Below are 72,089 nucleotides of genomic sequence, written 5' to 3'. Positions count from 1 at the left end.
ACAAATAAGCTTGAGAAAACTGGCATTGTTTGGCACTTGTAATCACTGCAAAAGACTAGTAAAATAAGGGCATTTTTAGTTGCAATTCACGGCATTGAATTCCTTGAGAATCGATGTACATCTACGAAGCATTTCTAAGTGCTGAATTATTTCATGACTGTAGAGACTCAGGGTCACATGTTTTCATTTTGCCTTTGAGTGCACAAGAGGCCTCTCATTTTGTGGTTTATTTCTTACCTTCCAGAATTGCTGTATCACTGGTGATAATAATTATACCAATGTTATACCATGTTTTTGCTAATGTTACAAACAAATGCGTTCTTATCTTACACTCCTTTGAAATGGACACTGTAATTGTTGTGAATAACCCCTTTGGTTATTATACCCGTGACTCTATTCACCCCAAAACAATGACCCCCCTTCCCCCCCACTGCTAGATGCTCTACTGGGCACTAATAAAGGCAAAACCCATACTAAGGGGCAGATTTATTAAAATTTGCATTTGCGCAATTTTTTTGCTTTTTTCTACCACAACTAAACTCACTTTTTTTTAAAAAAAAAGTACAAATATCTAGTCAATTATTAAAAACCGTGACAAAAAAATCCAGTGGGCGTGAAAAAAAAACCCCCAACATTTTGAATTTTTCATGTTTGTAAAGATTTTCATGTGTTTATAAATAGATAAAAACATGAAACCATGAAAACATGGAATAAATAGAGACAGTTACATTGCCTCTATTACGGTTTGTATAGAATAGCTTCCATTGACTTCTACATGACCATGACAGCTTTTAGAGGGCAAACTTTTGGGTTTGTCTCAGTTTTGACGCTTAATAAATGGTGGAAAAATAGTGTTTTTTTTCTGGCATTGAAAGTCGTATAAACTCAACATGATATAAATTCGAATTAAACTCGATCATTGCTGTATTTATAAAATGCCACAATAATGCTTGAATTGTTTGTACGAAAATTTCGAGTTTATGTTAAAAAATCCTGATTTTTTTTGAGTTGATAGTACAGCTATGGAATCCCCTATCCAGAAACCCATTATCCAGAAAGCTCTGAATTACAGAAAGCCTGTCTCCCATAGACTCCATTTAAATCAAATAATTCAAAATTTTAAAACTGATTTCCTTTTTCTCTGTAATAATAAAACAGTGCCTTGTAATTGGTCCCAACTAAGATATCATGAATCCTTATTGGAGGCAAAACAATCCTATTGGGATTAATTAATGGTTTATTGATTTTTTAGTAGACTTAAGGTATGGAGATCTGAGTTACAGAAAGACCCCTTATCCGGCATACTCTTGATCCTGAGCATTCTGGATAACGGGTCCTATACCTGTATTGTTAAAACGTGAAAAATTTGAGTTTGAACGGACCCTCATTTCCTTGAATCGTCTTTATTTTTTCCAAATAGGAAATGTTCCAGCAGCCATTTTAGGAGCATTAGCACTCATTCTTGGAAAACAATATTGTGTTTAAGTTTCACTTGAAACTGGGTGAAACTGAAAACAATGATGGGACTAACTTGACCTTTAAAAGGTGTGAAATAGAAAACAATGAGGGGATTAAGTTCCCCTTGAAGCTGGGTGAAACTGAAAACAATGAGCGGATTAACTTCTCATTGAAAGTTCAAGGACACGCTGTCACTGATTATTCTGTTCCTCTACTATTCTAAGCCTCTGTAGGACTCGACAGATTTTTTTTTCGACAAAAAATATTGACTAAACATTAATAAATCAGTATTTATGGGACTTATTTTCGAAAACTCCAATTTGTCGGGGAACAATAACGGAAAAAAAAAGTTCAGGCGAAAACCCATCCATAAATTTTGAAATGATCTAGAAGTAAGAAAAAATCCGACTTTATCTCAAAATTGCTTAGTAAATGTGCCCCTTAGCCTGAAAAGACACGAACCATGAGAAAAAAGAAAACAAATGCGAATGTTAGTCAATGCGCCCCCTTACTGTACCTGCAAACAGGTATTCCACTATATAATATCTAAATACAAAATATGATTTAACCTTCATACAAAATTTCATTTTCAAATGTAAATAAAAATTGTATTTTTTCACTGCAAATATTTTTTTTTTTGTACTTATGAATAGTTGAATTCATTCCAAAGTTTTGCCTGACTGCAAGAATATTTTATATCAGGTCTCTGAGAAATCACATTCAGGACAATATTTTGCACAATTTTTCAAATTAGGAAATTTAGAATGTTTTATAGCAACATCATGGTAAAAAGCATTTAATGTCACACAAATTCCATATTTTTTTCATACTACAGGTATGGGATCCGTTATCCAGATATCCAGAAAGCTCCAAATTACGGAAAGCCTGTCTCCACTAGACTCCATTTAATCAAATAATTTTTCTCTGTAAAAATAAAACAGTGCTTTGTATTTGATCCCAACTAAGATATAATTAATCCTTATTGGATGCCAAATAATCCTATTGGGTTTAATTAATTTTTTATTGATTTCTTAGTAGACTTCAAATTACGGAAAGACCCCTTATCTGGAATACCCCTGGTCCCGAGCATTCTGGATAATGGGTCCTATACCTGTATTTCAGATCTAGTGAAAGTGGGACCAATAATATAGGGACCCCCTAATGCAGAGATCCTTAAGCAGTGGCTCCTGTGCAACATGGTTCTCACCTTTCTTTTTGATGTAGATCCCAGCTTCCTCAAAGCAGATGTTCATTTTCAAATACTTAACCTGAAGCCAAGTTTAGAGGCATAAACTTACTGTATATACTCGAGTATAAGCCTAGTTTTTCAGCACCCAAAATGTGCTGAAAAAAGGCTCCCTCGGCTTATACTCGAGTCGGGTGCCATGGGTCCCTCTATACTAGCACCCTCTGTCCTTTGTGTGCAAATTAGGCCCCCAGCAACCAGACCCTCCAGTGCCCTGGCCTAGGCTCCCACTAGCAATACTTATTCCCCCGTACATCCCTCCGGGACCAGCTCTGCTGCCAGTTTGCCAATATGCAATGAGCGTAGGGTAGTACTCATATTGTTTTTGTTGACCCTCTTCTCCGCTTACAGAGCTAGTTTACTGTTTTTCTTTGAAATAAATATTGAATAACATATACCCCACTGATGCCTCAATTAATGTCATTTTATTGGTATTTATTTTGATTATTAAAACTTAGCAGTAGCGGCTGCATTTCCCACCCTAGGCTTATACTCGAGTCAATACGTTTTTCCAGTTTTCTTAGGTAAAATTAGGTACCTCGGCTTATATTCGGATCGGCTTATACTCGAGTATATACGGTATATGTTTACAGCAAAAAAAAAACAGCCCCCATAGGCTGGCAGTCCACATGGGGCTACCAATTATCCAATCACAGCCCTTATTTGGCAATTCTTATGCTTGTGTGGACGTCCATCTGTTTTTAAATTTGAATGTGTCTCATGGGGGACAAAAAGTCTTAGACCCCTGTACTAATGTATAATTTTGGGATGTTAGATGTCACCTTGGAGAATAGAAAAGTAGGCTTGTTGTTTTTGTACAGGTCATGCTACTCCAAGGTGACTTCATGATCCTCATACTTTGGGTACATTTTTTTTATATTACAGTCATTTGACACAAATTGCATCACTAAGCAAAAGCTATAACCGATGACATCACTAAGCACTATATTTTTTACTAAACAGCATTACTTTATACATTATAACAAACTATTTTCAGGCAAAAATAAATTATTTTTAGTCTGGGAACAGTATGGCTTTTGATGTATTTTAGAGGTGAATATACAGCAGGAATATAACAGTAGAGGGATGTACAAATAAAGTGAGCCTTTTGTACATTCTTATGAATGATTAATTATGTCTCTAACAATAAACTATAAAATACATCCCATTAGCACAATTGTATAAGGAGCATAAATTAAATCCCAAACAACAGCAGTTTCTAATGGGCCAGCCAATGCCCAGCTGCACAGGTCAGCTTCACATCTTAACTCCAATTAGGGAAAACTAAAACAAGGACAGGGATAATAATAGGCTTAAAGGGACTTTGTCTTTATTGTAGTTCATTTTTTAATCCATGGGGAAAAAAAACAAAAACAACAACAACAAAAACCATGTAACGTTAAGTTACATAGTAACATAGTAAGTTGGGTTGAAAAAAGACACACGTCCATCACGTTCAACCATAATGCCTATATATAACCTGCCTAACTACTAGTTGATCCAGAGGAAGGCAAAAAACTACATCTGAAGCCTCTCTAATTTGCCGCAGAGGGGAAGAAATTCCTTCCTGACTCCAAGATGGCAATCGGACCAGTCCCTGGATCAACTTGTACTAAGAGCTATCTCCCATAACCCTGTATTCCCTCACTTGCTAAGAATCCATCCTGCCCCTTCTTAAAGTTATATAATGTATCAGCCAGCACGACTGATTCGGGGAGGGAATTCCACAACTTCACAGCTCTCACTGTAAAAAATCCTTTCCGAATGTTTAAATGGAACCTCCCTTCTTCTAAACGGAGTGGGTGCCCTCGTGTCCGTTGGAAGGACCTACTGGTAAATAAAACATTAGAAAGGTTATTATATGCTCCCCTTATATATTTATACATAGTTATCATGTCACCTCTTAAGCGCCTCTTCTCCAGTGTAAACAGACCCAACTTGGCCAGTCTTTCCCCATAACTGAGACTTTCCATACCCTTTACCAGCTTAGTTGCCCTTCTCTGGACCCTCTCTAACTCAATAATGTCCCGTTTGAGCACTGGAGACCAAAACTGAACAGCATATTCTAGATGGGGCCTTACCAGCGCTCTGTAAAGGGGAAGAATAACCCCCTCCTCCCGTGAATCTATACCCCTTTTAATACAGCTCAAAACCTTGTTTGCCCTTGCAGCTGCTGCCTGGCATTGCTTGCTACAGCCAAGTTTATTATCTACAAGGACTCCAAGGTCCTTCTCCATTATGGATTTGCCTAGTGCAGTCCCATTAAGGGTATACGGGGCTTGCATATTTTTACATCCCAGGTGCATGACCTTACATTTATCCACATTAAATGTCATCTGCCACTTAGCTGCCCAGATTGCCAGTTGGTCAAGATCCTGCTGCAAGGATGTCACATCCTGGATAGAATTGACTGGTCTGCAGAGTTTTGTGTCATCTGCAAACACTGATACATTACTCATAATACCCTCCCCCAAGTCATTTATGAACAAAAGTGGACCCAGTACAGAACCCTGAGGGACCCCACTGAGGACCTTATTCCAAGTAGAGAATGTGCCATTAACAACCACCCTCTGTACCCGATCCAGTAGCCAGTTTTCTATCCATGTGCAAACGACTTCACTAAGACCAATAGACCTTAGCTTAGAAAGCAGTCGTTTGTGGGGAACGGTATGAAATGCTTTGGGCAAAATCCAAATAGATTATATCTACTGCATCCCCACTGTCCAGCTTCTTACTCACCTCATCATAAAAAGCAATTAAATTGGTCTGACATGACCTGTCCTTCATAAAGCCATGCTGATTACTGCTCATAATGCCATTCTCCAGTACATAATTTTGAATGTGATCCCTTAACAATATGTCTATGAAGATTTTCATTCATCCAGGTCATGGTATATCTAGTATAAATAAATTTGAAGCAACTGGACTTGTTTGGTAATCATTGAAGACGTTTCACTACTCATCCGAGCAGCTTCTTCAGTTCAACTGACTGGTATGGGAAGTCCTCAGCATATATACTCTTCCACTAATCCAATCACAATGGCACTATGTAACTCTTCAGAAAGGTGACATCTGAAACTCACAGAGGTGTGAATGCTGTGGAGTTACTTTGAAAGGATTACCAAAGTATCATGCAACTCTTCAAACAGGTGTTACTTGTTAGAGTTGCATGAATGGATGTGTGAAGAGTTCTGAAACTGCCGGGGTACAGATGTTAGAACAGCATTGTATGTAGCAGACAGATGGTGTCGAAGACCGCTGGTTTGAAAGAGGTGTAAAAGAGACCATTCATGTCAAAGTGGAGAAACCATCCCTTAACAGAGGCGGGGGACTTCGACACCATCTGTCTGCTACATATAATGCTGTTCTAACATCTGTACCCCGGCAGTTTCAGAACTCTTCACACATCCATTCATGCAACTCTAACAAGTAACACCTGTTTGAAGAGTTGCATGATACTTTGGTAATCCTTTCAAAGTAACTCCACAGCATTCACACCTCTGTGAGTTTCAGATGTCACCTTTCTGAAGAGTTACATAGTGCCATTGTGATTAGATTAGTGGAAGAGTATATATGCTGAGGACTTCCCATACCAGTCAGTTGAACTGAAGAAGCTGCTCGGATGAGTAGTGAAACGTCTTTAATGATTACCAAACAAGTCCAGTTGCTTCAAATTTATTTATACTAGATAGATCCCTTAACAAGCTTTCAAATAACTTGCCCACCACGGATGTCAAACTTACAGGCCTATAATTGCCAGGCTGAGATCTTACTCCCTTTTTAAATATAGGAATGACATTCGCCTTCTTCCAAATGTTATACAAAAGTTGTACTTTGTGAATTTCAATTACCTTTATAATGGGTATTATTACACCTTTATAAAAGGTGTTAATAAAAAAAGTTTGTGTTTCATGTTTATTTTGATAAGGCCTTTTATTATACAGCATTTTATCTGCATTTATCAGCATTTATCAGCATTTTGTCTGGGTGACAGGTCCCCTTTAAGCTGTCAGAATCAATGTCCATTTTCTATGTTGGCTCTTTAGGCTTGCAACTTAATGTGCCTGCTTGTGGTTGTTTTATGATTACTGAGAAAACACTAAATGAGAATGTGGCTAGTGTTTCCAATTATATTTATTATTAAATGTTATACAAAAGTTCTTGGCCAATGGCAGAATGATCACAGCTTTGATCTTCAAACAATGTCTCAAGGTTCTATTTCTTCCGTGCAAGTGCATGTTTTTTTTTTTCCTAGAAACATTTTTTGTCATTGAATACTTATGTACTGAAGAAAATATATTGCATGAATTTCCTCCACCAATAAAAAAATCACAGAGATTGACAACTTGCTGGAAATATAAAACAAAGCTTCCAGAACTGAAAACACCAAAATTACCTCTTTCCCTCTTAAGCCCACAAGGATTAGCGGTACAGAGGAAGTGTGGAGGACATTTTTATGATTTTCACAAAGAAGGCTTAGCTAAGATACACTTCCACCAAATCCCTGGGCTTAGAGCATTATTTCAGGCAACCCCTGAAGGTTAGGTTATCCACTGGTAACCACAGCCAGATATGTTGTGTTGTCATAGTAGCATTAAAGTGAAAGTTGCTTCTTATTTTGAGATTGATTCTGCATAAGCGTGTCAATATTTTCTGATCACTAGTCTTATTGCATTATCTAGAACTTTGGTTCTAAGGTTTTCGCTGAACAAATTTTGAATACATAAAGCATCTGTCATTGGAAAAATATAGTTGTGAAGGCATGCTCTTGCAATTCTTTAGCCTTCCAACAGGCTAGAGTGCACCATCTAAGAGAGGCAGTAGAACATATAAAATGAATATATAGGGGCTGATTTACTAAGACACGATTTTGAATCCGAATTGGAAAAATTCCGATTGGAAACGAACATTTTGCGACTTTTTCGTATTTTTTGCGATTTTTTTCGGCGTCTTTACGATTTTTGCGTAAAAACGCGAGTTTTTCGGCGTCTTTATGATTTTTGCGTAAAAACGCGAGTTTTTCGGCGTCATTATGAAAGTTGCGCAAAGTCGCGATTTTTTCGTAGCGTTAAAACTTGCGCGAAACGTCGCGCCTTTTAAGTTTTAACGCTACGAAAAAGGCGCGACTTTGCACGCAAGTGTTAACGCTACGAAAAAATCGCGACTTTGCACAACTTTCGTAAAGACGCCGAAAAACTCGCGTTTTTACGCAAAAATCGTAAAGACGCCGAAAAACTCGCGTTTTTACGCAAAAATCGTAAAGACGCCGAAAAAAATCGCAAAATTACCGATCATTACGAAAAAAACGCAATCGGACGCATTCGGCCCGTTCGTGGGTTAGTAAATGTGCCCCATAATGTCTATTTCTAGCTAACATAATGATCTGCCTATGGTTGCAACCAACCCAGCCATTTTTCATCTGTTTTCAATTTGTATGGTATACATTTTCACATTGCACACTGTATTTTAGTACCTAACCATATCTTTCAAAGCAGGGGATTGATCAATGCACATTTTATTATCTACTAAACAGTGGTCAGGTAGTGTTTCTGTGAAAATATTACCACAGATAAATAGTAATAACCACAATATTAGGGTCACATGTTTTAGAAGGCTTAACAATTTTGGGATCACAAATTGTAACTAAAAGATCCTGTAAATGTATGGACTTGGAAAGTATTAGTTCCTAGTAAAACATGGAAATAGTGATGAGCAAATTTTTTTGGCAGGCATGGATTTGCAGCAAATTTCTGCATTTTGCCATTAAGGCATTGTTTCGCTAAACTTCCACAAAAATCCGCCATGGAAAAATTTGTTGCGTGTTGTGGTTGTATCAAATTGGGCGTGGTCATGTTAAAAGGCGCGGGGGTGTAAAAAAAAAGATGCCGGCGAAATACACCGTGGGCAGCGAAAAAAAACAAACACGCAGGTGGATTTTTTTGCCGTTTTGAGGATTTTCTGGATTTGCAACGAATTTCCGCATTTTGCCATTGGCGAATTGTTTCGTGAATATTTGCCGCGAAAAAATTGCAGCGCATAAAAAAATTTGTTGCATGTCAAAAAATTTGTTGTGCGTCAAAATTGAGTGCAGTTGCGTCAACTTGGGTGTTGTCACATCAAAAAGCCTTGGTGACAAAAAAAAATATTCGGGCGACAAAAAAGGCACGGGCGACAAAAAAATTGTGCGACAAATGCGTTTCGCTAATTTTTCACCATTTCGCGAATTTTATGGTGAAGCGAAATGGGACAGATTCGCTCATCACTAATTTTGAGATAAGAAGTTAACATTTGTTCAATGGCTTGATCATAAACTTTATTATACATACCTCAATGAGTGTAGAATTCTTGGAGTTATGTAATAAAAGGCACTAAAATTGCCCAGGAGCAGTAACCTATAGCAACCAATTAGCAGGTAGCATTTACTGGTAACCGGTTTAAAAACAAACATCTTGGTTGCTATGGGTTACTGCTCCTGGGCAAACTTAGTGCCTTTTATTTGTTTTTTTTTTTAATAAAACCCGGAATAAAAAAATTCTTAGCCATGTAATGTTTTTTGCAAATAGTCTTCATTAGTGATGGGCGAAAAGTTTCGCCAGGCATGGATTCGCGGCGAATTTCCGCGTTTCGCCATTGGCGGATTGTTTCGCGAAACGGATGAAAAATTTCGCCGCGGAAAAATTCGCCGCACGTCCAAAAATTGTCGCTGGCGTCAAAAAAGAATAGTCGCGGGCGACAAAATAATAGCCGCGGGCGACGAAACAATAGCGCGCGACAAAATAATAGCCGCGGGTGACGAAACAAAAGCCGCGCGACGAAACAAGAGCCGCGCGACGAAACAAGAGCCGCGCGACGAAACAAGAGCCGCGGGCGACGAAACAAGAGCCGCGTGCGACGAAACAATAGCCGTGCGACAAAATAATAGCTGCGGGCGACGAAATAATAGCCGCGCGACGAAACAATAGCCGCGGGCGACGAAACAAGAGCCGCGCGACGAAACAAGAGCCGCGCGACGAAATAATAGCCGTGGGAGACGAAACAATAGCCGCGCGACAAAATAATAGCCGCGGGCGACAATTTTTTTTGTCGCACAACATTTTCGCCGTTTAGCGAATTTTTCGCCGTTTCGCGGATCTTTTCAAAGATTCGCAAATTTTTCGGCGAAGAGAAACGGAACAGATTCGCTCATCACTAGTCTTCATGCCAAAGTCATCATAAAATTGTAAAGGACTATCACAAGCATTAATTTATATGTTATAAATATAATAATTGAATATCGTTTCTATGATCTACTTCTGCATCAAACCAAAATAGTTTTAGGCTCCTTTACTTTGGCATGCTGTATTTTATAATGTTCTTTGATGAGCTGATGTAGCATTTAGACAGTGATTTATTGTTGGTTTATTGCATTGCATGATATTTTAACTTTAGTCTGAATAATATTTGGTCTCATGTAATTGTATGTTTTGGGCTTTTCTATTCTTTAATTTCATGGCTGATGTTGCTGGAAGGGTTGACTTTATTAGTTTTCTTGGAGTTGTGTGAGAATTACATTGCTTATTTTACCTTTCTTGCTTTATTGGCTGTTGTCTCCATAAGTAAATCTTGCCTAGCTAGCTTCTGGGCATAGCAGACTATATGCAATGGGATATATTTTTGTTTACTAGGTACCCCTACTATTTTCTTTTTGGTTTATGAAAGAACAGTTCATCCTTCATTGCCATTTCACTCGATTATTATCTAATATTAATATGTATCCAAGATAAGAAAAATAATTTCATTTATTATATTTTACCATTAGCTTTTTCTTTTAAAGGAGAACTAAAGCTTAACTAAAGAGGTTGGGCAGATATGTTATACATTATGTTTTGGGCTTCTGTACCAGCCCAAGGCCCCCACAGCCCTTTAGCAGGAAGATATGTGCCCCCAAAGATGCCCCAGTAGCTCCCCATCTTCTTTTCTGCTGATTCACTGCACGTGCTCTGTGCTGCTATCACTTACTGAGCTTAGGGACCCACTCACAATATACTGTATATACAGAAAATGTCATAGTAAAAGGCTGATTAATAATTCAATTAAATTCACATTACATGACAGCTCAGAAACCAGTGCCATTAGCATCATAATTGAATAATTAGCCCTGTAGCATCAGGTTATATGACAAAAAAACCTAATTTTCTGCTTAATAATTTGCAACGACCCCTAACTTAGCTTCTCAGAGCACACTGAGCATGTCCACTGTCATTGACATGGACAGAATCCAAGATGAGGAGCTCCTGTGACAACTGTTAAGACCTATATCATTACTACTATAGAAATGCTGAAACTTGAAGCCAGTCCAATCAGTTTATTAAATAAAATATAGCATTTCTATCCATATTCATTTTTAGTTTTAGTCCTTCTTTAAACTGTCCAATACAGGTATGGGACCTGTTATCCAGAATGCTCGGGACCTGGGGTTTTCCAGATAAGGGATCTTTCCGTAATTTAGATCTCCAATCCTTAAGTCTACTAAAAAAAATCATATAAATGTTAAATAAACCCAACAGGATTGTTTTACCTTCAATAAGGATTAATTATATCTTAGTTGGGATCAAGTACAAGGTATTGTTTTGTTATTACAGAGAAAAAGGAAATAATTTTTAAAAATTAGAATTATTTGCTTATAATGGAGTCTATGGGAGATGACCTTTCCATAATTCAGAACTTTCTGGATAATGGGTTTCCTGGATAACGGGTCCTATACCTGTACACAAAAGCTATTTCAGTCAGTGTGCCGCTGTTTGTGTTCCAGCATATTGCAGCTCACTCATTGTTTGTTCTGACACTTTTTCCTTTACTTATATATATCTGTAATTAGAAAGAAATTACTGCTATAACAAGTTAACAAAGAACCTGGTTATTATAAAGGAACATATATATATCAAAGCTTATATTATTGCCCCATTAACTGCTCTGTTTAAAACTTCTTTTCATTTCCACTTTCCCAATAAAATGTCTGTTTAAGGGTAAAACTGGAAGCATATTTAAAGGGCCATATAATAAACTTAATTTAATAGGTTGTTTTGTTTTTATTGCTTTTACCATATGTACAGATGGTAAATGTATGACTAGTGAAAGAACATAAAAAGATTATGCAGTATTAATGACTTTCTTTGATTTACATGGGTTTCTGTTTCAGAACACTGCATCCCTGCTGAATACTAGAAAATAAATTCAAGCCTTGAGGTGCTCCTGCCCTGAAACTTTTGTACATAATCAATTACAATATTTTCCACAGGTAAATCCCATAGTATCACCAATAAACAATTAGATATTACAGATATATATAGACAGTTATGTTTCCTCTTATGGAACGTTCCATGAATGAGGTTAGCTATGCATGTGTGATTCAGTAATAAGGTACTGTTTTTTATAGGAAGCATTTGATTGGTGCAAAAGATACCCAAAGATACACCAGTATCTATCTTCTGGAATACAAATATAATTTCACTGGACAAATATATATACTACCGGGGACCTACTTGTGCCACTGACAGCAGTCGGGGTTCTGCCCACCCAAACCGCCAGTATTTGCATTGGTGAAGTGGTGGGGTTGCTAATGTAGAGAAAAGAGCAGAATTCCTTCTAAAAATGTTGACATTTAAGGTGAAGACACACAGAGCTACTAGTAGCAGCAACTTGTCACTACTAATAAAATAGACAATGCTGATCGTCTACTGATAACTGTCTCTACGTGTGTTTTAGCAGAGGCAATTCTCAGTATTGTCTATGGCAGGGTATTTTATGGCATTTAGTAGTCATGACAAGTAGCTGCTATTAGTATCTCTGTGTGACACCCTCAAGCACATCTAAGAAAACAAACCTCTATAAATATGTAACCACAACTGCCAAAATAAAGGCATTAGAACATGGGAGAAACAGTTTGCACTACCATATTGGCATGTGTTATAAAAATGAACTGCGTCAGTTTAACAAATTCTGTGAAAGTCTTGCCTAAGTTTTTTTGAACTCAATTTGACTCAAATTTGAAATGTCAATGAAAATTGAAAGGAGCTGTATTTCCTTAAGCGACAACGTAAGCCAAATTCTCTATGGGTGCCATTATGCGAAGCAAGTTCTTTTCCCAAAGCCAATGCTTCTTGTAGGAAAAAAGAGCTGCACCACTTTGAACTAAATAAGAGTAAGAAGAGTTTATTCTAATGTGCAGGTTTATATTTAAATCTTAATCTGCCAAGGGAAGCCTGGTAGTGCTGGCCTGGGACATCAGGAGCCCACCAGAAGACCTTAGTAGACCCTAGGCCTGCTTGCCAAACTATTTTTCCTCCTTTCCTCACCCAACCTCTTTATTCTCCTAGTCTCTTTTATTTACATGTTAGCATCTATCCTTCTATTTCTCTTCTTTGTTCCCATTCAGAAATAAAGAATAATAATAAAACAGGTCAAATAGACAGGAGCAGGAGGGCCCACTGACACCCAGGCCCACCGGGAGTTTTCCTGGTATCCTGGTGGGTCAGTCCAACACTGAAGCTCGGGGGAATGTGGCAGAACAGTGCTGTGCTACATTTATCCTGGACTGGTGCATTTTTTCCAGGATCACTAGAGCAGAGGAAAATGGATGAATTGGTAGGTGAATAACTTATTGTGACATTGGACTTCAGCTTTCCTTGTCCTTTAAGTTATGTTTTTTTCACAGTGGAAAATCCAGTTTTCTTTGGCAAAATTTTTCGCCAGGCATAGATTTGCTGCGAATTTACGCATTTCGCCATTGACTTCCGAGAAAATTCACAGCTGAAAAATTAGTCGTGCGTCAAGAAATGGGCGCAGCCACATCAAAATAGGCGTGGTCACATCAAAAAGGGTGAGGTCGCGTCAAAAAAGGGCACGGTTGCATAAAAATGGACACGGGCTACAAAAAAGACGCAGGCGACAAAAAAAACCAGCAAATTTTGCTGTTGTTTCGCAAATTTTGAGGCGAAGCGAAATGGGACAGATTTGCTCATGATTATACACTAATCATTTCAATTTTTGTCCATCTATGAGGCATGATAACTGTAAAATCAAGGCTTGCCAAAAACTGTAATTCATTTTCAAATTCCAGCTGTTAAAAGTAAACTTTTCCAAGTAGCCTCGAAAACAGAACCAAACCGTCCACATAACATCATACTATCTAACTTGTAAACAATGATAAAGACTTTCCGGTCTAGAGGATTACAAATTGACATTTACGTAATTGGAATTATTAGCTCTTGGTGCATTACTGTGGTCTTTACTGGTACAACTCTACTCTCTATAAAGGAAAATTTTATCTACATTTTACCTGTATGGAGATAATTAGGGCTTAGGGTGAAGACACATGGAGCTACTAAGTAGCAGCTACTTGTCACGGCTACTAAATGCCCCAAAATACCCTGCCATAGACAATACCTCTGCTAAAACACACAACAAGACAGTTAAATGATCAGCATTGTCTGTTTCTGTAGCTACTAGTAGCTCTGTGTGTCTTCACCCTTAATAAACCTCATTGCCTGGTATAGATTTGCTGTGAAATTCATTGACACCCTCCCCAGCCCTTCCCCTGTTTCTCTAATTTACTGGCTACGGGTTTGGAAGAAATTGGTTACATGGGGGCTTTTTTGTAGAGCTAACTACAATGCAATTTGCCTTCCCATTGACTTCAATCAATTTCAGTTAATTTTTTTGTGATTGTGTGAAACCAAAACAACACAAATTCGCCCATAAGATTAGTTATTTTCAAGATCCTGGGAAGATAGTATGTGATATGCAGGATATGCATAAAATTATGACTGTGGTACAAAGTGGTCCCTTTTATGTTTAAGGCTTTGTTAGCAATAAAAAGAGTCTAAATGACATGATAGTCTCTTAAACTGTATCTATTCTTTGCCCTTTGTATGGAGATATTTGAACACAGGAAAACTGTTTTCTTTTTATCCGTGTTCCTTTTAGATTAAAAGACCTTTGTCCCTCTGGATTCCATTAGTAGCTTGATCCAGCAGCCCTACAGGTTCAGTCCTACAAGCTCCTATGAGACAATGCCTTAGTAATTGAGAATGCCATTGGGATCATGCATGGCTTCAAGGTTTTACACACAACACAATTTCCTTTTGTCTATTTTTATAATATCATTTTAATTGCCGTTTTGTCTGTCTTTTGTACTCAGCTTTCTTTCTTCATGTTTTTTTTTTTTGTGTTTTATTGTAAAATTATAAAACTCTTTCTAAGCTATTTTTTTTTCTTAATGTAAATGGAAGTCCCAGAAATAGCTATGTTCAAGATTTTAACACCCTGCTCTATTGTGTAGCACTTCCAAATGTTAACATGTTGTGAAGCTTTTTGTTTAATAGTGCAACCGCCCATTCACCGTTTTGAATATGACCTTACATTGTACAGGGAAATTGAAATTATACTGCTGTGTTTAGGGAAAAAGGGCTCTAAAAATAGTTGGCACCACTGAAACTGGGAATAAAGTAGGTTTCTGTACTTGCAGGAACAAGAGCTTAGAATTTGTTATTGAATAGTAATTCAATTTCTAATATATAATTCTATGATCTATTACTAATTTCCTCCTTACAGTATAGGTTAGATAGAGTGAGGGCTAATCCAAAGACAAAATACCATACTGAAAATCTGCATGCTGAAATGTAGTCATAGGTAAGTCTAGTAAAGCAATAATGGACCATATGGTCATTATGGGACATATTTGGAGAATAAACAGCCTTTATCAGTAGAGATGTAGCGAACTGTTCGCCGGCGAACAAATTCGCGCGAACATCGGGTGTTCGCGAACGCGTATGTTTGCGAACTTTCAGCGTATGTTCACAGTTTGGGTTCGTGCCGCGTTTTCCGCCGCGTTTTTTATCGTCGCAAAAGTATTGTACAATACGCCAAACAAGTCACACATGGCGTTTTTCCGCAAATCCCGTTTTCATGGTGTTTAGCGCGACATAGCAAAAAAGCCGCGTTTTTTGCGCAACTCTGTGCCAACAAAGTATTTTTCAGAGAAGTTTTTGCCCTTGAACCCCCTCCTGCATGCCACTGTCCAAGTCGTGGCACCCTTTAAACAACTTTAAAATCAGTTTTCTGGCCAGAAATGGCTTTTCTAGGTTTTAAAGTTCGCCTTCCCATTGAAGTCTTTGGGGTTCGCAAAGTTCGCGAATATTCGCGGGTTTTGGCGTAAGTTCGCGAACATGTTCGTGAACTTTTTTTTTTAGGTTCGCTACATCCCTATTTATCAGCTAACTGCAAAGATCTTGAAATCACAGGTTTAATCCCCTCTACCAACCAATTGAAAGGTTTCACTGCTCTCCATAATATGTACTTATGGAATTTATATTCTGTAGACTGTAAAAACGAACCATGAAGCAGGTCAGATTTTGCTACTGTTATAATATTTCGTACAATAAAGGTGACTTTTATGTTGAGCATTTTATCTAATGAGAACAGTTTCTCTAGTTAGCTCATTTGCTTTCAATCTCTCGCTAATCTGCACTTTTTGTTTTAATGGGTCACTGCACCTTCATTTTGTATTTTCCATTTTTGTTTTGTCAAATGCAAATGTTAAGAGGTTTGATGTCCTTCTTTTACCATGTTACACAATTTCTGCCTTAACTAAGCCACCATTGTCTTTAGAATATCTGTAGGCAGAGCTCCTTATTACCTTCCACAGCCCACTTTATTTGAATATTTCTGTAACAAGACACATAAGGCACAGTCTGTCATCTAGAGAAGCCAGTCAAATGTGATGTAGGTGGAACTCTCCACATTATGAAAAACCTTAGACCTTTCTAGAGAAGTATTAAACATCAATGATAGCATAGGCATTGCCCTGTACTAACCACAACAAGTTCTAAGCCAATTTCAGCAATGTCTATAGCTAATAGTCTCAAGTTATGTTACTAGACTGAGGGTGCTTATGCCATTTACAGGATATGCAGGAATTAGCGGAATAGTGAATAATGGGGCATTTTAGAGGCAAATTAAGCTTAACTACTTGTGATTTACACTACCCATATAAAAGTGGATCATCAGTTTGCAAAATGATATGTTTTATGGAAACTGGAGCATGCTTTCATTCACCCAAAAATACACATTTACCATTATATTGTTTAAAAACTATGGCAATTATCTCTTTTTAACAACTTAGTTGCCTTTTATATCTATCCAGTTTAAACTAATTATCTATTTAAATGTCATTATCTTAAGCTGTAATAATTACCTGTTTCCTTTATATGGTCCAGAAACCTATGTTGTAGCAGGCATAATACCTTAATTGCATAGTAATTACAATTAGGAAACTACATTGCAGAAGTATGTCAGCAGAGAAAAAACAACTGTCTACCTAGACAATTACAATGTTGTTGGTTCTTAAAATGCCTCTATGTGTATTCCATGTGTATGCACTAGGCCTAAGCAAGGAATCATTATCCTGTCTACATACACTGTTGTATCTATTATATGTAGAGCCACTAAATACAACAATTTGCGTAAAAGGGCACCACACTATACCATTGGATGAGCATATTTTGATACAACTTACAGTATCTAGTAGAATAAAGTCTAAAGCAACTGGACTTAAAATGCTTTGCCACTCATTTAACCAGTTTGTTCTTGAAACTTAAGAAGCCACTCAGATGAGTAGCGAAATGTTTCAAGAAAACTCCAGTTATTTTAGACATTATTTTACTAGATACGATATATCAGGGATCCCCAACCTTTTATACCCGTGAGCCGCATTCAAATGGATAAAGTGTTGGGGAGCAACACAAACATGAAATAAGTTCCTGGAGGTGCCAATAAGAGCTATAATTGACTATTTGGTAGCCCCTATGTGGACCGGCAGCCTATAGAAGGCTCTGTTTGGCATTACACTGGGTTTTAGGCAATCAACACTTGACTCCAAACCAGAAATTAAAAATAAGCACCTACTTTGAGGCCACTGGGAGCAAGGGGTTGGTGAGCAACATGTTGCCCCTGAGCCACTGGTTGGGGATCACTGCTATATATCATGACCTGGATGGCTGATACTCTTCATTGACTTTGATACAACTTCTTGTTGTACAGATTCTATTCTAAGGTAAACCAGCGTCTTCATGGTAAGTCCATGATTTATATATACAGCTTGTTTATACATGCCATCCTGGTATGCAGAAGGTATACCTTATTATAAACTAACATTGTCTTACATTACAAGGGTGACAGGTGATTTGGGCTCACATGGGTGTCACCCAAGATAGTTTGTGGCAGATACAACTAATGCTCCAGTATTCTAACTAGGAATGCACCAAATCCAGGATTCTGTTCCGTATTTGGCAAAGATTTGTTTTTTTTTATAGCAGGTTTACATAGATTTATTTTGTTACCAGGCTGGGACTTCATTAGGTTGATCATCTATATATTGATACATAGATATCATATCAGATACAGCATCAAGCACACTCGGCTAACACCAGTGATCATATGGTAATAGCACATTCTGCAGCCCTCCCTTTCTCCAACCTAAATCTTCCCTTCTCTAACACTGTTATTTATTTTTCTGCACAAAGGCTTTTTTTCTGCTTGTATCCACTCACAAACTTATCATTTTTCACTATATTTTCTTTCCTGTGTGTCATGTTGAAATAATTGATTCATGTCAGCTATTGTGCTCTGTAAACTTTTAGCTACAGTCCTACACAGGAAGAAGAGGGGGGAAAGCTATAAATTATATAATTTGAAAAAAAAAATAAAACCCACACATTTTTACTAGGGGGAGGTAGGAGAGAGGAAAAAAACCACCTCATATAATGCCTAATTTATGGAGGCTCTATTTTAGATAGTGCTCATAGATCAGCCTTAGATGCAGAATATAAAGCCTTTTAAAGGAGGCGAGAAAGAGAAACGGGAATCGTTACGCTGAAATTTTCACAGGGAGTAAATTGTTTAAATGTAACTGCAAGAAAAGAATACTGAGAAAAATGCATGGTTGCAGCTAAAGGTTTATGTGGCAGGAGGGATAAGTTGACTTTTAAAATATCCTGTTCTTTTATGATCTGTGTTCTAAAACTAAATGAGTTTCTGTCCTTTACGGACCTTTAAAACTTGTTGTCCATCATGTTATCAATTTAATGTACTTTCAGAGTTGGCCAACACTGCAACCCATGGCTGAGCTGACTGTGGAGTTATTATCAGACAAAACATGGCTGCTATTATTTCTCTTTCGACTTCATTCTCAAGTTTGTAAGGAACCAGTACATTTGATTGGAAACACCGCTTTCTGCTTCGGAGGCACTTAAATATTTCCTATTACCCTTGGAGTGAAAATGTAATGCTATTGTTCTTCCCCAATGACAAGCACAGCAATTATTTGGATAGGTGTTTTGCAAATTGTATTGACATAAAAGTTTAACTTTAAAGGCAGGCATGTTAAACTCTAAAGCTCAGATGAAACGCTGGGATTGTGCAATCAATACATTGTGAATGAACATCCTTTTGGGTAAAACAGATCACAAGGTAGTGATAATTATCATCAAAAAACATAGCAAATCTGACCTTAAACCACCATTTACATCCCAGACACGAACCAATGCAATGCAAACGTTTTTGTGACTTGGGCCAAACCCAAGCCTGTTTGTGATATTATGGATAGAAAAGGTATAGAATTCAGACAAAAAGAGAATATCTACAAAGTATTAATGTTTTGGTACTACACCCCGGACAATCTTCAAGCTTTATTCCCAGACCACCCCAACACTTGTTGGAGACTCTGCGGCGAAGTGGGTACCCCACTCCACATCTTCTGGACATGCCCTAAGATACAGACTCTTTGGAATAATGTAGCAGATCTACTAACCAACTTAACCACTCAGGTCTTGCCAAGAGACCCACTTACCTATCTATTGGGGAGGCACTTTCCCAAGCTTTCCAAATACTCCCAGACCTTAGCCAATCATGTTCTAACAGTGACTCGCATAGCAAAAGCAGCTAAATGGAAATCTACAGATCCACCTATTATATCAGAAGTAATTACTAGAGTAAACAACAACAGAGGTTTGAGGATAGGATAGCATTCCTTCAAAACAAATCTGCTAATTTTCAAAAGGTCTGGTCTATTTGGGAGTTCAGGGGCTTTGCCAATAAAATGTCTAATAATATGCAGAACCTCTCTTTTACATCCCGGCTCATCCCAGGTATATGCTTCCCTTAACTAACTTACATTTCCAAAACTATCAAGGCTGTTAGTTACTGTTTTCTTTTTTTATATAAGTTTCCCAGGTTTTATACATCCACCCTACCCATCCCCCCCCACCCTACCCTACCACCCTCTACTTTCCCCCCCACCCTCCTACCCCTATCCTTCTCCTACCCCCCCCACCCCACTCTCTCCTATCCCCTCTATCCCCACTAATACCAACTTCTAAACACAGGCAATGAGCTTAAACTGATAATGTATACTACGCCACCGATGCTCTAAATCTATGCTGCGAACTGTAATGGACCAAAAAGACAACTGTAACCCCTAACCCTCCCCCTCTTCTTTTCTGTATCCCCCAAACCCTTCAATAAAAATGCAAGTTACAAAAAAAAGAAAAGGTTGTAGAATAACGGTTTGGGTGCATCTATTCCTATATCTGCTTACGTTTGGCAATTTTGAGTTTTATATTCTGGACAGGTAATTCTCTATTCTGACCGGAAACCTTTCTTTTTTGTGTGTGTTGGACTAACCCATGCATAATTGACCATCCCTAGTAAATTTAATGTCACTGTGATGTAAATAACAGCAAGTGAATAATTTTCTAAAAGATCATTTGAAGAAATGTAATGGTTCTTTACGGTGAGGGCAGTGAGGTTGTGGCATACCCTGTCGGTGATGTTGTGAGGGTAGATTCTGTTAATGCCTTTAAGAGTTGCTTGGAATATCCAAGGCTTTTGTGATATTAAGATCTACAGTTAGTTTAGTAAAGGTAATGTGTATAAATGTGCACTGGGGTTCATTGACTGGGAGGGGTTGAACTTGATGGTCTTTTTTTAACCCAATTTAACTATATAACTATATAACCTTGAATACAATTTAGCTAAAGCTAGGCATGGACTTGTGCGGAATTTCTGCGTTTCACCATTGGTGGATTGTTTTGCGAAACGGACATCAAAATTTGGCATAGAAAAATTTCCTGTGAGTCAAAAAATTGTTGCTAGTGTCAAAAAAATTGTCACCCACGTAAAAAAAAAATTGTTGCGCACATAAATTATTGTGTGCGTCCAAAAAAATGATGCACACAAATCTTTGAAAAGATTCGGGAAATGGCGAAAAATTCGCAAAATGGTGAAAATGTTGTGCGTCAAAAATAAAAGTTGTGCGATATTTTCAATGTTTCGTGAATTTTTTGCTGTTTCCCGAATCCTTTGAAAGATTCACAATTCAGGTGAAGTCTGGTGAAGCGAAATGGGACAGATTCACTAATCACTAGCTGAGGTATGTATCGACTGCAGAGAAGATGAATATATATGAATCTACCAGTGACTAACACGCAGCTGTGCATGAATACCACAAGTGGTTACTCTTGTTGCAATTAATTCAGTCATTTCTGTGGTGAACACCAAGGTTCAAAGAAATTCTTCTATTTAATGCAATGTGAAGCAAATGAAGTGGAGGCACCCAAAGACAAAGTTCTTACTTAACAATTATTTCTTCATACGCAGAGTTCACAAAGAATCAGACATCAGAATGAATTGATCCAACGGGCACTTAAGATAAACATAGAGCTTGCAGCTTTGTCAAAATCTCCCCAGCCTCAAAAATCACAAATCATATTGATTAATACCTAACACCATTACCTGCAATATGGCGAAATACATTATAAGTCATCTGTTCTAACTTATTAATTAAACAGTGGGACTTTATTTGCAATACCCCTTGCTCCATCTTTAGGTGACTTTGTTAACATTACTAAAGGACATCAAACTAGATATTTCTTATTTATGAGATCACTGCAGATTATCACCACAGCACAGAAAAAATCAGTAGCAGTCTAATTAGCCTTAGTCCTGTAACTATAAGTGAATTATGTTTTCAAAGGTAAGAATAAAAACAGTCTTGGAATTTGTTCTCATGACTAGTGATGAGCGAACCACTCTGTTTTGCTTCTCCGAAAAATTTGCAAGTCTTTGAAAAGATTAATAAAATGGCAAAAAATCCATGAAACGCACACAGTTGTTTTTGTTTACGGGCGCATCAATTTTTTTTTATGCACTCGACAATTTTTTGTTGCACAGCAAATTTCTAGGCAGTGAATTTTGTGGTCTGTTTCGCGAAATAATCCGCCAATGGCGAAACGCGGAAATTTGCCACTAATCCATAAAGTTGAAATTTTTAGCTGATGTGTCTATTTATCCTGCAAACAAAAAATATATCGGAACTTGGGGCAACACAGAGCAGATAGGTCCAAAGCTTATAGTCACATTTATTTCAGAGAAAGGAGAGTGGATAATGTTTCAGGGGGATAACCCTTCTTCAGGTCAAAAAAGGTTTTTTTTTCTGCACCTAAAGAAGGATTATCACCCTTCTCTTTAAAGTATGAAATACAAACTGCTTACAGCATAAGAGATATCAACTCCCTGTTCTCTTAACTAACTTAACTAATAACCAACAATGTTTTTTAAAGCTCCAAGTTGAACTGCATAAAAATGGATTGGGATTCCCACACAGCAGCTGACTCCGAGCCAGATCCGTTTTCAAACCGGCAAATCCGCGTTACAGTCACCTCCGTTTTCCACACAGCAACTGACTCCGAGCCAGATCCGTTTTCAAACCGGCAAATCCGCGTTACAGTCACCTCCGTTTTCCACACAGCAGCTGACTCCGAGCCAGATCCGTTTTCAAACCGGCAAATCCGCGTTACAGTCACCTCCGTTTTCCACACAGCAGCTGACTCCGAGCCAGATCCGTTTTCAAACTGGCAAATCCGCGTTACAGTCACCTCCGTTTTCCACACAGCAGCTGACTCCGAGCCAGATCCGTTTTCAAACCGGCAAATCCGCGTTACAGTCACCTCCGTTTTCCACACAGCAGCTGACTCCGAGCCAGATCCGTTTTCAAACCGGCAAATCCGCGTTACAGTCACCTCCGTTTCCCACACAGCAGCTGACTCCGAGCCAGATCCGTTTTCAAACCGGCAAATCCGCGTTACAGTCACCTCCGTTTCAGAGCTCAGGGCCGGGTGTCAGTGGGCGGGAACATTCGCTAAACGGATCTGTGCCGCATCTGTGAAAACGAGTGCGCTTCAGTGGTAGTACTACATCCTCAGAGCTACAAATTTCATAAAGGTAAGTCACAGTCTATTAACAGTTTTAGTGCCACAGGACGTAGAATCTACATCCTGGGTAACAAAGTACCTAAGTGCCACAGAACGTAGATTCTACGTCCTGCACTTCCGGATTTGGGAGCGGAGGAGCGGCTTTGGAAGCCGCTTCTTCACTCCCCGCTTGTTCCCCAGCCTCCAGACAATAGTCAGAGGGGGGGAAAGAGTGGCTCCTGGGGTGCGATAGCCCAGGGGCCCCATAAGAAAAGCCGTGCAATCCGTGCCTGGCTTTAACTATCTCCTTCTGCCTTTCTCTGCTTCCCCCTCTGCTCAGCCCCCTGCTTCCTGCCACTCCTACTCACTGCCAGACTGCTGCTGCTGCTGTCTCCCTGCAGATCCACGATCTACTACACAAGTAAGTGCCAAATACACACAAAAACACACATACACTAATAATATACTATAATGTTGTCTGCATTTGTACAGTTTTTACTGGTAAATCTGCTATATCTGCCCTCCATTCCATCTACTCTGTGGCCTTGTTGTCTGCATTTGTACAGTTTTTACTGGTAAATCTGCTATATCTGCCCTCCATTCCATCTACTCTGTGGCCTTGTTGTCTGCATTTGTACAGTTTTTACTGGTAAATCTGCTATATCTGCCCTCCATTCCATCTACTCTGTGGCCTTGTTGTCTGCATTTGTACAGTTTTTACTGGTAAATCTGCTATATCTGCCCTCCATTCCATCTACTCTGTGGCCTTGTTGTCTGCATTTGTACAGTTTTTACTGGTAAATCTGCTATACCTGCCCTCCATTCCATCTACTCTGTGGCCTTGTTGTCTGCATTTGTACAGTTTTTACTGGTAAATCTGCTATACCTGCCCTCCATTCCATCTACTCTGTGGCCTTGTTGTCTGCATTTGTACAGTTTTTACTGGTAAATCTGCTATACCTGCCCTCCATTCCATCTACTCTGTGGCCTTGTCTGCATTTGTACAGTTTTTACTGGTAAATCTGCTATATCTGCACTCCATTCCATCTACTCTGTGGCCTTGTCTGCATTTGTACAGTTTTTACTGGTAAATCTGCTATATCTGCCCTCCATTCCATCTACTCTGTGGCCTTGTTGTCTGCATTTGTACAGTTTTTACTGGTAAATCTGCTATACCTGCCCTCCATTCCATCTACTCTGTGGCCTTGTTGTCTGCATTTGTACAGTTTTTACTGGTAAATCTGCTATATCTGCACTCCATTCCATCTACTCTGTGGCCTTGTCTGCATTTGTACAGTTTTTACTGGTAAATCTGCTATACCTGCCCTCCATTCCATCTACTCTGTGGCCTTGTCTGCATTTGTACAGTTTTTACTGGTAAATCTGCTATATCTGCCCTCTATTCCATCTACTCTGTGGCCTTGTTGTCTGCATTTGTACAGTTTTTACTGGTAAATCTGCTATACCTGCCCTCCATTCCATCTACTCTGTGGCCTTGTTGTCTGCATTTGTACAGTTTTTACTGGTAAATCTGCTATACCTGCCCTCCATTCCATCTACTCTGTGGCCTTGTCTGCATTTGTACAGTTTTTACTGGTAAATCTGCTATACCTGCCCTCCATTCCATCTACTCTGTGGCCTTGTTGTCTGCATTTGTACAGTTTTTACTGGTAAATCTGCTATACCTGCCCTCCATTCCATCTACTCTGTGGCCTTGTCTGCATTTGTACAGTTTTTACTGGTAAATCTGCTATACCTGCCCTCCATTCCATCTACTCTGTGGCCTTGTCTGCATTTGTACAGTTTTTACTGGTAAATCTGCTATATCTGCCCTCTATTCCATCTACTCTGTGGCCTTGTTGTCTGCATTTGTACAGTTTTTACTGGTAAATCTGCTATACCTGCCCTCCATTCCATCTACTCTGTGGCCTTGTCTGCATTTGTACAGTTTTTACTGGTAAATCTGCTATATCTGCCCTCTATTCCATCTACTCTGTGGCCTTGTTGTCTGCATTTGTACAGTTTTTACTGGTAAATCTGCTATACCTGCCCTCCATTCCATCTACTCTGTGGCCTTGTTGTCTGCATTTGTACAGTTTTTACTGGTAAATCTGCTATATCTGCCCTCCATTCCATCTACTCTGTGGCCTTGTCTGCATTTGTACAGTTTTTACTGGTAAATCTGCTATACCTGCCCTCCATTCCATCTACTCTGTGGCCTTGTCTGCATTTGTACAGTTTTTACTGGTAAATCTGCTATACCTGCCCTCCATTCCATCTACTCTGTGGCCTTGTCTGCATTTGTACAGTTTTTACTGGTAAATCTGCTATACCTGCCCTCCATTCCATCTACTCTGTGGCCTTGTTGTCTGCATTTGTACAGTTTTTACTGGTAAATCTGCTATACCTGCCCTCCATTCCATCTACTCTGTGGCCTTGTCTGCATTTGTACAGTTTTTACTGGTAAATCTGCTATACCTGCCCTCCATTCCATCTACTCTGTGGCCTTGTCTGCATTTGTACAGTTTTTACTGGTAAATCTGCTATATCTGCACTCCATTCCATCTACTCTGTGGCCTTGTCTGCATTTGTACAGTTTTTACTGGTAAATCTGCTATATCTGCCCTCCATTCCATCTACTCTGTGGCCTTGTCTGCATTTGTACAGTTTTTACTGGTAAATCTGCTATATCTGCCCTCCATTCCATCTACTCTGTGGCCTTGTTGTCTGCATTTGTACAGTTTTTACTGGTAAATCTGCTATACCTGCTCTCCATTCCATCTACTCTGTGGCCTTGTCTGCATTTGTACAGTTTTTACTGGTAAATCTGCTATATCTGCCCTCCATTCCATCTACTCTGTGGCCTTGTCTGCATTTGTACAGTTTTTACTGGTAAATCTGCTATATCTGCCCTCCATTCCATCTACTCTGTGGCCTTGTTGTCTGCATTTGTACAGTTTTTACTGGTAAATCTGCTATATCTGCCCTCCATTCCATCTACTCTGTGGCCTTGTTGTCTGCATTTGTACAGTTTTTACTGGTAAATCTGCTATACCTGCCCTCCATTCCATCTACTCTGTGGCCTTGTCTGCATTTGTACAGTTTTTACTGGTAAATCTGCTATATCTGCCCTCCATTCCATCTACTCTGTGGCCTTGTTGTCTGCATTTGTACAGTTTTTACTGGTAATTTTCATTTTTGGCACTAGCCAAAATCTATAGACTATTAGCTCTTTCTGTAGTTTTGTACATTTTATGACCCCCCATAAAACTCCTCTGTAAATAAACTCTGTAAGTCACTTTATATCAGGGTTCATCTTCACTCTTGCTATACTCCCCCCCTCTGACACAGCTGGGTGATTAGCCTGTTGCTTGATCAATTACAATCAGTTGTGATTCCCCAGCTTTGCCTCTCCCTATTAAGACTTTCTTAGGGGAGAGCATTTGCTGGGGGTTGAGCATTTGCAAGGGTGATTTGTTCCAAAGTGATTCGTTTACAAGTGATCTGAACGAGTTTAACAAGGAGTTAATCAGAGGAGACCTACAAGGAGAGCCACTACAGACTGCTGCTTGAAATTAAAGAACTGTCTCAAATGCAGACCAACTCATTAATGCACTGAGGAACCATTGCCATTCTCTGACGCTACAAGACTACACCTCACCTGATAATGGCAAAATGCACTTCATTTCTTCTAATTGTATGCATGGTGCTCCCTAAGGTAGTCACTTCCTTTAACCCCCCTGCTGTCTGTCCATACTCCATCCACATATCCTCCTCCCTGCTCCCATCTACATACTCCAGCTCCTTCACCCTTTATAACTACTTGCAATACCTCTGTCCCCCGGTTACTGTCCCTACGCGGAGGCGCAATCATTTTAACCATTTACCAGTAAATATGTTAATAATAGGCTAAAAATAAGAAATAAGAAACACTGAATTTTTTTTGTTCACACTTAATATTTATTTAGAGACTATGAAAAGGAGGGAACCACCTTTAACAAGTTCTGGAGTCAGACGGAGGGCTCGCATTGCACTTGAAAAACGCCTGCATGACATTGCAGACTTACAACCAGAACCAACTTTTACAACAGCTTACGAAGCTGATGCATATTCCACAACCAATGACAGTGACTCAAGACTCTCTCGGACAGACGAGCATTTAGATTCTATTTGCACAGATGATTTTGGAGGATTGACTGAAAGACAGTGTGTTTCAGAGCCTGACTCTGAATCCGAACCAGAGGTTGCAGATGAGCCAGTCAGCTTTGTTGAAACTTTAGCCAACTGGTCTGTACAGTTTGGTGTTTCTTTAGTTGCCCTATCAGCTCTCCTTAGTTTGTTGAGAGTGTACCACCCAGAACTTCCAAAGGATGCCCGAACCATCCTTAAAACAAAAACTGAATATAAAATTCAACAAAAATGTGGTGGGTTTTATCATTATAGAGGTATCCTGACAGCTCTCTGGAACACCCTAACCAAACTAATTGAAAAGTTTCCAAATGGCTTTACTTTTAAATTGCAAGTAAACATTGATGGCTTGCCATTGTTTAAGAGCACAAATTTACAGTTATGGCCCATTTTAGGACTCTTGTTAAATGCCCCAATGAAAGAACCTGTTGTTATCGGGCTCTTCTGTGGTACCAAAAAACCAAATGCCCCTGATGAATATTTGAAAGACTTTACCCACGAGTTAAAACAGCTGCAGGAAGGAGTCTATTTTAAAGAAAAAAAGGTTTTCTTTGAACTGGATTCTGTTGTATGTGATACCCCTGCTAGAGCTTTTGTAAAAAACGTAAAGGCACACAATGGTTATCATGGATGTGATAAGTGTTGCCAGCCAGGAGTTTATGTTAACCACAGAATGACATACCCCCAGAATGATTTTGTGTTACGGACTGATTCATCATTTTCAGACAAAGTTGACGAGGACCATCATCATGATGGACCACATGGATTTTTTGGTCTAGATGTGGGCATGGTGACTAGATTTCCTATAGATTACATGCACCTTGCATGTTTAGGTGTTACACGTAAATTGTTAAATGTTTGGCTGAGGGGCCCTTTGAAATTTCGCTTGTCCTCCGGTTGTGTTGATCGCATTTCTCAAACTCTGACTCAGATGCGTGCGTACATACCAGTTGAGTTTGTAAGGAAACCAAGATCTTTGAGAGAACTAGATCGTTGGAAAGCTACTGAACTTAGACAGTTTCTGTTGTATACTGGTTCTGTTGCTCTGGCACCGTATTTAGATCATAATTTATATAACAACTTTATGTTATTTTATACAGGTATTTGCATCCTTGTTAGCCCGCAGCTTTATTCTTTGTTTAACAATTATGCAAACACGCTTCTTACAGCATTTGTAAAACATGTTGGGGAGCTTTATGGAAAAGATGCCTTAGTGTATAATGTGCATGCCTTGGTCCACCTGTCAGCTGATGCCAAACTACATGGTTCTTTAGACACTATCTCAGCTTTTCCATATGAAAATTACCTCCGTACACTGAAGAAGTTTGTGAGAAAGCCAGAATTTCCTCTTGCGCAGATAATAAGAAGGTTATCAGAGGTTGAAAAAATCAGTAGTTCTGAGTTGCCCTGTAAAGCTTTAAGAATGCAACATTATGTTGGACCTGTTCCTGATGGCCTTCAAGCAACAGCACAGTACAGGGAGCTGAGGACTGAACACTGGTCAGTGAAAGCTTCAACAGGAGATAATGTTTTTGCTATAGGCAAAGACATTTGTGTTATTCTTAACATTGTTCAGTCTGTAAAGGAAATATACGTTGTGTTTAGAGTTTTTACACAAATTGCAAATTTTTTCAACTATCCAATGAGCTCGGATTTTCTTAGAGTATTTATTGTGTCAGAGCCAACAGGACCATTAAGGGTAGCCAAAGCATCACAGATCTCTCACAAGTGTGTACTCCTTCCTTACAATGATAAATTTGTTGTCATGCCTCTCTTGCATACCCGCTTATAGAACACAGCTCTAGTTCAGGTTAGGGATGGGGTTAGGAACAATATGACGAAAAAGACTGACAAAAACTGACAAAAGACTGCTTTACTTCACAAAGGTTTCTGGATACTGGATTTTGAAAATGTGAGTATTCCAAATAAACCACTTTAGATCAGTGGTTCTCAATTCTAGTCCTCACTAACACACCCGATTCAGATCAGATCGATAGAAGAGCGCTCCATGCATGATCGGATGATCCCTGACCATGATCCCAGAGCATGGTAGTTCTGATGAGGTTTACTTTGTAAATTTTCTTTTGCTTTTACTCTTCTCTGGTAAATTTCTAACTTGAACAATTTATTTTTTGAGAAATAACAAAATATATTATTAAGTGTAATACAGCAAAATTGAGTCAGTTATCTTATTTACATGTTAATAAAACTAAAAAGAAAAACAACTAACAAGAAAAAGGGGGGAGCAGGTAACTTGGGGTAAGTGGTAAATGACTGATGGCTTTATAATACATTTTATGAAGCATTGACAGTAACACTTCATTTCATGTACAGTATAAAAAAAGTACACCAGAAATTTTTGTAAATATTTTATTCTATCTTTTCATGTGACAACATTGAAGAAATGCCGCTGCTCCAGTGTACAGTAGAGAGTGTACAGCCTGTATAACAGTGTACATTTGCTGTCCTCTCAAAATAACCCAACACACAGCCATTAATGTCTAAACCGCTGGCAACACCCCAAATGGAAATGTCCAAATTGGGACCAACGTGTCAATATTTTGACACGTTGGTCCCACCATTCACCATTATTTTCTAGCACTTATATCCTTTTCCATCTTTATGTAGAGCAACAATTGTTTTTTTCAGATCCTCAGAGAGTTCTTTGCCATGAGGAGCCATGTTGAACTTCCAGTGACCAGTATGAGAGAGTGTGAGAGCAATAACACCAAATTTAGGGACTAGGGAGGGAAATGGCTAATTGGGACCAATTTTGGACATTTCCACTTAGGGGTGTACTCACTTTTGTTGCCAGCAGTTTAGACATTAATGTCTGTGTGTTGAGTTATTTTGAGGGGACAGTAAATGTGCACTGTTCTTACAGGCTGTACACTCACTATTGTACATTGGAGCAGAGTGGCATTTCTTAAGTGTTGTCACATGAAAAGGTATATTAAAGTATTTACAAAAATGTGAGAGGTGTACTCATTTTTGTGAGGTACTATATATGTTGTTACCTGTGCTTGTATGTTGTGTCAATTTTAATTGTTTGAGGGAAAAGGCAATCTATGCTGGTGATAACAGTATGATCAAAGAATGCTAGTACATGGATTGAAGGAAAATGTTAAAGGAATGTTGTATGTCTTTTAAAATATGTAATACTTTCTGCAAAAACTTCTTTTTCAGATGTTTTTGGTTGTGGAATTTATAGAAACAAACACTGTTAACATTATATCTGAATCATGGCTTGAAGATGGTGTCACTTGGTGGCCAAACTATAGAAGCGACGAACGCATAAACCGAGCTGTTCAAAAATGTGAAGAGCCAGGAGCAGACTGGAAAAAATATGATGTTCGAGTCCATTCAAGAACAGGTAAGAATCTGCTTTAGAAATAAAATGAAATTTATTTGTAATTTCTGTGAACTAAACTTAAAAATTTTTTAATTTCAATTATTAATGGTTTCAAATTTCTATATTGTACACATTAATTTACACAAATTTAACAGTCAGTACTTAATAGTGGGTCTAGAACAACAGCCAAACCACTTTAGATCAGTGGTTCTCAATTCTAGTCCTCACTAACACACATGATTCAGATCAGATTGTTAGAAGAGCGCTCCATGCATAAACTGCATTCCGATTGAGATGATCGGATGATCCCTGAGCATGGTAGTTCTGATGATTTTCACAGAAAATTTAAATGAACAGCTAATATTTGATGTACTATAACAGGTGGAGTAATATTTATGTGTCGGATGCGGGTCAGATGGGCGACAGGCACAGACGGATTGCAGATTCAATTTGAGATTGTAGAAGTGAGGGTATTTATTTAATTAATTTTATTTATTTTTTGTGAATTCTGATCAGGTGATTACCTTAAAGCAAGACAGAAACTGAGGGCCTTGCTGACCTGCAATACCTCTGAATTACAAACAGATGAGGAGGAAGAAGTGATTAGGAAGAGAAAAATTAAGCCAAGGTTTCATATTCTGAGACTATTACTCCACTACTACTATATACCATTTAAAATACGTTTAGAAATATTTAACTATAGAGCTTAAAGGCTAGGTAGTGTAAACTTCTCTTTTTTTGCTTTGAAGTAATTTGCTATAATTGCCAAAGGAAGCAATGGACTGTTTGGATATTTTGCAGTACTATAAAGGGTCAATTGATACAAGCCATACTATAGATTCCATAGTGTAGGTTAATTTAATATTTTGTGTGTCTTTTTATGTATTTTGAGTGTTTTTAGGTTTTAATCTTTAACAAATTGCTTTAAGTTTTTAACCCTGCCAAACATTATGATTAGTTGGTGTTTGTTTTGTTTGTTAGGCAAATCTTTGGCGATACAGACTCTGACAGTGAGCCAGAGATGGCTATAAAGAGGAGATGCCACAATGTCCTCCCTTGTCCAGTACCACCTATTCCTCCCCCTACTCCTGACAATGAAGCTTGCCAGACTACTGCTAGACCTCTCCTAGACCAGAGGCAGACGGAATCTTATTTTACTGGTATATTCTTGTATTTTTGTTGAATAGTTTTTTAATACTGTTATGTTAATGTTACAACTGAACATGTATATACAGTCAAGCCGTGGCAAATTTTATCTTAAGTCAAGGTACTTGTCTGGATCTGATGCAGTTAATGTAACTGTAAAGTTAATGTTTTTATGTGCTGAGTGAATCTGACAGATCTTGGCTGAACATTGTTCGTTGTAAGTGCACATAATTAATAGAAACTATAAACATAAAGGATTTATTATTATAATAGTAAATTTTTCATAATTTGTTGTTATTCACTTAAAAATATGTTATTGACATACCTATGTTTCACAGCAGCACCACCTGCCCCCTTAAGTACATCTTGCATGCCTTCCAGTCCTCTGCCCCACTCCTCTGTTGGCCATTTTGATACGATGCATTTTCAAGATGATTTTTGCTCAGGTATTTTTTTATAATAATTAATATATATATATATATATATATATATATAGTATATTTTTTAATAATTCTTTGCATGCCATCTTTGATCAACAGTCAGTGAGCTAAAAATAATGACTCTCCCCATGCTCAGGGCCTCAAGTTGCAACACGTGTCTCTCACACACCATCAAGCTCTATGGGCCAGATCTCTGCCACGCCTCTGCCAGATGAGCATTTCTTTAGGCCCACATTTAGACTGGGGAAGACAGGCACTGGACCAATTCCATGCTCTGGTAAAATCTTTTTTTTTTTTTTTTTTTTTTTATTTCAAACATCCAGTTTTTCAAAATGATATATAATAAGAAAACTTTCAATCTTTCCTTTATTGTAGCTGCTCAGCTGCACATCCTAACTTTATTGGATTATGTGAAGGAACAGCAAACGGCGATTGCTGCTGCTGTGAACAATCTTGCTGCAAGACTGGGGACAGAGGCTCCTGTGGCTGAAATGCCTAAAGACATCAGTATCCCCCTGACCACTGTGCCTGAAGTTGAGGAGTTTGAGGAATGGCTTAAAGACTCAAGAAATTCACAAGCTAAACAAAACATGGTATGTTTTTTCCCATTATCTAAAGCTACTTTATGGTTGTTGTACCTACGTTATCTCAAGTGGTTCTGTGCCTGTTGTAGTGATACTGGCCTCAAATATTAATATTAATTCTTAGTTTTGGTTACATATTATTTAAGGTGAGAGTGTTAGATACAGGGCACCAATTAATATAAAGTTTGGTACTCATTCGGTTCATGGTAGAGAACAACGTGATCAAGACCATCCCTCCCTCCAGTGATCAGGTGCTCAGTCTGTCCATTAAGAAACATTAAGCAAACTCTATGCAGAGTTAACCCATGGAAATCTGCTGGACCAGACAACATTCCTGGCAGAGCGTTCACGGAATGTGCAGAACAGCTAGCATCTTTAACATTTTCCTGAGCAGCGCTGTTGTTCCTACATGCCTCAAGACAATGACCGTTGTCCCTGCGCTGAAGATGTCTACAGTTTCCTGCTTCAATTACTAACGTCCTTTTGCTCTCACACCCACTGTGAAGAAGTGTTTTGAGAGACTCATCAGGAAACAAATCAAAACACAGCTATCACGCTCATTGAACCCCTTGCAGTTTGAATATCATCCTAACTGCTCCATGGATGATGCCACAACCTTCCATCTGGCCCTTACACACCTGGACATACATGAATGCTGTTCATAGACTTCAGTTCAGCATCCAGTACAATCATTCCACAGCACCAGATTGAGTAATTGAGCCTGCCGGCCCTGAACACCCCCCTCTGTAATTGGATCCTGGACCTGAATTATGTTGTCTACAGTATGTAGCATCAGGGTCCTTTAGGAACGTTTCATTTCACTGTGTACTGCGTCAGCTATATGTGGTTGTAATGACAATAAAAGCGTCTTGACTTTACTAATGTCTCTCTCTACTTTTGTAGTCAGAGAGGGTCCTCACCGTAAAACGGCCCCTGGAATATGCTGTTCTCTACATTATATAAAAATTTTTCGTTTTGATTAGAGCAGACAATATAATATATTTTTGTCTTTTCAGATATCTGCTCTGGGTGCTGTTGGAGGTCAAAACACCAAAAGAGTGACATGGAACATACTTTCAAGGCTTTACTCAGATGCAGTAGCCAAACAAATAAACTGGAAAGGAGTCAATGGGAAGAAGTGCTTTAAGGAAATGCTCACAAGAAGTTTGTTGATCAGTAAGTATTGAGTAATACCAAGAAGTTGAGTATTAGATACATCTTTAAAACCTAAACAATAAAGTTACTATGCCATTATTATGGAGCTTATTATTCTGTGGAAGTTAAAGATTCTTTTTTGAAAGTTTTTCTTTATTAATTTTGGAACAAAAAGAGAATAGTAAAGGAGGAAGTGAAAGAAAATAGGAAAGAAAGAAGGTACTCATACATGGTAATACTCAGTGGTGGGCGTTTACATTTGAAGAAGTTTCATTTGTAACGGTGCCTAGCTACTTGTCTAGGGTTTGTTGAGGTATTAGTGGGTTATGCTATTCGTTCGTACTGTCAGCCAGCAGCTCCATATTTTGTCGAACTTGGCCGGGCATCCTCGGGCCAGGTAGGTAAGTTTCTGTCTTGGGAGTGTGTCATCCACCAGCTTTATCCAAAATCCCAGGGTTGGCGGTTCCGTATTTTTTCATGTCAGCAAAATAGCTTTCTTGGCATAATGTAGGAGTTGCTGCAGACATATCCTGTCCCCTGAGGGCAAAGTAAGACCTTCCGTATGGCCCAATAGGCAAAATTCAGGTGTCCTGATATTCGGGAGTCCCAGCAAGGAGCCCATATGGTGAGCCATAAGGTGAGTATGGTGGTCCTGTACTGCTGGATTAGGACACTCCCAGAATACATGGATGTAATTGCCCTGATCTACATTACATTTTACACACATCTGGGTATCCCTGGTATATGCGTGCCAGCCTGTGGGGGGTTAGGTACACTCTGTTAAGGAATTTGACCTGTATGTAGCAGTCCCTTGTTGCTGTATTATTTTCAGTTATTTGTTCTAGTATATCTTTCCAGACATCATTATCTAGCTGGGGAAAGTCCTGGGCCCATTTCAGCCTAATATGATTTACTGAGTCAAAGCTCCCCTGCAATAGTATGGCATTGAACCAGCTGAGGGGTTTGAGCAGATTAGGTCTGTGTAGGTATCGTTCAAGGGTACTTTCAGTAATATTGGGGGGCTCCCTGGGGAACTGTATCTGGAACGCATGTTTCAGCTGGAGGTACCTGAAGAGCATGTGGTTCTGCAGGTTAAATTCCTCCTTTAATTGAGCGTATTGCTTGATACCTCCTGCTTCCACCACATCATGTAGGTGCTTTACCCCTGCAGCAGCCCAAAGGTTAGCATCTGGGAAGGTCCTGAATTGCGTAAGGGTGTTATTGCCCCAGAGTGGTGTCCACTTGGACCAGCTATTTGCTTTTTTGTGTATTACTTTTACCGTTCTAGAAAAGACCTGGATTCATGGGATTTCATGGGTGGGGTTAAGGGGTGTATGGACGGTATCCCTCTATATATTTGGTTTGCCAATGCTTCAAATGAGGAGACCACTGCTGCTTCTAATACCGTGGCCTGGTTATTTGGATCTGGGTGAAGTTAAAGAGTCTTATTTTTCTTTTTACCAGGGGCTGTAAGAAAGAACCAGTCTTCGACCAATGCAGCAGACAGTGAGATAGATTCTTATGCCATCCGTTGGTTCAATCTTGCTCCTGACCGTGGCGGTGGCCGGAAAGAGCGTTCAAGAGTCAAAGAGGCGTTAACTGAGGTAAATTCAGATCCAAGAAGCATAGTGGCAGTTACATTTTTTCATTAGGATAACAAGTCAGTAATAGAGGTTGACTTCATGATAAAAATAAATTTCAACTTTTATTTAATGCAAAAAAACTCAAACATTATTAAACAGCCATTGATTTATAGATAAAAAATTAATAAATAAATGAAAATATTTTTTGTACTAGAATTTGTAAGATAACTTAATCAGTAAAATAAGTTATAAGTTAATTTGCAGTTTATCCATAGTCTGTCTCATAACACTGCTTTAGTGGAAAAATAACAGCTTTCTTATTGGTGTGTTTTTTTTGTTTTTTTTCAGATGGCCCATGGGAATTAAATTGTTTGACTGCTCTATCGGATTGCGTTTTTGTTCATTGGGATAAATCTGTTATTAGTATTCTCTGTTTTGTTCTGACCACATTGTTTGGACACAGGGGACCAACTCCTGTAGTTGCACAGTTAAAAAAAATAGTAAATAAATAAATAAATTTATTTGCATTGTTCTTGTACTGTTTTATTTGTTTTTTATTTACACTTTGCACAATAACTATTTTTGTCAACAGTGTTGTAAAGATCAGTGTTTGTTTTTCTTTTATTAGCATAAATATACTGTCAATTTACTTTACTTTGAAACAGAAACAGAAAAACAATACTTAAACAGTAGTCCAAGAACTGCTTGTGACCACTGACTTTATTGGATGTTATTCCTTATCCTGTCACTCCCCTACCGTCTTTGTTAGTAAAAGCATAACAAGGCTCAAAACATGGAGAAAATATTGGTAAATAATGTTTGTGACTAGCAACTTAAATTGAAATTAGATCTCAGTTGACTTAAATTTCAGGAAGTGTTGCATTACAACTATGTGGTAATAATTAGGTTTTTCTTATTGTGTAGCACTGATTTAAGCTTGGTGAATATTATGGAAGCACAGTAAGTAAAAAACTGTGTTAGGTAGAAAGTAAGGTCAAATCTGCTCTGTGTAATTGTTTATGTATGTTTATAGTAAAGTAGTGGCTGTTGTGTTAGAATTAACATTAGATGATCAGAAGGCATTTTAATACAGTATTTGTTTATATAAAAAAATAAGTAGCAAAAGACAAAAAAGATATTTTAGATAATAAATGCTTGAAATTCTAGACAACATAGTCTTGGGCCAGATCTGAGTCAGCTGAGCGAACTCCAGGCCAGATACTATGATGATTTGGCGCAAATGTGAACCACATCTGGCCCACATCTATTCCACACTTCTGGCCCACATCTGGGGCTGGTATGGGACCAAAACCAGAACAGAGCTGGACCAGATCTGGTCCACATTTGAGCCAGATCATCATAAAGGAATCCACATCTGGCCCACATCTATTCCACACTTCTGGCCCACATCTGGGGCTGGTATGGGACCAAAACCAGAACAGAGCTGGACCAGATCTGGTCCACATTTGAGCCAGATCATCATAAAGGAATCCACATCTGGCCCACATCTATTCCACACTTCTGGCCCACATCTGGGGCTGGTATGGGACCAAAACCAGAACAGAGCTGGACCAGATCTGGTCCACATTTGAGCCAGATCATCATAAAGGAATCCACATCTGGCCCGGAGCCGGCTCAGTGCTGGTCCGGATAAGTACAATCGGATCTATGCCAGTATTGGCCCGTTGTGCCAAAAGACATCGGCCCAAGTCAGTTGCGCGAATCTGGCCCAGAACTTACGATGGGTCTGGGCCAGATCTGGACCACATGATTTTTGCTATCTGGGTTCCCTCTTGCAAATACGTATTGGCTTAAGGTGATAAGATTCATTTGTTTGGTAAAGTCACCAAATAAGCAAATCTTTCCCCTAATATGCCACCTTAAGTGGAACACTGGGGCCAAAAATTGCATTACAATGGAGGTGATGCAGCCCTCGATCTGACAGAAAATCAAGCCTGTCCGACCAATATTTGGCTAATTTTTGGCCAGATATTGGTTGGGAAGGCCTGTTGGAGGGCCCCATGTGCGGTCAGATAAGTTGCCAGATCTGAAGGACCCAAATCGGCAGTTTAAATCTGCCTATATATACCCACATGTAAACAACTTTGACAAATAGAACATGTAGAGAGGACTCCAAAGGGAACAGCAAAAAATATGCATTATATATTAAACATGTTAATACTACAATGCAATCAGATTTGTTTTGATGAAATCAATGTTGCCAGCTCTGTAAACAGAATTATTATTGCTATCCTGAGAAAAAATTGTCCACAGTGCCTAAGAATAGAAAAAAAAAATAAAGTCTCAAGATGGAGAGACTTTCAGTTGTTGTTTTGTTCTGAAAGTAGGATTATTTGATTGCTGTGGAGTTAATACTGCAGTGCTTTGATAGAATGCATCATGCAGGCCAAATTGATAATAAATACAAGGGATATTGGAGAAAGAGACACGGAATGATTAAAGAACATTGATTAGAGAAGGCAGATGGGGGGGATGCTGACAAGGAGATAGTGGTTAAATTGAATGGAGAAAAACAAGAGATTGAAGGGTGTTGGTCTATAAAAGTGGTGTTAAACATGTATCGTACTGAGAAAAGAAAGAGACAATCGAGAAAAGGTCAATTCAGAGATAGGGCAAGAAGGAGTGCAGCTATAGGATCGAAACAGATTTACATATACATGTTTTATGGTTTTACACATCAATAATATTTGAAGCTGTTAAGGTACAGGCAGGTAAGGATATTAGTTCCTGCAATATCATTATTATATAATGAATCATTCACTGCATGTGGAATAATTAACAGGCAAAATAAAAAGCTATTGATCAAAGACTTCATGTCTCCCAGGTCCATAGTATATTAATGGTAATGAAATGTCAGATGTTGCATCTATGACTAGAATATCTTATTATTAGTATGAGTTGAGGTTATTAAAGTACAATAGTTTTAATGAGGTTGATATCAGGCGTGTAGGCTGGCATACTGCTTTACTGGCAAACTGCAGGTCTGTGTGTCTACGTCCCACCATCTGCCATTAGGCGCACCTGTATGCATTTTCATGTGTGTATCATGGTGCCTATTGTTACTTCTAGGCATGACACACATTTTGGCACCAAAACTCATTTGAAGCCTTTCTGTTGTTATTTTCCTTGCCTACATTGGCATTCCTTTTAAAGCAGAATCTGCTGAAGCCAATTGCCACTGTCACTGACTTATTCCTCCAAAAACTGGGATATAAAACCTGTTTTATATTGTATGTTTCTTTATTCTTCTCCTTTTGTACCATTACCATATGCCCTCTCTATTTTGGTCTTTATGTCATGGTTTTCCCTGACTTTCATTAGCTCTTACCTTCTACTCTTCTACATGTTTTCCTTGTTTGATTCTCTTCTCACTACCACTCGTTTGTGATCATTTCCCCTCTTCTGTCTTTCTCTGGTGACTAGATGAAAAGTAAGTTTCCAGTGCATCCATTTTAAATAGGAAGCTATGAAATACATAAAAGCTATGGCTCATTAACAATGATTTCTGCTTCATGGCACATGATTGCAGGGAATCCATTGCAATCATTTGAACAATCATATTCTTGCTGTATTTACATAGAACTGAATCTGAGCCTTTGCTGAAACCTGGTTCCTGCTTCCTCTGAAAGTCAAACCAAGGCTGACTGGCTGTTAACTGGCAAGTAACTAGGTACCAGATAACCCAGATACCGGTAATCTCAACCTTCCTAAATCTCCTCTCTCCGTATTCAGCTCCTTCAGTCTCGTAACAGAGTCGGAAGTTTCTCAGCTTCTCCGATCCTCTCCGCCTACTACCTGCTCGCTGGATCCTATGCCCTCATCCCTACTAAAACAGTGTGTCCCTGCCCTTACTCCAGCTCTTACCCACATATTCAATTCCTTTCTGGCTTCTGGACGCTACTCGGTTCTCATTCTCCTAGACCTTTCCTCTGCTTTTGATACTGTCGACCATTCTATTCTTATGCAAATTCTCCATTCTCTGGGTATCCGGGATCAAGCTGCATCCTGGTTCTCTTCCTATCTCTCTAACCACTCCTTCTCTGTCGCTCTTACTAACAAATCTTCTACCCCAGTTCCGCTTAGTGTGGGGGTGCCTCAGGGCTCTGTGCTTGGTCCCCTGCTGTTCTCCCTGTACACTCTCTCTCTAGGAGACCTTATTTCTTCTTTTGGTCTTAAATACCACTTATATGCAGATGACATCCAGATATATTTAGACACCCCTGCACTAACTGCTGATGTTCAAACCCAGATTGGTAACTGCCTCCTGGCTATCTCCTCCTGGATGAACCGACGCCAGCTCAAACTTAACCTAGCTAAAACAGAGCTCATGGTCTTCCCAATCAAACCTGGCCCTCCTCCTCCTTTCACCATTACTATTGATGGCATGACCATCAACCCTGTAAATTCTGCACGCTGCCTTGGGGTTATCTTTGACCAGTCCCTCTCCTTCTCTAACCATATTAATAACACTGCCAAAACCTGCCGCTTTTTCCTCCACAATATTGCCAAGATACGCCCCTTTCTTTCACAAGCAACAGCTAAAACACTAATCCATGCCCTTATCCTTTCCCGCTTAGATTACTGCAATCTCCTACTAACCGGCCTCCCAGACTCCCACCTCTCTCCCCTGCAATCAATTTTAAACTCTGCTGCCAGGATCCTCCTGCTCTCTCCTAAGAGGGAACCTGCTCAGCCTCAATTAAGCTCTCTAGCATGGCTGCCTGTCAAGCAAAGGATAGCTTACAAAATCCTTCTGCTGACATTCAAAGCCCTTCACTCCTCTGCTCCTCACTACATTTCTTCTCTGGTCTCCCTACATGTTCCTGGTTGTCTCCTCCGCTCCTCTCAGAGCCTCCGTCTCTTTACACCATCCACACCCACTGCGCTCTCTCGTCTTAAACCTTTCTATCTCGCTGCTCCTTACCTCTGGAACTCTATCCCTGAATCCCTCCGTAGGGAACACTCACCCACTCTCTTTAAGAAAAAACTCAGCTGTTACCTTCTGGAGCACTAAGACATTACTTTGCCCAGTCCTGCGCTTAAGGGCAAATGCCCATACCTGATGCACTCTTACCTTCCAGTTTGTGCCTGTATGTTACCCAACCACTCAGATTGTAAGCTCTATGGGGCAGGGACCTCCTTCCTACTGTGTCTCATACCACATGGCACTTATATATATATATATACATATATGTATTTATTGTATTTATTTATTATATCACTCGTCCTCCCTGTGTGTAATTTTGTATTCTGTAAGACTGTACAGTGCTGCGTACCCTTGTGGCGCTTTATAAATAAAGTTATACATACATACATACATACATACATACCCATGGGGCTCCGAGTAAAGGCCACTTCTGGCAACTGCAACAAAACCACCTTTCCAAATGTATCTATAGTGAGGGAGGACTGCTTCTGCATTCCTTGTCTTAAACTTTCTCAATGCCAACTGCCAGGTAACTTATGTGACCACCCTTAAGCCAAGGATCCACCCAGACAATCACTATCCAGGAAGGGCAGCCTTTCTAGCATTGCCATGCCCTGCTCCCTCCATTCCACTACAGGTCATTGGGCTTAGTGTTACAAAAATGTTAGCTAGTGGCTAGCTATCTGGTAGAGCAGGTGGAAAGGTCTAGTTGTAAATTCAATGCCTAAGTAAGGGATTTGCAAATGCTTCTATGCATGCACCCAACCAGCAGAGCCTGCTGATGGGTCCCATGGGCAAAGCAAGTGGGAAAAAGAGGGTTTGAAGGGTTCCAAATGACAGAAGGCAACATATTCTGCAACTCTGTACAATAAATGGTATATACTTTAACATACAAAATACATACAAAAACAAGCAATAACTAATGCAATAGGAAAAGCGGGTCCTGCCCAAAAGAGCTTACAATTTAAAATATTGAATAAATTCATGCAATCTAGGACCCCAGCTGCAAAAAAAAACCCTCCAGTACAGTTAATTTAATAATTGTAAAATAAATTAGACCACTCTGATATATATATATTGTACACTTTACAGTACAAATTTGCTTATTATTACTTGCGCATCAGATTTGTTAACTATGATGTATCTACAAAAGTATCCTGTTCATATATACAATACCTTTCAGTGTTTTTTAACCATAGCTGTATCTCTGTAATACCTAAAATTTTTCAACCAACACCCAAATGTAATGAAAAAAAAAATTGCTCAAGTCACTACACACCCCTAGTTCTTCTATAACACGGATCACATTGGCATAAATGTGATCTTAAGTGCTTGCTCATTTAAACTGTAAATTGCTCACTGCTTCGGAAAGGGCAACCGATAATTTACTTTTTTTGAACATGGCACTCTGGAGAACAGAGCATGACACTGGCTGTCACTCTGCAGAACATAATGAAAATATGCCTCCGCTAAAATAAATCTATGCAAGGACCCAGAAAGGTTTAAGAATTGTGTCTTTTCACGTTTGTGTTTTTTTTTTTCTGAATAGGTCAGCGAATCAGTCCATTACCGTATAAAGAAAACAGGGTATTGCTTTTGATGTTTTAGAGAACATTTCAAACTAATTACAACCATTTATGTCACCAGGCGCAAGCTATGATATTATGGAGGAGAATCAAGAGAAGCCACGAGCAAGGGAGGTGACAGTGCTGTCACACTACTCGTGCCATCGCAGAATACAGGTGTCCCACCCCAATGACCCCTCTGAAGCTTGAGGGAGCACAGGGCTTTCATTTCACATTCTTAGATGCTCTGGTTAATTTATCTCAAAATTGCAGCAAAGTAGGGAAGGGGATGTTTAAAAACCATATCATACAACAAAGGTTAATTGTGCAATTAAACCAGAGTTCAGAAAATAAATCCCCACAGCCGAGGCTTTCACAGTGTACAATAGTGAAATGAAGGGAGATAAGAGGAATTTGAAAAAAAGTATCTATTATGACTCATGCAGCAAGTTAATTTCTAAGCTCAGGAAAATATGGTGCCTTGAATTTCATTAAGTGAAAATCAAATTAAACTTTTATATTTATTTTATGCAGACACATATTTTCTGTATCTGTTCCTGGTTATTAGAGGCAGTGAACAGACTTCCGGAGATTAGGTGTCTTTAAAAAATACATTTGGTAAACAAAAAAATTGGTAAATGAAAAAAAAAAACAAAATCAGGTTTTACCAAACGTTCACCAAAACCTTTTATAATTCAAATTTCACCAATGTGTGGTGACCATGTTACACCTTTAGTTCAACCAGAAAACCACTATAATGCTTCTTTCACAAAAATACATTTAAAAACAATCACAATTAGGACTCTCCTATTCTATATAGACATAATACACAACCTTCCAAAGTAGATGAAAAAGTCATTTTAATATAGTATAGATAACCCGCCTATTATCTACTGTTGTTTCAGCAGCTGAAATGAAAGCACAGCAGAGTAACCATTTTCATGTAGCAGTTGGACTTACAGAAGACTTAAAGAAGTCAATTAGGCTAATTGTCTGCTTTTACTATAGATGCTGCCAACACTTTAACCCAGGTCATGAAGAATATATTAATCAACTTAGTATTTACCAGACCATCAAGTTTGTTTTTAGATGAACTAGTATTATGAGTTATTCAGTCACTTGATGTAAATAATTAACTGTGCTTCATCTTTCCTCTGCTTATTAGTACCATGACACACGGGGAGATTAATCACTGTGCAACAAATCTCCGTTGTCGCGGGCAACTAATCTCCCCGCAATGCCATCCTACCGGCTAGAATGTAAATCGGCGGTGGGATGACATACGCGGTAGTGCAATTTGCCAAAATCACCGAAGTTTCCTCTCAAGGCAACCTTGGTGACTGCAGCAAATCGCGGCGCCGCATATGCAATCCCACCGGCGATTTACATTGTAGCTGGTGGGATGGCTTCAGTCGCCCTCCCGACTAATCTCCCCGTGTGTCATGGCCCTTAAGCTACAATGACCAACTCACTCATTGTTTAGTCTTTCTTTTATCCATAAAGTTTAAATTACCAGATTATCACCAAAACTCTTAAAAATAAAAATACATCAATAGGCACATTGTGCGAGATTCATCAGAAAGATTGTGGGGCACATTTACACATTTGACAGCAGCCATCTTTGCAAATGAGCCACTACAGTATATATTCCCAGTCCACCACCTAGATAATATTACTCTTCTGAGCACACAGGGGTGTTATACTGAATTAAAATAGTGGGGTGCACTTAATGCAATAGGAGAGTAGAGCTGTGCATTACTGACTACTTCAGTTCCTATTGTCATGATCTAGTATTGCCGTTACCACTTATGCTTGCCCAATTATAAACAATTTTTTTTTTAACTTACTCTTAATTTTTTACTACATAATATAATAGGTTGTGAAACCCTTAAAGAAGACTAATACCAAGAATGTAAAAAAAAAAAGTATCACATGTGACTTAACTGTAACTTATTGGTACGGTAGGACTCAAGAAAGTGTGTAATCATTGTAAGGTTTGTTCAGTCAGAAAAGACAAAGCAAGCGCTTACAGGGGCCTGGACTTTCTGCTGTGACACCTACAAAAATGGCCTGAAGAACAAGGAAGAAGAGAACCAAAAAACCTGTTATGTAGATGGCCAAGCGATAAGTAAAAACTATATCCAGGACAAGGGATCAGAGCAGATAGTAAGAGTCAAATGAACAGACAGGCACATTCCTATAGGAATTACCCAATTCCAACATCATAATTGCATAGAAGTCAATTTAGATAAACATAACTTTGTACATGTACTAGCAACAAATCTAGGATGACACAAAGGTATCAAGTATGAAAATCATATATTCTATAGAAATGCTGGGAAAAGAATTGTTGTTAAGTAAAGTGAGTATTAAAAAAATAAAGGTGGGATTAAAGTGAAACTGCAAAAGCTATAAACATGCACCAATACTGTATAGCGGGGGTCCCCAACCTTCTCTATCTGTAAGCCACATTCAAATGTAAAAAGAGTTAGGAAGCATAACAAGCATGAAAAATGTAGCTGGAGGGAACCAAATAAGGGCTTTGATTGGCTATTTGGTAGCCCCTATGGACTGGCAGCCTACAGGAAGCTCTGTTTGGCAGTACACCTGGGTTTGTATGCAACCAAAACTTGCCTCCAAATTATGGATAAATGTATGTTTCTAATGAGTTAAATTGGCAGAATTACTTCAAATTAATGTTAAAACTAGCCAAGTTGAAACATTAAAATAACATTTCATTTAGCATATCAAACGACACATTACTTTCCTTTCTCAGTAACCCGCCCACATATTCTGACAATCACGTTAAGTTATGGCTGAGTGACTTCAGTTAACTTCAGCACAGGACACAGGCAACATACAGAAATATAGATGTTTTAGAGAAAGTTACTGGTGTCACAGTTCAATAACATTATCAACGTTATTGATATTCTCATCAAGTAAATGCATTTTATTACAATCATTCTGACTAAAATGCCTTTCAATTAAGCTTAATAAGCTGAAAGTAGGAGATTTCTTGCAAACAGAAGTACATTTCACACACATAGTTTGATGTTGTTACTATTACTGTTTGCTCTTTAACCACAAACCTGCAACAGATGGATCTACAGAATTGGTTGCCAAGGCCGTGACTGCCAAGGTCTATTGACTTGAACATGGCCAGGTTCATTTCGAGGCCAATAAAAAGGGTGGTATTGACTGTGGCCAACACTATATGGTTGAATGGTGAGATTGACATTTTCCTTTGCCTTTTGCCAGGCTGCAGTAACAATAAAATTAGTATCCCCAGCTTAGTAGATCTAAATGAAATCTCTCAAATCAAACATGTTGACTGCTTACTTTAGATGAGGTTTCAGGGAGCTGGAGAAGAAAAGTTCACATGAAGCAAACTTTGCTTTGATGTCACACAATGCAACACAGCATTTAATCAATACAAATGTATGATATTGATCTATTTAGCCAACGTTACATAGTTAAGCTAAGTGGAATACGATCCCCTGCTATTTGTCTATATACTTGTAAAGAGTTGTCATTTTGTCCCTTTACAAATGCATTTTTTCCAGAGAAAACAACCCCAACCTCGACAGTCTAACCTCATAGCTTAAATCTTCCATCCCCTTTACCAGTTTAGTTGCAGTCTCTGCACTCTCTCCAGCTCATTAATATCCTTCTTAAGGACTGGAGCCCAAAACTGCACTGCATACTCAAGGTGAGGCCTTACCAGGGGCAATTTTCATCCCTGGAGTCAATGCCCTTTTTTTATACTAGACTTTAATAGCTGTATTAGCTACAAAATGACACTGCCTGGAATTAGACAACTTGTTATCCACAAAAATTCCCAGAAGGATGCCCCCGACGCTTTAAAAAATGACCTTTAAATGAGTGACCTTCAAAATGTAATGAGAGTTCATCACACTATTCATTGTTTAAAGGTATATTAATCTTTACATATCCTTTGTGTTTTAGACAGTTCTTTTGGCAATGCAGTACATTAAATAAATGCTGAAGTTGTTATTACTATTGTGTAGAAATTAATTACAGGAAAAAATTAGCCTTTTTATTTTAAGAAAACCAAACCTGTGTTTACATTTCTTTTTTAAATTTTGATCCAATTCAAAAATAAAAGCTGTTTTTTTTTTTTTGTTTCTAAAGAACATACATCACTGTAGTAGCTATTTACTTCTATTGTTTTCCAGTGTGCTATGCTACCTTCCTACTTTACTTGCTTTGATTGATTATGCTGTCTCAGAACTGGCCGCACAAAGGTATACTTTTGCAATGTGCTTATAGAAAAACCCTACCAAAAAAAGTCAATAAGTACAGACCAGTCTCAGTGAGAAAGGGTCAGGGTGGGTGAGTTAAAGGGTTGATGTTGAAGGCAAGCTGTTACCGGTTGTCCCTCCACATCCATAGTGATGAAAAATGGCCCTTCTTTTGTCCTGAAAGAGCTTTCAAGAAAGTGGGAAAGGAAGCTAAAAATGCCTTGAATGATGTACAGCCAGATATATAGTGCTCTTTCATTCAGCCTATGCTATTGTGTATCCTACATACCCTGTTTGTTCTACATAACTGGATCTATTGATGCAGTCTGAACTGATAAAAGAAGGTGTTTATTAGTGATGGGGCAGTCACTGAAACACATTCTGAGCTGAAAAATAGGTAAAATCACAGAAACCCTCTTCTAAATTGTGGTAAAATAAATATTTGCACAATATCTAGGCCGCCTCTGTATAGTTTTAATGTAATCTCCTGACACCCACTTTGTCTTTCAAATGTACAATATACTGTACAATTAACATTATAATCAGAGAGGAATTTTTTATTTCCAGGTAAATTTGTATTCTGTTAAAATGTTTCATTTTTTATCATTGTTTCACAACTAAAACATTTTAGAAATGCTGATTTCCTTGAGGTATTACAACTGTGGAAAGGAAAGTTGGGTGCTGCAAATGCGAGGTAAAAGATTTAGCAGAGACTACAAACTAAGGGGCACATTTGCTAAAGTTCGTTTTTTTCTGACCTAGAAAGTCATATAAACTCAGCATGGTATAAATTCGAATTAATCTCAATCATTGCTGTTTTTATAAAATGTCATGATAATGTTTGAATCGTTTGTACGAAAATTTCAAGCATTGTTAAAACTCTAAAAATTTGAGTTTAACCAGATGTTCATTTCCATTAATCCTTTTTATTTTTCCCAAACAGGAATTGCTCCAGAAGCCATTTTAGGAGCATTGGCACGCATCTTGGAAAATAATGCTCAGTTTAACTTGAAACTGGGTGAAACTGAAAACAATAATGGGATTACCTTCCCCTTGAAAACATGTGAAATAGAAAACAATGAGGGGATTAAGTTCCCCTTGAAAACATGTGAAATAGAAAACAATGATGTGATTAAGTTCCCCTTGAAGCTGGGTGAAACTGAAAACAATGAGGGGATTAATTTGTCCTTGGAAATGTGTCAAGGCAGTCACTGACTATTCTATTCCTCCACTATTCTAAGCCTCCATAGGACTCGATGGTACTCGACAGATTAAACTTGTCGAAAATTAACTAAACAATAATAAATCACGAATTATGGGAGTTATTTTTTAAAAACTCAAATTGTTGGGGGATCAATAACGAAAAAATCAAGTTCTGGCGAAAACCCATTCATAAATCTCAAATTTATCTAGAAGTAAGAACAAATTTGACTTTATCTCAAAATTGCTTAGTAAAATGTGCCCCAAAATGAATAAAAGTAAACAATACCTTGTAGCAAAAAACTAGACATAGAGATATATTAGGCCCCTCTCTACCACTGCCTAATCTACTCTTCCAACACTTTGCATTTGCCTCTGTGCCATGCTCTTTTCTTTGCAATTTATGTCATACTATCCATTTTGGAGTAGACCATAGGAGACCAAATACAGGTACATGTAATGTTGTGTAGGTGTATGTGTACTTATATAGAGCTTTTTATTAATTTAAGTACTTACAATCAATTTCAGTTACAGGTTAAATGATTTGGCAAATTATTTCTTTTTGAATTAATTAAATAGATTTTGTATTTTTCAAAGTCAATTCATGTACTAGTGTGTGCATTGGCAGTGCCATCAGTAATGTTGCACAACTCTATATACATGGGCTATGTATGCACAAAAGCTGTCACATTCAATCAACTCACTACATCAAGAATTAGGCTCAAACAATCCCTTCCCATAAAATATTCATATGACTGCTTTCTCCATTTGTCACAGTCACAGCTTCACTAGACCTTTATATACTGTATTTTACCACTATATACTGTAAATATGGATTAATGGGCACACTACTGTAGAAAATAAACTCCATGAAACAATATGTAATAGAGAGTTTTTATTTTTAAGGACGGCATATCTTGAAAAGTGAGTGTCATAATAAAACTGCATTTCAGCCTGTCTTTCCTTGAACCCATCATTTATGGATTGTGCTGAATATTGAAATCTCCAGATGTCCAGAGCTTTAAAGTCCGCTTTAGTGATTTATGGATCTGAGCAAATCGAAATCATTAGAAAAGTGCTGGGATTAGGCAGAATTAATGGAATTGGTGCATACATACTGTACCCAGTGTACCCCCAATGTTACTGGTAAATACCCAACAGCTTCATTGTATTTGATATGAAAAAACTCTTCCATTGACTCCAGTGCTTTTGGTGACCCGAATGTGTTTGTCATAAGAAAAAAATAATACCCATTGATTTTGGCAAAATTTCATCATTTAACACATTTGTCCTTGGGTTCCCAGATTTTTTTGGCGATGTGAAATTGGCAGTTTTACTCATTGCTACTTATTTGTTTTATACAGAATTGAATGGGACACAATACGTTTTTGTGATAGCATCTATTTCTGTAGTTCTGAGGCTCTTTCTGCTAAAGAGTAACGACCCCGATATGACTTATAAATAATGTGAATTTATTAATGCTTTGAAATCCATTACAGGTGCAAATATCCAAATATGTATTTTTTTAGCAAAGGTCACAGAATATAGAAATATTAACAAATAGCTGCCAGAATCCATAACATCCAGTAAAGGACACATAAGCATACTGTAGAACAGGGATCCCCAACCTTTTATACCTGAGAGCCACATTTAAATGGAAAAAGTGTTGGAGAGCACTGCAAGCATGGAAAATGTTCCTGTGGTGCCAATAAGAGCTATAATTGGCTACTTAATAGCCCCTATGTGGACTGGCAGCCCACAGAAGGATCTTTTTGGCATTATACTTGGTTTTTATGCAACCAAAACTTGCTTCCTAACCAGAAATTAAAATATAAGCACTTGCTTTGAGGCCACTGGGACCAAACTTCATCTTCCGTCATCTTCAACGATGTCAGCACCCTCTTCCTATACACTATCCACAGATCTCAAGGCTTCAGACATGCCTGATTTTGTAAATAAAAGACTTGCATATCTGAGTAGCTCCCTGCCATACCCTATAATCAGTCATAATGCTTTGGTCATGTGGGAAGTCTGCGTATCATCACTAACCTCACTGACTGCTGTTGGCCCATAGTATCCAAGATGCCAGCATGAGCGGGTAAGGGTTAAACTTCCAAATCACCCCTACACATTGCTAAACTGATTTAGCCCCAGTGTGTCAGGAGAATAGGGGAGAAATAAAAAAAAGGCTTTCCTTCTACTTCAATGGTTAACGTTTAACTGTAGGAAACATGTATATAAATAAATAACTAATTCATACATTTATTATTCCGCCTTTCCAGTGGGAGCAGCAATCTTCTCCCTTCAGGCTATGCTAATTTATCAGATGGACAGAAACAGTGCCTGAGAGGATATATTTACTTGGAGGGAGCTGAGTGCACTTTAGGCACTCTCTTTGCATATGTTTGTATGTTTCATTTTCAATAAAATATTTATTTTTCACATAGAGTACATAGTGATATGTTTGTACATCTCTAAGTTATAAATTATACATCTTTTTCAGTTTCAATTTAGTATTGTAACTTAAATTAAATGCAGCTGAAGGTATAAAATGTCAAAAATAAGATTTAATTTTTTTTTTTTTAAAGTGGGCCAGGCGCTAGTAGTAAGTGATAAAATAAATTTTAATTCCACTTGGCAAAAATGGAAATTTCAGGGCCCATTTTGACTCCCAGTCCAGGCCTAGAAACCATAAACAAAATCATACCTTTATTAAAACCCTCATTCCAGTTGTAAAAGGGACATCAGCCATTGACTTCTACATGATCCCTATAGGTTTTATTGGCATATTTTTGCATTTGGATTTGTCGTGGTTTTGGCGCACAATAAATCGCGACCAGATTGGGTTTCAACAGCAAAAAACCCAAACCAAAAAAAATCAAGCATTAGTAAATGTCTCCCTTAGTCTCAGAATTACAACAAAATTTTCCTGATAAACCTGACAGTGGAGATCCCATGGCTCTCCTGGGGCAAGGGGGACCATAAGGGCCATAGGATCACTGTGGCCCAGTTGTGTCATTACATTTATCTTCCTGGGTATGCTATTTTTACTATCATTATTGATTTAATTGTTTCTGACTGACTAAATTTTGTTCCTGACTATTCTCATCTGACCTATGCCTGAATCTGAGTATGAACTTGATTAATAACTTGGGTACCTTTTTCTGTTCTGTGCAATCATATACAAACTCTTGCAAATCATACAGGTAACGCATACATTTCACGTTCCCACACACATGAAATTCACCCATTACACTCCCCATTAGGGATTAGCGAATCTGCTCCATTTCACTGTGCCATAAAATTTGCGAGATGGCAAGAAAATTTGCGAAATGGCGAAAAATTCGTGAAACGTCGCCCACGTCTTTTTTTCGTCTGCGTGTTTTTTTGGCATGCATTAGCGAAACAGCAAAAAATCTGCCCTTGTCTTTTTTTGTCGCCCGACGATGTGCCTTTTTTGGCATGACCACGCCCAATTTGACATGCAGCAAAAAAAATCTGTGCTGTGATTTTTTTCCACTGTGAATTTTCACAGAAGTTTCGCAAAACATTTCGCCAATGGCCAAATGTGGAAATTTGTTGTGAATCCATGCCTGCTGAAAAAATTCCCTCATCACTACTCCCCATTTCTTTTCATTACATAACCCAAATGTAATTATGGATGGAAGAAAATTCTTCAATGAGAATTCTACTAGTACAGCTCAGCTACAACCAAAAGCACATTGTTATCTAGCATGGGAAGATTACAGTACAATTTAGACCTGTTGACATTACACTGTAGTTCAACACCAAAAGGGCAGACAATGTGATATATAGATCTTCAGTGCTACCAAATGTATGGTTACTTCTTCCAGCTGCACTCATATTAAAAAAGGAGGAGTCAGAGTTGAGTTGTGAATTCTCATTGGATCTTCTTACATTATTTAGGCTGCTGAACAAACATTTGAGAGCTAAAGAAAAGTTTCATTGAAAAATGTTGCTTTAAGAACACATACCTGATGTTGTTGGACTACAACTCTTAGTGGGTTATGTAATAAAAGACACTAAGGGGCACATTTACTAATCCCCGAATCCGAATCCCGAATGGGAAAAAAACGGATTGGAAACGAAAATTTTGCGATTTTTTTTTCGTCGCCGTCACGATTGTTTCATATTTGTCGCGACTTTTTCGGTGCCGTCGCGACTTTATTGTATTTTGTGCAATTATTTTGTCGTATTTTTGCGTTTTTTTTTCCTCGCCAGTCCGATTTTTTCGTATTGCGCTATAGTAAACGGCGGAAAAATCAATCCGAATGTTTCGCGATGGCGGCGAAAAAGTTGCAAAAAATATATGATAAAGTCGTAACGGCAACGAAAAAGTCGCACAAAATACAAAACAATCGTGACGGCGAGGAAAAAAATCGCAAAAATACCGATCATTACGAAAAGAACGCATTCGGACGCTTTCGAACATTCGTGGATTAGTAAATGTGCCCCTAAGTTTTCCCAGGAGTAATAACCCATAGCAACCAATCAGCAGGTAGATTTACTGGACATGTTTAAAAGCAAACATCTTATTGGTTAATATGGGTTACAGCTACTGGGCAAACTTAGTGACTTTTATTACATATGGGGGCAAGTATTCTATCACCCTCAAAATATGGTATAGCCTGCTTAAAGTTAAAGCCATTTTTTGTAAGCCAAACAGCACTGTTATTGGTACTCTTTACTTTGCTTTATACTGTATATAACATGTATTTAATATTTAGCTGTCATTTAAAGCCCATTTAATACAGAGAATGAATATTTGCTATGTAAGAACCTTTACTGTACTTGAAATTTTGACCATAAGTTATTTTTTAATCAGTGTATGCTAAATTCACACTTGTGTTACAGCCGTGACTGTTTACAAGATAAAGTTTGTATCTCTCCCTACTTTGTTTTATTGCTTTTTCTCTAGTAACCAACAGTTTCTAGAGAGCAACACAAAGACAAAGGAACTGAGACAAGAGACTTATGGTCCATGCAGTTGGATCTTTATACCATTTGCAGTCTGTGGGAAGTGAGAGATAATTAAATCTTTTTATATCAGCTACCAAAAAGCGCAAGAATATACCCTTTGGAGGTGGCACATGTTATAACACCCACACTGTTTAATGGATTCAATTACCATTCCTATGGCTCAAAACCTTTGAGTTTCTTTATTAAAATCTGGCACTGAAATCAGGAGCACTGCGACTAGGACATTGTTTTGCATAGTTGTTTTTTTTCTTAATTGTTTTTTTAGAGGTTTTTTTATTTTTATGTTTAATTCTGTGACTTAAAGACGGCAAAAGTTTTGGAAAATTAACTCTCTAAATGCCCATATAACATGTATCAAAAACTCAAGATATAGTACAGGTATGTACTGTAGGATATAGATCTAGGATCTACATAAGATCTATTTAGGATTTAATATCCAGAATACTTGGGACCTTGGGTTTTCTGGATAAGAGATTGTTTTGTCATTTGGATCACCGCACATTAAGGCTGCTAGAAATCAAGGAAATATTAAATAAACCCAATAGGATTGTTTTGCCAGTAATATGAATTTATAAAGCTTAGTTACCTTCAAGTACAAGCTTTTATTACAGAGAAAAATTAAATTGTTTTTAAAAACTAGAACTATTTGATTAAAATAGACCCTATGGGAGATGGTCTCCCCATAGTTTGAAGCTTTACAGGTTTTAGATAAGAGATCCCACTCTTATCTTAGACCATACATGAAATTATTTAGCTGTATATAGGGATGAGGGAATTTTTTCACCTTCAGTATAGCAGTGACATTTTTTGCACAAGAATTTTGGTATTTTGTTTTGCCAGGAAAAAAAGGTTTAGTCATGCAAAAAAACCTCAAAACACTGAGGGTCATATATAAAGGCTGGCAAATTTGCACCTAGGCAGTAACCTATAGCAACCACAAAATCAGTTATTATCCTTTTTCATCCAGCTGCAGGTAAAGCAAAAAAAAAAAAAAAAAACAAATGGGCCCAAATCAAAGGATCTGTTTGGGCACCATGTTTGGAAGAATTTTTTTTTTCTATGAAGAACAGAAGTAGCATAGTTGGGTGGAGCTTCTCTAACTAGGTAGGGTAGTGTATATGCTTTTACAGAGCCTGAGATATAGTGGGATGTAAACCTTCCATAAAACTCCAATTGCACACCCTAACTCTCCAGAGAAATGAGAGATTTATATAGAAAAGATTCATGCCTACCAGCATTCTAAGAGGGAGAGACTAAGGTGTGGTTAAGTAAAGGCCATATGGAGTCAACTTTAGTTTTAATGATAGCTGTCATTTTTTCTCACTTTTTATGAGAATGTTGAGCAGTCTTCCAGCTAATCAGTTTCATTTAGTGATTACGGTGTTGTTTGCTTTGCTTGGCTTTTAGGTGAAAGCACACCAACATCAAGGGAGCAATTATGAGTTTTAATTGATTGTCTCCTACCAAATACATTTTGAGTGAAGGTATCCTTACACAGGTTTTTGGCATTGGGGCAAGTCCATCACTTGTGTACCATTAATCCAATTTGTCCTCAACCTCTTCAGCATAAGGCACTGTACATAGTGTAACAGGGTAAGATGGAGAAATGTCTCCCATGCTTATAGTTTTATGTAATTACCTTATAATCACATTTTAGGTTCCATTCCTCTAGGGCCAAACCTTTTTTAACAGTAAGCCACACTCAAATATAAAAAGAGTTAGGAAGCAACACAAGCATGAAAAATGTTCATTAGGGTAGCAATTAAGGGCTATGATGTTGGCTATTTGGTAGCTCCTATGTAGACTGGCAGCCTAAATGAGGCCCTTTCTGACAGTACAACTGTTATTTATGCAACCAAAAATAACACCTGAAACTCACACAGGTGTGAATGCTGTGGGGATACTTTGATAGGATTACCAAAGTATCATGCAATTCATAGAGACAGGTGTTACTCTGTCCCGTTTGCGAAACTTCTGAAAAATTAGCAAGATGATTTTTGTACTCTTACATTTGACGTGACTGCAACTTATTTTGATGGGACAGCAACTCTTTTTTGATGCAATCCTGACTTTTCCACAGCAAAATTTTGTGCCCGTTTTGCGAAAATTCACTGATGGGGAAATGTGGATTTTTGCTGCAAAATTTTGCCATGTCTGGTGAAAAAATTTGCTCATCACTACTTGTGAGAGTTGCATGAATGGATGTGTAGAAAGTTCTGAAACTGCTGGGGTACAGATGTTAGAACAGCATTGTATGTAGTAGACAGATGGTGTTGAGGGCCCCCGCCTCTGTTTATGAATGTATTCTCCACCTTAACATGAATAGCCTCATTTACACTTTAGATGAGTTGTGAAATGTCTTTGATGACACTTAACAAGTCCAGTTGCTTTAGATTTACTTATACAAGATATACCATGACCTGGATGAAAATCTTCATATACATATTGTGTTATAATCTTACACAGCAGTGCTGTCTAATTTACAAGTAGTGGGCCTTTTGGGCTTTGGATTATTTTATTTTGAATTAAAATGATGATGTCATATAGTGAAGTCTATGGAGCCTGAGCAGAATCTAAACCTTGAATGGCAGAAAGCCGCCAGTATATTATCCTTTTTAAATGCAATTCTACAGAAAAATGTAAGGATATACTGGCCCTTTAAAGTGGCAAATTTTTGTGATAATACATCTAGATCACAAAAATCGGAAATACAGCTTTGTCTTTTATTAGCTAATAATGATAAAACACTCCTCTGTATACATAAACAGTATCAATAAAACACAACAATATTCATGCACAGAGGTGCAGGTGATAAATATACCAGCAAATGATATAGTTTCAACTCATAATGGGAAACAAACTCTATACTGAAACAAGCAAAACTAATGGACCATGTTACGTTTGTTATACTCTCTTAACTGAAATAAATTGATTTGTAATGAAAATGCTTGTGATGAATTTAGGCTGAGTGAAAAATGCATTAAAAAATAAATAAATATTATTATTTTAAGTTGCGCTTTACAGGATTGAAGCCATTTTGGCAAATATAAACTAATGTCAGCTATGAATTCCTGAAACAAAATGTATGCCTATATTTACTCTTAAAACAGAGGTTGACTTTAATACATAGATCTCTAAACCACTGGCAAACCCCAGCAGATGAGGCAAATGCAGTAGATGGAAGGACCAGTCTGAATGGCAATGAGAATGTGCTAGAATGGGGGTGCTTGACCCACTGCAAACACACAAAATGGTGGCAGGTGCTTACAGTGGAAGAGCCCTACCTCATATAGGGATCAGGCTTGAGAAAGGGCCAAGAGGGGCCTGAAACGTTGCCTTATTTGTATGTTTATGGGCTAAATAAACACTTTTTTAACAAATGTAGTATTTCAGGGTGCTACTGAATTACTTTGCAGCTGAATGGCAATGAGAACGAAAGTGGGTGTGAATGCAATGCTTATTCTCCTGAAATCCTAGCAGGGAGACTCTTATGCTGTTTATTTTAAAGTATGCTTTTACTTTGTTAAGAGTTAAGGGGGAACTAAAACCAGATTTTGCATTCCCAATCATTGTTATAGATAGAAAGTCTGGGGACCTCTGCCAGCAAATTAACTATTATGAGCTCATAATGTAGAAACCGCTCCAGCGTTTGATGCAGTATTTACTCCTTTATATATCAATTAAACTTTGAGCCAAAGGACCACATTCTACAACGCATTCTGATTTATTCACAGTGCAGTCAGAAAGTATCTTGAGTGTTTACCACTGGGCTTATTTAGAAACATAGTTATACATAAAAAAAAAACCACTTCCACCTCCTATAATGCTTATTCCTTGATTCCATCTTTTCCTGTACTTGGTGGTATAACTGGAGAATAAGAAATAGGGTGGGGTTCCCCTGGACCCTATTATAAATGTTGTGATCAAGTCATAACCTATCACATCCCCCTATCCATTGTACAGTTGGATGATGTAAAGAAAGAATACTAAAGATACCACAAACGTTTGTAGGAGGAATGAAAATACATAGTATAAAAGTAAAAAGTAACTATTACTAAACAAAAAAAAAATTTTGACTGCCTTCTGTTAATAGGAATCCAAACCCTCTTTAAAACTGATCCTATTTCTCTAAAACAGGTGGTCTAAACTTAATTTACAGATGCCGGAATATTGAAGACCTGGTAATACTCCATCCTAACATGGCCACTGCTATTTATATTGCCCCAACCTGGGCAACTAAAGAACCACATCATCTTCGTTGAGGCACAGTGAATGGCGTCAATCTATAGGTTTGATAATATTTGGAAATAGTGCTCATAATACCTCCATCCACATCATTCAAGATTTTTTCATGATGGCAAGGGGCTTTAGATTTAGCATTTCCTTTCTTAATATACTGTAGATGTGAAAAAAATGTCTAGCAGAGACTGATTCAATTTAGGATTCAACAATATTCCAACACTTTTTGTAAAATTCAGCCAAATCCTTATGGTATGGTGGGGATTTGGGTAACTTTAAAACTGTGGACAATTAAATGTGATCATTTTTATTCACATATGATTACATTTGCATATACAAATTCTGTGGAACAGTATTTGGTGGAGTACAGAAATGTGCCTCCCTGGTATTAAGCCATCTGCTGATTTTTCATCTTTTTTTTTCAAATTATGTATTTACCATCCAGGCTAGTGATGAGCAAATCTGTCCTGGTTTGCTTCACTAATAAATTACAAAAAGGCAAAAATTAACAAAATGCATTGAGCGACGATTTATTTCCATTCTTTGGTGAAACCAGGCAAATCTCCTTAATTCTTAAACAACCATTCTTCCACTTATTGATTTGTCAGTTATCTGTTTGCAGAAAATCTCTGAAGAATTTGGTTCCTGGTCACTTGGATCAGACTACAGTAAAGGTGAGACTCTAATATGATTCATGACCAAGCACTGGGTCAAACTTATTTTATGTTGCTTCTCCTCCAAATGACTCCAGAGGATTCCTTTCTTTCACTTTTTTATTACGACTAGGGGCAATAATAAGTCTGAAACAAATACCCTAATATTTTATTACAAACAGTAGCTTGAACTACATAATTTTAGGTTATTTCAAACCTCCCCCCCCCCCCCCACACACACACACAGTCTGCAAAATTCAACTAATGTATTTGCTAGTGGGAAAAAAACAACTTCCAGTACCACAAATGCCTTTCTAAAGCTTTTAGAAGTACATAGCAATCAGTCTGACCTGCTAAGAAAGTACTGCAAGCAAAAAATAAATAAATAGTATGGCAGAAGTGTCTCAGTCGGCGCCAAGGTTTACTGTACGATTCCCAGTGTTTGAGATAAGTGAAGTAAATCATCTCCTCCCTGTGACTGAGCTGTGTTATATTGCTTGATTAAAGGTTTGGAAGTTCCTTCTTTCCTTTCATCTCAAAAGAGGTCTAACCTCTTCTAACTGGAAGCTTGAGGCTTTGTTACCAGAGCCACCATGGACCACTAGTGAATCTTATTGAACTTATCTATGAAGGACTTAGGGCTTGTTCACCAGGATCAGACTTCTCTAGAAGAGAGACTGCAATCTGAGATCTGTTTCTTAGCTAAGGACTGAGTCAAACTCTATATATTTTTAAAAACAACAGTGAATTCCTTCTTTTCCTCCTTTTATTGTGGCTTGGGGCTTATTGTAAGCCCTTAGACTAAACTTGATAACAAATCCCAGATAATGTTATGGAACTTCTATTTAAGTAAAAATGCATTTGCTTTAAATTACTATAAAGCTGACACAGTAACATTTTTACAGATCAAAAAATCTAATCTTATTTTCTGTTCAAACCTATAAAATCCATCACTTGTATGTAATTGACTATGATACAAAATACAACTTCAGTTTATTGGCCAGTGGGAAAAAAAAAACTTGCAGTCCTGCAAATGTCTTTCTAAAGCTTTTAGCTGCACATAGTGATCGCTTTGACCTGCTATAATTGTACTGCAAGCAAAACATAAATAAACGCATGGCAGAAGTGCCTCAATCAGTGCTCAGGTTTAGTGCACACGTCCCTATGTGTGAGATAAGTAAGGTAAATTGTCTGCTCTCAGTGACTTTGCTGATTGTGTTATATTGCTTTGTTGGGGTTTTGAACTTTTCTTCTCTTCTCTCTTGCCGTATACAATATGTCTCATAGATATTCCATCGTTTCATTTCTGTTACGTGGGAAGATTGTGAATTTCAGTCTTCTACTATCTGTCCATAAATATTTTAGTGCAATGGAATTTCTCGAATATGTACCTCACCTCTATCTATGTCTCTTTTCATACTTTATTTCACTGCTGGGTGCGTTACGTTTTGATACTGAAATAACTTTTGGTCTCTCAAGCACATTCTGTAGTCTCTACGAACTAGCTTTAGTTAGTCCATAGTCTGCCATGCTGCTCATCCAATAATTAGTCACCTTAACACTTATTATTTTAGGTACTGGCAATATGCCATGCATGTTATATTAACTAGATATAGAACACATGATGCATCTCTTGGACATAGAAGTCCTCATAAGCTTAATAACTATGAGGGTGTCTTCTCTACAAAGATGGATGAAGAAGACACTAAGTTTGCCCAGTAGCAGTAACCCATAGCAACCAAGAAGATGTTTTGCTGTCAAACAGGTGACCAGGAAATTCTGCTGATTGGTTGCTATCGTTTACTGCTCCTGGGTAAACTTTTATTTCATAACCCCTTAGTGTTGTTTGTAAATGTACTCAAAGTGATACTGTCAACACATATATAAGCCTTTTATAAAAAAAACGATTTTTTTGCTATATTATTAAAACTATTTGTGGTATTTAAGAGTGAATTTCTGTTTGTTCTACTTTGACGTTGACTCTTACTCAAAACATTTGCATGCTTTTCTAGATACCCGTGCCCTAAATTTAAATGAGCATTTGATTTGATCCTTAAATGAGTATATTGCTATAAAGCAAGACAGTGCTACTGTTATTTACTACTAGGCAAGAACTAGAGCAGTAACGTGAGTAATGGAAAATTCACCTTTTCACAGCACAAGTGTGTGTTCAAGAAAAGGAAAACGCAAATGAACATTCTGAACTGGACTAAGAAAAAACTACAGCAAAAGAAGGCCATGAACTCAAAATGTATACAGACAAAGACAAGAGGGGAGGACATTTTTGGTAGCATATTGCACCAAATGTGTTAATGTTTATTGATAATGGGTAAGTACAGAGGACCTCTTGTCTTTGTCTGGACCACGAAGCTTTGGTAGATCAGACCCACTGTCATCAATGGATTGCAGGACTAAACCCTAAGGTGATGGTCAGACAATAAGGCCACACAAGTTCCGGACCATACTGGTGCAAAAATATCCTCTTGTTTGTGTGCCTATAAATTTAATGGGACCCAGATATCCAAGTCCACATATCTTATAGTAAGACTGACCATTGTTTTGAAAACTGCTTTAATACATAAATGCTAGCTACCAGCTCATTTTGAAAGTCCACTGCTATACTGAAAAGCATTGAAATCAAGGCAATTCATGCTGGGTTGACAGCAAGGATCTTTTCAGAAGCCTGCAGGTGCAGAACAGCCCTCAAACTCTCTCATAGCTCTTGCTGTTGATTACACAGTAATGGAGACTTCACTGTACAATTTTCCTACCAAGTTGACATGAAACCAGTAATTTGCACCAAATAGGATGCAATTGCTTAAATCTGCCAACTGCGCACTTTAGCACCTGGACTATAGAGATTAAAAAGGATTCCCTTTTGTAAAGAACACAGGTTTCCATTCTAATCCCAGCACTGTTGCAGTGTCAGATGCTAATCTTTCTGTCTATGTAGTTTCATTAAGAGAGAGTGAAGAAAAGAAGTGTCAGATTCATTTAGTTAAACTATTGTTTTGTGATTGAGTATCTACACTATCTCTATATGCTCATTTTGTTGAATCTAAATGGAGAAACCGTATACATTTCCAGTAAGCATTTGGCAAAAGTGTGTACCAAGGCAGCATGCCATGATAATGCCACTAAGGATAATGCTAGCTCCACATAATAGATCTACCTTTTTCCTACATCTTCCCTACATCACTAGTCAGTTTAGAGGCACATATTCATTTCTAATTTGCATGCATTAATTAAGCCCTTCAAAAACTCAAAGAAAAAAATCATATGATCCAGTCTATTCAGAATACATTTCAGTCACTGAGTTTGATCTCATAAGAGTTCAAAAGGCAATTTATTTTATTACTTTCAGTCACAAATAAGTAGATGGGATAAGGAAGCACCAGTCCAAGCCTCAACACCAGGCCAGTGGAGAGAAAAAATGATATAAAGGTTATGGGGTGGGCAGGACTGAGGCCAGTTAGAGTAAGAAGTCCGTGGAATGCCTATTTACTGTTGTAGATACTACTGGAAAATAAGCTTATAGGACATGTAACACCCCCCCCTCCCACAAAAATGTAATCACTGAACAGTCTCTTTGAAATCTTGAAAAAATCTGCCACTCTTGTTTAAAGGTTAAGGTCACTTCTGGTTTCCATAGAAACCCTGTCCTAGCTGTGCACTCTGCTAGGAAAACAAAGTAAGGGACCTGTTATGCAGAATGCTTGGTAGCTGTGGTTTTCCTGATAAGGGGTCCTTCAGTAATTTGGATCTCCATACCTTAAGTCTACTAAAAAAATCATTTAAACATTAAATAAATAAACCCAATAGGATTGTTTTGCCTCCAATAAGGATTCCTTATAAATTAGTTGGGATCAAGTACAGGTACTGTTTTGTTATTATAGAGAAAAAGATCATCTTTTTCTTTTTTTATTATTATTTGAACGGAGTCTATGGGAGATGGCCTTCCCATAATTCAGAGCTTTCTGGATTACAGGTTTCCAGATAACAGAATATATATTGTATATTTTAAATTGCTTACTGTGAAGAATTTATTTCTACTGCACGTTTCAGAATTTGCAACTTTTTCATTTTTTATTATTAATACAGGAAATGTCCAATTAACCATCACACTCACAATGGCACATTCCATGACGTTAGAGGAATGTGTCAATATATTTCAAATATTAAATACAGTACTGTTTAGAACTTCATCTTTTCCCCAGACCCTGATGACTTATCTATAGTATGCCTTCTGCCTTGACTACTTACCTGAACATACATGTAAGACATCAGCCTGGAGAAAATATAATCAATCAATCAATAGCTTCTTCAGTCTGCTGGGTATTTGCACCGCCTCTAAACCCAATGATACAGCTATCGACTGCTTCTAGTAGTCGAGAAGTTCATCAACTCTCTGTGTATTCATACTTGTTTATTACAATGCTTTCCCTATATGTGTATGTGTACTTTTATACACTGTAAAATAGTACAGTCATATCCATACATATGCTCAACATATACTGTAGGTCAGCCCCTGTACAATGCACCTATGCCAAATATTTTCATTTTGCTTCCACAGTGAATGAAAATACTTATAAAGAAACAGAAAAACAAGCAAGCCATGATATTTTTGAGGTACATTAAGTTCAATGGCATCCAATTGCAGCAAGGAGTTATCAGCGGTTTAATCCATTTTGTGGCAAATACCACTGCCTCAGAATCATTGCCATGAAACACATTGAACTGTCAGTAAATGCACTTTTTTTAATGTTTTCAAGGTGACAAACCTGTATTTGAACATTTAGATGTCAATGAGTTTTGAAAATTCCATGACCCCTTTGTGAGTACTCTCTATCATTGCTTAAGTTTTTCAGATGAGTGGTAAAAAAAAAAACCAAAATGCAAACAATGAATGAATTATTAAAGAAAAAAAAGCAGAAAAGCAGAAAAATAAGCAGAGATACATATTATTTGGAAAAAAAACATTAATGTGCAGCTGCTCTGTTTGTTGAGCTATAGAACCAGCTGGAGTCCATGTTGCTTTGGAAGCCTCAGACTCACTGATTTGCTGAGATATGTGTTTTGTTGTGCAGGCTGCTCTCAGCCTGGGGATGATCCCTGTTTTCCTGGGGTATAAAGGACAGAATGCAAACTACTGTTGTTTCTGTCTCTCACTCCTTTCTGTAATGTGGCAACAGGGACACTGAAGCTGCAAGAAAAGAATAGAGGATATGGAAATTCTGTTGGAAAGTGAGAGGACTGTGACTGCCTTTTCCCTTTGAAATGTCTGTAGAGATGGGACATTTTTAATCCCACTCCTTGAGACTAGGCTCTTCAGAATGTTTCTGGGACTGACACTACAAGGGTTTTAGTTGCTCAGTTGGAAGATTGTGAGGAGCCACTGCTGTGAGCTTTTGTACTAGCAGGGATCTTGGTGTATATCAAAATCAAGCACTGCCTCCTTTCTCCCTTAGCCCTTAATATCATTGTCCTCCCTTGATACAGGATTTACATTTTTTTGTGACCTGAAAGAAGCAGGGAACAAGCTACTGTGGTGTGGCCGGGGAAGTTTAGTATAAAAACAGCTGTGCTTTGGATCTTGTTGTATTCGACTGCATTAATCTAGTTTGAAAGCTAATACATGAATTATTATGTGACTGACTCTGTATAGTACATATAGTATATAGCATAGCATTGTATGCTTCCAGTTTAATCTTAGAAGAAAATCTTTTTTTTATATGAATAGGGAAATTAGACAGTTACTTGTATTGCAGAGCTAAATGATAATTAGTCTTATTTTGTGTTACCTGTGTGCCATGAATTTCCCATAAACATACAGGAACTTGGCACATGGAGCACTTACTACAGATCAAATTTCATTGGACTTAAGAGCCTACACTAAAGGCGAGTAAGGGGGACATTTAGGTTAGATGCCATCTTTCTGCATCTGAAGTTTATTTACCTACTGCAGAAATTGTTTCTGGAGGACTGTTAGACTATTTAGGGGTCTGAAGCAAAAACTCTTTGGTACAGGGAATTAGCACAGACTGTAAGTTCCTTATTTATTATGCCTTTTACTACTTCTGGTACAATTCTGCATGCTCACATATTACTTATTATAGAAGACAGTTTATACTCTTTAGGTTCCTCACACTGAATCTGAGCCTTGCTTAATCATAGAAAATGAATTAAATGAATATGTTTATGTAACAAACAACACTAACAATTGTGGATTCAGTAAATTCACAGTTTACAGTCTGCAGTACAGTAGCATGCAACTTTAATTTCACCAATGCTGTTCTAACTGACTTTACAGACTTCTTATGGAGATCTCTCTCATCTCTTACCTTCCTACTCATCTAGGGTCCCTAAGTTGGTATACAAAGGAGTAGTACTGATTTCACTAACTCTTCTCATTGGAGTCTTGCTACAAGTTACTCAATATATCCAAGAATCCCAAATCAAATTAATCAAAGGGTTGAAATCCTTAATAAAAATGAACCATAACAGCTTCTGTTAAGAATAATGGCAATAGCTCATACCCAATAAATCATCAAGGCCAGGGTGTGCAAAGCCCGAACCTCTCACAAATGAATCACGGATCCAGAAGCACCAAAGTCTTGAAATGGTCCGGGTGCTCGGGGCCCCAAACCCATAGCTGAAGGGGAAAATCATACACGAAAACGAACTCCAATCGCTCCGGACAAAGAAGTAATGCTAAAAGCAGGTCTTTATTAATCCATTTAAAAACAGAATGCTTAACGTGTTTTGGGCGTGTACGCACTTAATCATAGGCCAGTGATTAAGTGCACATGAAACGCATTAGGCATTAGTTCTTTGCTCCAAGTTATCACCATGTCTTACATAGTTTACATGACTAGGTTTCATACTGTCATGGCCTCACTCTACTGGCATCCCTTAAATGAAGGCCTTTGTACACCACCCATGAACTTTCCGGGGGCAAAAGAGAATAAGTATTACTTCCCGCGACTTTATATACTCACTGGAGGCGCATGAACACACACATCACAGTGGAATAGCATGCATTCGTTTTTACACTAAGAACCTATCTTCTCCTTAATCTCTATGGGGAAAACTAATACTGTAATTGGATGTGAATAATACTTTGCAAAAAAATAAAAAAGAAACTCATATTTGACAGAAAAGCTGAAGCTCCTATCTTGATAATAGCATTTTTGACAGAAGACAAGCTGTTACACAATAAAGTTATTCATTGTAGTGTGTAAAATCATGAAATTGAAAAGCTCCATTAAGAAAGATTTCATCATCTTTGAAAATATTTTTATGTTGTTACACTCCCTTGAATACAGTCTTTCCTATTACATATATTGACTCATAAGTTCTGTATCTTGATTTTGCCATCAACAGGTAGCTCTATGCCTGCTGAGAATAGCCATAAGTGACAGTGTTCTTTCTATGCCTTGCATTAGAAGGCTCGACTAAGAGGTCCTAAGCACTTATTTTCTCATTTTACAACTGTTTTGCTTCATGTGGTATTTACTGATTTCTTTGCTGTACTTATTTGTTAATAACAGCCAATAAACTTCTTCATATTTTTTTTTTTTTTTTTAAAACAGATTGCTATTTTTTTAGAACAGCTAATACACAAAGGAATTAGAACCCAAGGGAAAAGTCATTGCTTTTGGATTTATCACAGAAGGTAATGGTAAATGAAATTATGAAGATGTGAAGCACCTTCAGGACTAGCAATGTAGCAACTCTTACTCAGTTTTTGGTAACCCAAGCCCAAGAAAATATCCACGCATCCCAGTATTAAATTTATTACCTAGGATTCACATGTCACTGGTAAACCCTCCAGGCAGACCAATAGTATCTGGGATAGTTTTTGTGTTAGAGCCATTATCAAAATTTGTGAATGGTTTCTTACAACACCTGGTGTATAATATTGTTTAAAAGACACCATAGATTTACTTTGTAAACTTAAGAACCTAGTGACCTAGGCCCTAATATTATACTTTGTAGTATAGACATCCAAAGCCTTTACACCTTTATCCCGCAGGAGGAAGGTATATAGTATGTGGAGGAGGCCTTACTTGAAACAGACATACCACATAATTTGGTATATTTCTTGGTGGACTGCCTTTGTATGGTTTTTAAAAAGAATTATTTCAGCTATTCAGAGGAATATTATTGGCTTAGACAAGATACATTGATGGGTGCAGTGGTTGCCCCATCTTATGCCAATATATTTGTCCGTCATATAGAGAAAAAGTTTTTCCCATACAAAAAAACACATAGTGCATTACCATAGATTTGTAGATGACATACTAGTACTCTGGGATCGCCCAGTATAAAATGTTTGAGGAAATAAATAATATAGCAAATTGTGCACACCCAACTATTAAATTTACATCAGAGGCAGGATTTAATAACATCAATTTCTTAGATGTAGCACTACATATGGAGAATGGTCATATGAATACCAATCTGTTGGGAAATGAAACAGACAGCCCCTAGTGTTATTTGAGCAAACCCCAAAAGGACAATATGTTAGAGCCCATTGGAGGTAATCTATGCTCAAGCTGCAGAGGCTCTCAAAGCAAACTAGGGGTTAAAAGCAAAAAGAAGTGGAATGGAGTGCTAAGGTAGTTGGAGAAATGCGAAGAGAAGATCTGATGATGTACAAGTCCAGGAACAATAGTAAAACAGATATTCTACCTTTTGTAAGCCAGTATCGCCCACAGAGAAATTGGGTAAAAAGCATCAGTCATAGATAAAGAGCATCAGAGATGTGTTATAACTCATAGAGATTAATCTACCAAAGCAACCATGGATCAAAAGGTTTTTGGGCAAACCTAAAGGCATTTGCCTATGGGATGTATCTGTTGGTTCTCTATCATTGAGGTGATGTGGTGAGACACCCAACACAAGGTACCTCTGTTACACGTAAAAAACTATGCCACTTGTGACACAAAAAAACTCAATATATTTGTTGAAATGTCCATGTGATAAGGGGTACATTGGCCAAATGGCATGTGCCATTAAAACATGGATTAAGGTGTATCAAGGTAATATCCTCAATTAAAAACAAGGCTCCCCCACACATAGGACAGTATCAAGGCACTTTAAAGAGGCTAACCATAATCAAACACAACTAAAATGGATGGTGCTCAAAGTGGTTCATTCATTACAAAGTGGTGGAAGTATAAAACAGCATCTTTTACAAAAAACAGCATCTTTTACAAAAAACAGCCTCCATGCAGGTTTATTGGAGTAATTACTCCAATTAACCTGCATGGAGGCAGTTTTTTGCACCTACTGAATCGTGAGTGACTTCCTTTTTTGTATTTTGCACTTAATATGTTTATAGCCGGAAGCCACGGGTTTTAGGAATACGCACTCCAAGCTAACTTTACTATAGACTCTATTTTGGATAGCACAACCGATTTTTTCTTTTTGCATCTTTTACAAAGGGAAGAACATTGTATCCTCTAGGTATGAATGATAGTTGGAGTGTAAAATGTTTATTGAAAAGTTATTATATGCATAATATGTTTATTGATTGACACTAACAAGTACAGGTATAGGACCTGTTATCCAGAATGCTCGGGACCAAGGGTATTCCAGATAAAGGGTTTTTCCGTAATTTGGATCTTCATACCTTAAGTGTACTAAGAAATCAATAAAACATTAATTAAACCCAATAGGATTATTTTACGTCCAGTAAGGATTAATCATATCTTAGTTGGGATCAAATACAAAGCACTATTTTATTTTTACAGGAAAAAAGGAAATCAGTTTTCAAAATCTGAATTATTTGATTAAAATGGAGTCTATGGGAGATGGGCTTTTTCTGCATATCGGGTTTCCGGATAAGGGATCCTATACCTGTATTTAATTTTTCAATGTAATTTTTTTTCCAAATGGACTTGTTTATGCAGCTGATTTGGGAAAACACTTGTTGGACACTTGGACATTGAACTATATTGGATGATATGGACTTATGGGATGGAATATACACCTCGGTGTGGGAGGGGTTTTGAATGTCACTTCCTATTTTTCTCTTCAAATGGATCACATGTCTGATATACACTTGACAAAGACCCTTTTGCCCGAAAAATGTATTGTATTTCTTAATAAACACTGTTGCATCAGCTAGTCCTGCTTGTCTGGCTTTCTCTCAGTGAGTTAATCAGCTAAATTAAAAGAAAGCTTTTCACCAATTGATCATTCCAGAGGATACCCTTTCTATGATATCAGAAGGAAGGAGTTCCCATCTTACGGTGGGAAAAAAATATTTTGCACTGTGAAGCTGTAATAATAAATTAGATAGATATTAAAAATGGCTGGGTGACTTTTAAGCCAGTGAGATGATATGGGGGCTCAGGGGCTGGTCTGATTGTCTCTTTTAAGTCACAATGGATTTTTCCCCCATGAAGCAAATTGAAGGAAATATAAATAGTGTTTTTGCCATATGATCATCATTGTGTAGAATAGATCAATAATACTAGCAGCATATCTGACAGGTATATGTTATTTGTCAGAGAAGATATGCCCTATCTATTCAGGAAACTATGCCCTCGTTCAATAATTTAATATCCATTTAAAAAGCAATGAATGGAAGATAAACCTTATTTGAATTAATTTTTATACACAAGGCAATTTTAGCATAGATGCTTTCAAATTTGATAGAGTACAATAGGTACAGTATATCAAACTACTTATAACTAATGGCCTACAACTGATTCATAATATAATTCCTGCCAATGGTTGCAGAGAATGCTGGTTATTAAGCATAAAATATCTAAAGGGCCATAAATTAACATCTTCATTGGACAGTTTTATAGACTCAGAGCTAATTGTTTATTGCCCATGAGGGAGTTTACACACCTCTTTTTGATTAAATGTGGCTTTTAATAACTAGATATGTATTTAAGACCCTTAAAATGAGATTAGCATTGATCATGTCGAGTAAATTTAAAGCCTTTGTGTGATTAATTAGTCTCCTTTACTGCTATATAGTGTTTATGAATAGATTAACTTACTTCATTGGTTATTTCAGAAAAGGAACATTCAAACTGATTTTTTTTTTCCACTAAATAAATAGATAACATTTCTATCAACTGTGGATTCCGAGAGGGAAAAAAAACCTAAAACAATTAGAATATTTTGGTTGATAAGTACTTGTTAGCCTGAAGTAGTTTAGATCTTCACTGCTCAGTCTACATTATTCCTAAGCAATGGAGAAGACAAGGTCAGTGTGTTTGATTTCGTCTCTCAGCAGAAATAATTAAGGGCAAGATCTTTCTCTTTCATAGAGACTTTACTATTTTATTGCAAGAGGCAAGAATCAAGGAAGGCCTTGTGTTGAGATTCCCTTCACGCAAGGCCAAATGCCTCTTTACGAACAAAAGAATGACTATATAGTCCACAAATTAAACATTTCACAAATAAAAAAAGATTTCTAGGAATTTAAGTTTGTGCAACTGAACAATATATAACATTATGCTCCCGTGTGAGTATATATATATATATATATATATATACTGTATATATATATATATATATTTCTTGAAAGATAATTATTAGATTTATGCAATGAAAGGTAAAATAAAGTGGCAATCTGTAAGGAGCACCTGGAGACTGGTGTGGAGAACGGAGACCAGATGTGCTGACGTCACTATTGGTGCCAAATTTAAACTTTAAAGGTGCTATTCAGGTTATTTTCCTTGCCCAAGCTGGTTCTGTGTTTCTGACAAAGCCAGGTGGTGATACGTGTGGAAGATGGCGTCTCTCCCCCAATTCTTCGCTGCTTGTTCTTTTATTATATTCTAACCAGATGAGTATTGACTTTCTCAGCATAAACCTTTCTTGTGACCCTACTGGCTCTATGCTATCAGTGCTATATTTAAATGTATTATACTTGTACTTTGCATTGGGACTGTCTATTTAGTGCTGGGTTTTGTTACTCATATTGCATCTGGATGCAACTGGGTGCCTGAGAACTAATTTGTTCCAGACCGAGTAAGGTTTAGTGTTTTGCATAAAAATTGTTCAGCAGGAGAGTTACGGCATCGTGGGGCATTCTGGGAGAAACACCTTTTTTTTAAAAGATTATGTTTAAAGATTGTGTTTCATTAATATTTGAGTGTGCGATTTGATCAAAGTAAAGTGCTGATTGCTATGGGGTTGTGGACAAGACACATACGGAGCAGACTTAATGGTACACTCAGCTAAACATATTGCTACATGACGCACCTTTATTTTCCATAGTACTCAGTGATGTCCTTTTGTATAAAATTTCTACATATGAGATGTAATGCAACATCAAAGGCTCCTATATCTATCCCAACACAAACGCTAAACGTGAAAATAAATAATTAAATACTGTGTGTGGAGCAGTCTAATACATTAATAGAATCTGTTTTTTTCTTGTCTTGTTTTACTCTTGTCTTTTTGACATTGCAAAATCTTGACCAACAAACTGTTTCTAAGCTTTAAGTATAACTGACCTAAATAGAATTAGTGATGCTCCAAATAATTTTATGCATTCTGTTGAATACGGAAATCTTCACACACGATTTGACCGAATTCTGGACCAAATCTGAAAATTTACATTTTAACATTTCAGTAAAATCCCAAAAATATGCATTTAAAGGAGAAAGAAAGGTAAAAACTAAGTAAGCTTTATCAGAAAGGTCTATGTAAATACAGCCAAAAGCACTCACAGAAACGCTGCGCTGACTTCTCTTTGTTGTGTCAGTAATTCCTGTGCCACAGACATGCAGCTCTCTGCTATCTCCTCTTTCCTGCACCCCCCTCCCTCAAGAATGAGCTCCCCCATCCTTAGGAATGTGGATCTGAGCCAGCAGGAAGCTGACTCATAGGGGGAGATTTATTAAGACACGAACACTCCGAGCGTATTTTCAGCGATTTTTTCGCACTTACGGACTTTTTCGTACGCTTTTGTGACTTTCGGATCGCCAATACGATATTATCGGGACTAATACGATTTTTTTGTAAGCATTTTTGTGATATTTGCGATCTTCAGAAATTATCATATCCAATCCGAATTTTTCCCATTCGGCATTCGAACTTGTGTTTTAATGAATCGGCCCCTTAGTCTTACGAACTGCGCATATTCACTTGTTCTGGGTCTCGGTGCAGGAGTGAGGCATTATGGGAACTTTCTTTACACAGCTCAGAATTTTTTCTTCCTGTTTGGCTTCTGATCTTCTGAACAGGTGAAATATGGGGAGACTTAAGGGCACTATTGAGACAACTGAAGGTATGCCTGCAGCTTGAGATTAACTCTTTACTAGCCTTTCCTACTCCTTTAAAGTTGCTCAGTGTGTGTCTGAGCTTTAAAGTGTTAGTGTGTGATCTAAGTGTTGCCCCTAAATGTACATAGAAGTAACATATGAGTCCAATAGAAACAAGGGCAATATTTACCCTCACAATAAAACAGGGTTTTGTAAAGACCCATAGGTAGTGATGAGCGAATCTGTCCCGTTTTGCTTTGCCGTAAAATTCGCAAAACAGAAATTCATGAAGTGTTGAAAAATCTGTGAAACGTGTTTGTCGCGTGACTTTTCTGTTGCCGTGTCTTTTTTTACGCAACCGCACCTATATTGCCGCAACCACACCCAATTTGCCACGACTGTGCCCATTTTGACGCGACTGCACCCAGTTTAGCTCAACCACGCCTATATTGCCACGCCCGTGCCCAAAACAATTCGCCAATGGCGACATACGGAAATTCGCTGCAAATCCAAGCCTGGTGAAAAAATTCATAGGGTTAATAGTGTCTATGGCTTTAAAGCTCCATGCACTTACTGTTTCCTTAGTTACCAAGCACCCCTGCATCTAGTTTTACATATCTATGTTACTGGCTCATATGTTAGTGACCACTTCCTGTCACACTTTGATATGGTGCTTGGAAAATGGTAACACTCTCTCTTTGGCCTTTCTTTGCCAACCCAGATGGATGTGTTTGGGGAGCCTGGGATCAACAAGGCCCAGTAAGGTGTTCTGCCATAGAGGGACAACCATTCTAGTGAAAGTTTGGGAACAGGGACCCCATGAACAAGGTAAAGTGAGATTACAGGACTAGCTTTGGCAATAATATGCTCTAGGAATATAAGATAGTTATACTATTTACCTCATTTGGATCTGTGAGTATTGTCGGTGGATGTTTTGACAATAAAACCTATTTTATTTTGTTTGCAAGAGCCTCTGGCATCCTCTACTTTTATTCCTACACAGCAGCAGGTGTAGTTCCATTACACCTTTTTTATTCCACTTAGTGAAGGCCCATGTTACATAGTTACATAGTTACATAGGGTTGAAAAAAGACCATTGTCCATCAAGTTCAACCCATCCGAGTAAACCCAGCACACAACCTATACTAACCAATCTATACACTCACATACATAAACTATATATATACAACCAGTAATACTAACTGTAGATATTAGTATCACAATAGCCTTGGATATTCTGCTTGTTCAAAAACTCATCCAGGCCCCTCTTAAAGGCATTAACAGAGTCTGCCATTACCACATCACTAGGAAGGGCATTCCACAGCCTCACTGCCCTCACCGTGAAAAACCACCTACGCTGCTTCAAATGGAAGCTCTGTTCCTCTAATCTATAGGGGTGACCTCTGGTGCGCTGATTGTTTTTATGGGAAAAGAGAACATCCCCCAACTGCCTATAATCCCCTCTAATGTACTTGTACAGAGTAATCATGTCCCCTCGCAAGCGCCTCTTTTCCAGAGAAAACAACCCCAACCTCGACAGTCTAAC

General features: G+C 38.0%; 1 protein-coding gene across 1 annotated transcript; it reads left to right on the top strand.

The window, feature by feature from the left end:
* The first annotated feature begins 23,375 nt into the window (after nt 1-23,375).
* On the top strand, nt 23,376-35,969 carry LOC100495743. Its single transcript, XM_031898785.1, has 10 exons — nt 23,376-23,410; nt 30,364-30,550; nt 31,046-31,157; nt 31,511-31,689; nt 32,014-32,121; nt 32,252-32,392; nt 32,491-32,708; nt 33,716-33,875; nt 35,319-35,458; nt 35,786-35,969. The coding sequence occupies exons 2-10, from the start codon at nt 30,364-30,366 to the stop codon at nt 35,801-35,803; spliced, it is 1,263 nt and encodes a 420-aa protein (XP_031754645.1). The 5' UTR covers nt 23,376-23,410; the 3' UTR covers nt 35,804-35,969.
* Nucleotides 35,970-72,089: the final 36,120 nt, after the last annotated feature.

The sequence above is a fragment of the Xenopus tropicalis genome, chromosome 3, assembly GCF_000004195.4.
Source record: "Xenopus tropicalis strain Nigerian chromosome 3, UCB_Xtro_10.0, whole genome shotgun sequence".
Lineage (NCBI taxonomy): Eukaryota > Metazoa > Chordata > Amphibia > Anura > Pipidae > Xenopus > Xenopus tropicalis.
The sequence above is the reverse complement of the archived record's forward strand: the minus strand, read 5'-3'. Positions and strand labels throughout refer to the sequence as shown.

Coding starts and splice junctions, on each gene's coding strand:
- LOC100495743 (XM_031898785.1), top strand. CDS start 30,364: ATGTTTTTGGTTGTGGAATTTATAGAAACAAACACTGTTAACATTATA. Junction 30,551..31,045: donor TCGAGTCCATTCAAGAACAG/GTAAGAATCTGC, acceptor AATTCTGATCAG/GTGATTACCTTAAAGCAAGA. Junction 31,158..31,510: donor AAGAGAAAAATTAAGCCAAG/GTTTCATATTCT, acceptor TTTGTTTGTTAG/GCAAATCTTTGGCGATACAG.